Source organism: Furipterus horrens, unplaced genomic scaffold (assembly GCF_987537825.1).
Source record: "Furipterus horrens unplaced genomic scaffold, mFurHor1.1.pri manual_scaffold_3, whole genome shotgun sequence".
Classification (NCBI taxonomy): Eukaryota; Metazoa; Chordata; class Mammalia; order Chiroptera; family Furipteridae; genus Furipterus; species Furipterus horrens.
In genome coordinates this window covers 204,816,370-204,876,836 of record NW_028327173.1, presented here as the reverse complement: position 1 = coordinate 204,876,836, position 60,467 = coordinate 204,816,370, and the positions used below count along the sequence as shown (strand labels likewise).

Sequence of the window (60,467 nt, the reverse complement as noted above, 5' to 3'; positions counted from 1 at the left end):
CCTCCCTCTCTCTCTAAAAATTAATAAATAAAATCTGTTTTAAAATGTTTTAAAAATAAAATAAAGGTTAATTTTGGATTGGCAGTTAAACATTTAGTTAAGGCAAAAAGCTGTAGGCAAGTAGAATATCTTATTCTAGCAACCATCAACCAAAATATTCTTCAACTTTATATTTTATTCTTGTGTCATAATTACACAACATTCCATCTTTCCACTGGGATTTATCATCTGGGCAGAGAGTAGCATACAAATTATAAACGTTCTCTATAAAACCTCAAAATAAGATGTATTGTTCAAAATAATGAATTCGTAACAAAATGGAAGAAAACAGAAAATCTATCTTTATGTTACATTTACCAAGTTTTGAAGTCTATGCAATAATGCCATTTTATCCTCAGAACTACACTAGATATGTGATAGGAGAAATTAAGATCGGAAATAGAAGAAAATGTAACCTTATTGATTTTTTAAAAGCCATGAGATCAAGAAGGAATGGATTTGAATAAGTAAACTTCCGAGGATTCTATGACATTAAAACAGCTAAGTTTGTAGGCAGCATGGAGTAATACAAAGCTAATGTAATTATTAGTCACACAGCTATTACTCCTTTTAATCAATTTAAATAATAAAGTAGACAAGCAGTTAATACAAATACTCACGTATGGGCATCAAATTTGTTGGTCAATTTTCCTAAAATTTTACAACTAACTAAACGAGACTGGGTTGTTTGGGAAAGTTGTGCCTTGGAAACAAGTGGATTCAAGATCTGAAGAGAAAGGGTTAGAGAACAAATTCACCAAGTTTTATATATTATGAACACTACTGTCAGCTATTTTCTTCAAAGGCTATTTTAATGTTCTAAATGTCTTTAAAGAATCTGAATTACAATTGGAGGCGCACGCTTGTTCATAACCTGGGTCACCTTGCTTGTCTTCTTGTTTAACACACACACACACACACACACACACACACACACGGTAAAGATGAGGACAAATTATGTAATTAAAAACAAGTATGTATGCAGAAAAAGACTGAATTAAAGCTTATGGTGAATTCTGCAATGATCTGTATAACTGTGAAATACACATTTTCAAAAGAAACAAGAAAATTAATTGCCAGTTACCGTTAAATTTATTTTTATTCCATATGGATTTTTATATTTATCCTAAAGGGATGCAAAACATTATAAATTATAGCTTCAAACAGATTTTGTTAAGAAATTCTGTTATTTGAATAAAACAACCCAAGCCTGATACTGGAGGTGTATATGCCAGGCACTGAAGAGCTCGGCAGCATGACAGACTGGGAAGAACCATGACGCTCAAATCCTGATTCTAGGCCCAGCGCCTTCATTTGTCTGAGTCAGCTTGCTATTTCTCATCTCAGGGTTTCTCGTTTACTTAACATGGAAATCAGCACATGTCCTACTAAGATCCTGCCAAGTTCGAAAATTCTATGACTCTAATAAAAAGGTCAACTGATCTTATTCCTGTCAACAAGGTAGCTGGAATTACTGAATGCACAATTTGGAAGTGAAATATTTGAAATAAAATAAAATGCACACATAAAATCTTAAAAATCACATTAAATAACAGATGGAATTCTAGAGCAAAAAGTGTATTCTACCACATATCACTCTTCAAAAAAACATAAATAATACATGTCAACGTTACATCCCACATTTAAATATGTGCAATCATCTAGATGTCTGGCACCAAGTACACAAGCATCCTTATAACTGGGTAAACCATCCCGTTTTCAAGCAAGGGTTTTGCCCTTGAGAGAGGACATAAACTGTATGAAAGCAAAGGACAAAGACACTTCATAAAATCCACAGAGGGCATTTTACTGGGAGATAACTGTTTTTTCAACCATGACATATTTGAAAAGAAATATATATATACAGATAATGTTCACAGGATGAAAAAAATTTCATTACAGGAAAAATTGTTTCTAATTTTCCTATTCTCTCATCTTAATTTATTAAAACTTTTTGAGAAGGGTGTACTGAATAATGTTGAAAATTAAAAAACAAATAAATTGGTAACAATATTTACAACAAACATAATAAAAGACTGGGAACCTTGATAGATAAATAACACAAATAAATAGTGAATAATGACAATATTAGATAATTCCAGAAGAATAAGTGAAACTGATATAAACATAGTGTGTGAGAAAATATATAGTAACCTAATAATTTTTAAAATTCTGATTAAAATGCCATTCCATTTTCAGCCCGTCAGATTAAATTGGAACATTACTGCTGATCCAAGGAAAAGGGCGTTTCTGCACAGTGCTAGTTGGTGCCCTTAAGAATGTCATTCATTGCCCCCTGGTCCAGTAACCCCACTTCTTTGGAAGCTATATTTAAGGCAATCATCTGACAAACAGGAAAAGCTCTATAGAGGTGTTCAGTACTGCCTTGTTTTGATAATGAAATACTTAAAAATGGCTTAAATGTCCAACGAGTGAAGTATTTTGTAGCTACTACTACGTGAATTTAAAATAACATATGAAAATAATGCTAAGTGAAAATCAAAACAATGTTGAGTGATTACTAATATAGCCAACAGCAACCAAACACAGGTGGAAAATCTGAAGTGAAAATATACCAGAAAGTTAAAAGTGGCTAAGTACAGCATCATGATTTTTCTTTCTACTAATTTCTGTATTACTCAGATTTTCTATAATGAGTATGTGTTGCTTCCAGAGTAGGAAATAACTTTATTTTTAAATACCATTTTTATTAAAAAAAAAACTTAGAGTGACTTCTGACTATTTACGGAAAAGAGAAAGAGAATTACCTCATGCCTCAGGGTTTCTTTGGGCAGTACTTCTATCACAGACAAAAGAGTTTCCAGCCATGCATTGCTGACCCCTGAAATAGGCCACATTAAATGTCTCACAAATTTAGTTTCAACTCAGCCCTTAATAGTTACAATAGCATATAATAATAAAATGGAATAATTATTTTATTACTAGTGTAAGAAGTTTCTCTATTTTTATCTTAGTCAATATCTAGAAAGCATTTATCTTTAAAAATAATATTGCAGCGCCCTGTCGGTTGTGGCTCAATGGGTGGGGCACCGTCCTACAAAAAGCGGAAGGTCGTTGGTCCCATTCCCCGTCAGGGCACAGGCCTGGGTTGTACGTCCCCAGTTGGGGCACGTACGAGAGGCAACCGATCGATGTTTCTCTCTGATACCAACGTTTCTCTCTTCCTTCTTCCCTTCCCCTTTCTAAAAATAAATAAATAAAATCTTTTAAAAAATAATATTGGGGGATATCTTTAACCCAAATTGTGCATTTTTGCTGTACGATAGTATTAGAAACACAAATGTAATTTTTTTTTTAAGGCTGAGGAGAAAGTGTAAGTCCTCAGATGAACTAATGGGTCGCCAGGTTTCAGGGGCACCGAATGCCGTGGGTTTTGCAAGGGAACATCGGGGCTACTTTTAGTCACACTAAATAAAGCTCAGTTCCTGGGCAGCGTGGCCTCACTCAGCTGTCCTCGTCAGGCTGGCAGACTCAAAGGACATCGTGGCCACACACAAGAAGCAGTACACAGGCACATGAAGGGCAGCCTGGCCCCTGACCTGCGTCCCTGTGCTCCAGATGCAGCAGAATGACTTGGAGGAAGGAGTGGGCGTACGTGTGGATGGACACCGACTCCTCCTGCAGAATGGTCAGGAACGACATCGCCGCCATCAGCTGCGTCTCCACGCCCGCAACGTGCAGGGCTTCCTGTGTGACCAGAGAGAGTTAGCTATTCCACAGGTGAGTGACCGCAAATTATAATTTTTAAATATCAAAGGTCATAGAAAACAAACATAGTCATATTCCACAAATGACTGTATATGACTTTTAAGAATATATATGATTGCTTTATTTAAGAAAACTATATTCACCTGCTCCTGATCACCTAAGTCATTAGACCACATAAAGTTTAAATGCCTTAGGAACTTATAAAATAACATTCCATTGCTTTATGGATAAAAATTATAAAAGTACAAAAACCTTTAAATAATAGAACAGGCATTTTTGATAGATTTCAACTTGCATTTTGCTATTTGTATTTTACAGTTTGTCATCATACCTAGGACAATAATGCCAAAGCTCAATCATATGTATTTTCATTACTTATATTTCTGTTTCAAAAAATAAACATTGTACATTTTACTCTAAAAATACATTTAATATTGTACAAATGTATTTTTCCTTTCAAACAACTGAAAAGAACATAAATTACTATGAGGTAAACTGCTTTTAAAAGAAGAAATTTTAAAATATAAGAATGTTTCTAAAAAGTAATTATATTCATTGCCATCTCCATTCACCACTTTAAAATGTTTTAATGTATATGCAAAGTTAAAGCCTACATAAGCATATTAATTTTCAACACTACACAAAACCTTTCACATAAACCTCATCAAAGATATTACCTATCCTCCCCTAGAAGAGAGAGTGTATATGTGTTGTGAAGGTAGTTAAGAGAAATATTGTACTTTGTCTAACCAATTATAGCAGTTATAAAATTGAATGCCTATTTTATAACTAATATAATAAAGTTAGTAGATCAATGTGGAACTCGCAGCCACAAAACAAAGTTTCATACCTGTGATCTTAAAAAAATTAATCTTTCTGCACCATTTCCTACTATAGAAAATGAGAATTATGATACCATCTTCTTAGAGGTTTAAACCATTTAACCAGAACTTTTATGACTTAACCACTTGTGCACACACTAAGCATTAAATAATGACCACTGTACATCCAACCCTCTCTTCTCTACTCCAGGCTCTCAAGGAGGAATCTCATCTTGTCCACACCTGAAATAATATCTTCCCCAAACTTCCTCCTCCAATTTCCATCTCAGTAAACAGTAAATGACAACTCTGCCCTTCCAGCTGTCAGGCCAGAAACCTTGAGGTGATCGCTGACACCTCTCAGTCCCTCACACACCACATCAAATGACCAGTCAACCCTGACCCAGAACCTGCCCATCTGTCACCTCCACCACTGCACCCAGATCCAGGCCACCATCATTTCCGGCCGGAATGATTCCCAGAATCTGACTAGTCCCTGTTTTCATCACTGCCCCTCTATATGGCAGCCAAAGATTCTTAGAAGTCAGATCATGTCACTTCCCTGTTCAAAACTTTCCAATGGCTTCATATTCCACTTAAAGGACAAGTCAAAGTCCTTTCAAAGACTTATAAGATCCGTTCCCCAGTCTCCCGTTCCCAGATTTCCACGTGGTTGGCTTCCTGATCTCTTTCAAGCCTCCGCTGAAATATCAGCTCTTCAATGAGCCCGACTTCAACCTGAAAGCTTGGCCCGCTCTCACAGCCCATTCCAGGCTCATACCTCCATCACCCAACACAGTCATGCGTGTATGGCCTATCTCCCACATCTGGAACACAGCCTCCATGACTGTAAGAACTTTTGTCTGTTTTGTTCACTGCCACACCCCCTAGTCCTAGCACACGGCAGGCGTTTGGTGTAACGGCTGAGAGACTGAATCTCTCTACCCTTTCACCGAAACTGTCTGCTCTTGAGGCTCTCTCCCGTCCCAACATTTTCCACACCTCCTAAAAGGGAACTTCTAGAGATGTTTGAATCTTCAAGAGATTTTTTGGATCCTAAAGATTAGGGACTGGCAGAATTAGACACAAGGCAAAACAAACAAACAAAATGGGTCCCACAGAAACACATTTGCAACCCTTCCTGTCCCGTCAGTCGGGAGGTGTTCCTGCCGCCTCCTACACCCCAGCATCTCCGTAACCGTGACTCGGCACAGGGGGACCGCTGCCCGTCACTGTGCTCAAAGGCATTCTGCAGCGTGTCATTCGACAGCGTGAGAAGCAGACTCAGATCCCTCGAGTATTTTGCTGAAGGCCAGCGAGTTAGTAACTGGCAACTCTGAGACTTAGCCCTTGTCTGCGGGATGCCGAGTCTAAGGACTGAATCCTCCGTCAGATTCTGCTCTTCGATTCCTCACTGACTACGGCGTGGCTTCGGTCAAGGCCCAGCCGTCCTGAGGGCGCGGGGGACACCTGGCAGTGGTTTGCAGTGGCACGTGTTCATGTGGTGTGGTTCATTCCCAGAAAACCTATATCACGTATGGGGGGCTGATTTTTGTTTTGTTTGTTTTGTTTCGTTTTAAACTTTCGTATCACACACACAAGCCTTATTTTACAAGCTTTTTCAACCAACAGTCTATTATGGATCTTAAGGAGTTCTCGGCTGAAAGGCAAAGAGAAGCAGCAACTGGTCTCTGAAATCAGACCCTCCCGTATCTTCTTGTTCTTCTGTTTTCAAAACCAACGTTGTTCCACACTAATAGCTTTGGGTTGGGAAAACACTTTCGAAAGCTTTGATGTGGCCAGTATTCATCACTTACAGGTTCAGAAGACACAGCTTTTATTTAGAAACAAATTATTTTGAAAAGAAATATTAAAATAAATTGTGAGGGCCACAATGTACATTCCGGTTCACGTGAGTCTGCTGTTTTAAGTTCCGAGAGATGTAATTTTGTTTGAACATATGCAAACTTTATGCAAAAGAAGGACATGAGAAGCTCGCCAACTTCATATCTTCTTACTGTATTACTTAGTCTTGACTCCCGCAGAAACATCTGCCCCAACTATTTTGCATTTAATTTTCGAAAAATCCTCAAGTCTTATCGGGTTTTGGGTTTTTCTCTTGTGCTGACTTCAACATCTGGGACTGTCCACTGTTAAGAAACCAGCACAGACTAAGAGATTTTATCACTGCTACAAATCAACTGATTTCTAAACATATCTTTCTGAAACATGATACAGTAAGAGTTTGATACTTACCAGTAAGTACTCTCCTCCACTGAGTCACACCTTCTGGACAAACATAGTGAGATCCATACTCTCTGGGTAAATAAGTGTGCATCCTCATGGACCTTGGAAGACACTGAAAAGTAAATTCTTCTATTGCTTAAGTGCATGCCTTAATGCCAGTTACCCTTCCTCTTAAATACTGTTGTATGGCTGGCATTCCAACTTGAATCCTCAAAAATGAAATGAGACAGTTTTTAAATGAGTTAATGGTACATTTCCAAATTTCAAAAACTACTCCAATTCAAGGATGGAAAATATACTAGACCCTTCCGTGTTTAAATTCCCTCTTTCATGAGCATGAACGGTGCAAGAAAGTATTTTGTAAAACAATGTAACACAGAGCTTGCAGAGGGGAAATTGCCCTATTGCTCTTTCTCCAATAAACCCTCATTGTACACATCAAGAAGAGATTTATTTCTCTTTATAATACACAATGTAGAGAAGCAATAAATAAACCATTGGCTTATATCAAAAAAAAGCAAATATTTAAGATTCACACATTTGGAAACTAAACTTATTGAATAAAACTGGTTAACACATTTACCATAATGGTGCTGGTAAGAAAAAAAAAAAAAAAAGAAAGCCCTGAAGTTACAAAGTATCTTTGAAAACTTTTAGAAATAACATCACCAATTATTTTGAAATTAAGTAATAGGGATTTAAATATTAAAATATTGAAGATCTGGGACATATGAAATCTCTGGGGTTCTGAGGATCATAAATGTGGGAAGTTGTAGTAACAAAAACAGTGAACCGCTCTTTTTGCTATAAAATAACATTTATGAAAGACTTTAAAACTGGGTGAAATATGAATAATTGGAGCATGCCAACTCTAACGCCCCTTTAGCAATTAACTACCATATCTCATTCTTTACCCTGTCACTGAATGCCACGTTCCCCACTAAAACAAACTGTGAGGAAAACTAGCCAACAGCACTGAAAATCAAACTCTGAGCGGGAAAGGGAAGTGGAGACAGTGAGCAGGAACAAGAGGGATGTGTTCTCCCGCTCTGGACGGCCGTATTTCAGTGATTTGCAAGGTTCATGAGGAAGTACACATACAAATATCCCAACGACCTCTTTCCATTAGGAAATGCCAATACCAGCAGCCACAATCAGAGGACTGTGTAGATGTGCAATGGGGCAGCCTGCCATGCAAAAAACTGGGACAACGCCAGACAAGGAAACACATTTCAAGACAATGATTTTGAAGCTGAACTTCTAGCAAGACTTAGTCTGCCATGTCATTTTAACATACAATAAAATTAGAATCATGTAGTTCATAATTTCGGCTTAAAATGTAAATAAGAAGCAATTTAAAATGTTACAAAGAAAAGATGTGCATATCAAAGAAGTATCTATTTATTGGATACAATATCAAGAAGCAACTGTTTAAACGATCTGTTGTAGCTCTATTTAATTAGTTAAAATTTTCTTTAAGTATAATCTTTTCTGGGGGATTGGGGAACAGCAGTGGAAAGTACAGCAAATGACTATGAGCACGTGAAAACGGGGCTTCCTTTCTGGTCAGTCATGGTGTTATACTTTCCTTCCTATCCTGATCCTTCCCTAAAGCGGCCCAGTGAAAATCTAATTCATATAATATCATTTTAATTTCATTTACAGCTATTTATTAAGTACCTGAATTATACTCAGTGCTCTGGGAAACCGGAGGAAAGTCAAAGACATGGTTGCCTTCCTTTGAGGGGCTGCTGTTGCTCGTATTGAAATATTCAACAAATATGTATTTAGTCACATTCAAGGCACTGTGCTAGGTGCTGGAGACTTGGCACCGAGCAGGACTAGCAATGTGTCTGTTAATACTGCAATCAAAGCTGTGATAAGAGCTACGGATGAGAAGTACAAGATGGCATAAGAGCATGCAATGATCTCTCCAAGGAGGGGGTCATGGGGAAGCAGCAGTTGGCCCATGTGAAGGGGAAAATGCCTGGGCTGCAGCTGGAATGGAGAGGCAGGAAAGCAAGAAGAGTAAGAGAGAAGGACCTTCCAGCACTGAGAACTGGGAGCAGGCAGGAGATTCAGGAAGCGGAAGGAGGTCAGTGTGCCTGGAGCACAGGCAGGGGAGGGGCTCAGGCTATGAAACAGATGGGAGCCCAAATTATGTAGGGCCCCCGAAGCATTCAGCAAGAGAATATTCCAACTGTAGTTGTGAATGCTCTGAAGTATCGTGCTGACTATAAAGCTGAAAATGGAATCAGATAGTAGTGAGGGAGGATGGGCTGGGAGGGAGGAGCGGGCAAGGACCACTTGAGAAGCTATGACCTCACCTGAGCAAACGCTCAGAGGAGCTTGGACTAGGGTGGAGGTACTGTGGTTGGAGAGAGGGGATGGATTCAAAAAATATTTAAGATATAAAATAACAGGATTGTATAAGCGAGAAGTAAAAACAAATGGTATCTAGGATGACCCCCAAAATCCTGGCTTGAAAACCAGATGAATAACAGTGTTACCCGTTAGGATAGGAGACACTGGAGGAAGTTCAGGTTAGGACAGGGGACACTGGGGGAAGCCCAGGTTAGGACAGGAGACACTGGGGGATGCTCAATGTCAAGGGGAAATACCAGAAGCTGTTTTATACTTGTTAACTTTGAGATGCCTTTGAGGCACCCAAGTAGATATTACAAACAGGGAATTGTGTTTACTAATCTGATACTCTGAGAAGATCTGATATAAATCGGAGAATTTATGTAAAATAGAACTTATATGGATGATACTGAAAGGCTTGGGTGTAGATGCATTGCCTACAAAGAAAACACAGGTCGGAAGTGGGTATCTGCTGCTGTAAACATAATCTCACCTCAATAAAATAAGGATGTTAAAGAACTCAAAGTTTCCATAAAAAGACCCATAATGAATGCTTTGACAGAATATTTAATTTTAAGTTCTGGGCTAGTCCTAACACACTATTAGAAAACAATCAGCCCTGGCTGGTGTGGCTCAGTGGGTTGAGGACCAGCCTGCAAACCAAAGGGTCGCTGGTTCTATTCCCAGTTGGGGGCTTGTGAGAGGCAACCGAGGGATGTTTCTCTCTCACATGGATGTTTCTATCCTTCTCTCCCTCCCTTCCCTGCTCTCTAAAAAGAAAAAAAGAAAAAGGAAAAGAAAACAATGAGTTGGTCTGTGCAGGGAAAGGGTGATAAAAGAGTGTCCCAGAGGTAAGGGTTGCATGCAGGTGTACATACAGAAACATTTTGGGTTAATACTGTTTTGATATTAAATCAAGAAGAAAAAATAAAAGGAAAGGGAAGTCCCTCTTTCAGTGATGGCAGACTAGGTAATTCTAATCAGCTCTCTTAATGAGGGTAATTTAAAAAGCTGGAAAAAATATTCAAATCATCTGCACAAAGGCAAACAGAAACTAACAAGGTTATTCATCCAAAACTAAAAATTTACCCATCCTAGATTACCCATTACTAGAAAAATTACCCACCCAGAATCTAAAACATAATGGAATTCCAGAAAGGTCAGCATGTAATTTGGGGCCTGGTTTTCTCTGGGAACATTTGTTGATTCTGGAAAAGGTTCCTGGGTGGCCAAGAGCTCCTGTGACTTTTTGGACAGCCTTGGAAAGGCGCTGGTAGCCCTCTGGGATAGGATAAGTGCAATCCTGTAGCAGTCTGACCTTTGCAGGGACAATGGTCCAGCTTCACGTCATCCAATGCCTACGATAGACTGAGTGAGACTTGATTGCCAGCGCAGTTAAGTGGCTGCCAGCAGACAACATATTCCTTTCTAGAGGAAGAGAACATGCTGGGCCTCAAACTATGTCTACAAATAATTACAAGATAAAACACACACAACCAATAATATTCAGGCACATGAAGAGATGTAATAATATGAATAAGAACCAGCATAAGCAACAGAAAATTAAAATGCACCAAAGGCACTCCAGGTATGCTGGTGTTATCCGATACACACCTGGCTCAACAGGATAGAAGATACAATTGAAAAAATCAACAGAAAATTCTAAGATATAAAAGAAAGGAGGTGGCAGATTTTTTAAAGAGCTGAACAAAAATTCTACACCAGAAAAATGTAATAATCAAAATCAATAATCAGAATGAATCACAAAGAGAAAAGTGGAAAAGATAAAAAACATAAAAGATACTATGGAAAGGTCTGATATGTATGAACTTGGAGTCCTAGATAGAGAGCAGAAAGATTAGACAGAAGCAAATTTGAAAAATGTCTAAAAAGATAATGGCCATTTTTTTAATACAGATACTGTAACAGGTGTATAGGTTTATTTCCATTTATTTAATGACTAAGCATGTTAAACATATTTTCTTATGATTATTGGCCATCCACAAACTGTCTTTGGTGAAGCATCTGTTCAAAATTTTGCCTGTTTTTAAAAATTGGGTTTATTTTAAAATTATTGAGAGTTCTTTATGTATTCTGAACACGTGTCCTTTATCAGATACATGATTTTTAAGTATTTCCTCCATTCTGTGACTTGTTATTCTCCTAACAGTTTTCTGAAGAGTAGAAGCTTGTATTTTTTATTTTAAGCAATTTGATCATGATGTGCCTCTGTGTGTGTGTGTGTGTGTGTGTGTGTGTGTGTGTGTGTATTTATCCTGCTTGGGGTCCTCTGAGCTTCTTGGATCTTTGCTTTGTTGTCACTCATTAATTTCAGAAAAATCTTGGCCATTATTTCTTCAAACAATTCTTTCACGACTGCACTTCAGAGGTCCCAACTGCACATATACCAGATCCCTTTGCACTGTCTCAAAGCCATTTAATGCTCCCTCCTATTTTTTTCACCTTTTCATCTTTGTGTTTTAATTTGGATAATTTTTACCTTCAAGTTCACTGATTCTTTCCCCAGCTGTGCACAGCTGTGTCCAAACTGTTGATAGGTCCATCGAAGGAATGTTTCATCTCCGATATCATCCTTTTTATTTCTATCATTTTCATTTGATTGTTTCATCGTTTCCATCTCTCTGCTGAAATTCCCTAGACATCCAAGCACACAGTTCCAAGGAAGTGGGCAGTGGTGTGTTCCTGTCCCCTAACAACAGCCAAGCATCACCACACCTGCATTAGCAAGGGGGACTCTTGCCAGTCTCCTGCCCTATCCCTCAAGGCAAGGAGGCCTGTGGGAAATAGCGTCCAAGTGAGCGCCAAGTTCCCTTGTTTCTGGAACTCCAAGTTATTCTAAACTGATATGCTCCCCTACAGTCGATGTGTAAAAGCTTATCACAGTTTTAGCTAACTTTTTTCTAACAATCCTATGTGGTGGCCACTTCTTCCTCCTACATCTGTCAAAGTCAGTGTCCCTGTGTCCCATCCTGTCGCTCTTTCTAATTCAGTTTACTTGGTTGTCTTGTGACCACCTCTGAAGGCTCAAAATTTTTTTTAATTGTATGTGTTTTGTGAATAACCCAGTTGTTAAAACAAGAGTGATGTTTTTATGAACATTCCTACATCCTCAGTAGAAACGGAACTGGCTGCTTTGTATTTGAGCCCTGAATAGCCCTTAAACTCTTACAAGCTTAACTGTGCATTTAAAAAGATGCTTATTGTACTTTATCTAGTTTCTAGATGTTCTAATTTGGGAAAACTTTCTAGGACATTTAGTTCACTACACTGCCAAAGCGTTAGTTAATCCACAAAGTTTTAAGTCAAACATTATAGACCCTTATTACAGTAGAAAATGTTAAAAACTTCTTTGTTTCATAATTTTGCAAGGATTGCAAAAATAATAATAATAATAACCTATAAATGATCCTTTGTATCATTCAACTGCCTAAAGTCAGAAACAATATTGAAGTAGTCATAGTGAAGTGGTCCCATTATCACAGAAATAAGAGAATTTGGAATTAAGAATTCAGAAGCTCCAGTTCATTTTGATTGTAAGCAGGGCAAGAGTTAAGACTGAATGACTAAGAGCACATGTGAGAACACTGGTACCCACCAGAATTCATTAAAAGGCAATACCTCTAGGTCTATTAGAAATATTAGCAAGTGTAACATTTCATATCTGCCCCCCAAAAAACTATTTACTCAGTAAATGTTTTCATTGAATTTAATTATTATTGTAAAATAATAAATGGTGTTAATCTGTTTTGTCCTTAAACACAGATATACACAAAAAAGAAAAAGTCATAACACAGACATTATTTTCAAAATGCATTGTGGTCAGCATACTTTTTTTTTTTTTTTTGGAGCTGTCAGTAACAGAAGAGTCATTTGTATCATCTGTTCATGCTCTCTGCGGCCTTTGGCTAAAGCTGCCTCTGTTTTTTTCTCTTTCTTTCTTTTTCTTTTTAGTGAACTAGAGAAATAGTTACTTAATTTTATGCTTCCTGGCCAACAAAGATCTCCCAGGAAGGTCAATTCTGACCCTGATGATTGTTTTTCATCATGGAAACGATTTCACTTCCCTCGTCACCTTCCTTCACATCAGGTGTCCCTAAGCGCTTAGCCTACCTCTACTGTGGGTTGTCTGAAACATCGTGTTCTGCTTGTTCTGTATAAATGTGTTGCTTTCACAAAGTCTTTTCGCTTTTTTCAGAACTTTTAACATCGCACAGAAGACGACATGTACAGTGAAAAAGACAGGTACTTTTACTTGTGAGCTACAAACAAAAAAGAAAAGCAATTTGTGTCGTCTATTTATGCTACTCCATTCCTTTAGTTATAGTTAAGACTATTTTTTTTCTTGGTGAACTATAAGAATAAATCATATAAGTTCATGCTTTCTAGAAAGCTCCCAACAAAATATTCATAGTTAAGCACTAAATTTTTTAGGTCTACATTTTCTCAACTGTAAAACAAGAATAAATACATCATATGGAATTGTTAGAAGTTTAAAAGGATGTGTCCAAAGCATTAAGCATAGTGCCTGGCCCACAGTAAGTGTTCCTCACATTATTATCATTTATACATGTATCTGTGCCACAAAATAGGACTTAAAAGGCAAATAAAGTTAAGCTTTTCATTCACAAATATCTTTGTTCACACAGTAGTGGCTTTCTATTAAAATTTGAAAATAAGAACTTTTTAAAGATATATCTATATCATCAGTAGATATGAAATCTCGTCGGCAGCCGTCCGTCTCGAGAGACGATGGTGTAGCTTCTTAAGAGTCTATCTGCACCGCCGAGAATGGCTGTGCAGTCCGACTCGGGAGTGACACGGTATCTGTCTCCTCCCGTGTTGAATCGACATCTTGTGATGACGCTGGAGTGTCCTCTCCAGTGAAGCTGAAGCTACAGAGCCTGGGCAGGGTGATATGGAGGGTCTACTGTTGCCCATGCAGCAGACCCCCCCTCTCTTCGCAGCTGAAGGGTCCAAGGGAAAGACGGAGTCAATACAGCTTGGCTTCAGGTGCGCCGCAGGAGTTGCCGGTGTTGACTACAACGTCAAACCGCCTTAGGGACTCCGGCTCCGGATTTTCTGTCGGGGTTTACTCCCTTAGCCTTTCCCCTGAAGAGGTATGCCGCAAGGCAGCGGAGGTTTTTTGGAGTCAGAGTTTTCCTTCTCTGATGTGAAATACTCCAATAAAAAAACCACATTTGAAGAAACGTATGCAATTTTTCCTATTATTACCATAAATGAAAGTAAAGTAATATAAAATTAATAAAAGTAGAAATAATGAATCTTTTCAGAATCAGATGATTGATAGACCATATTTCCTAATCTCGTATGATCAAATTTCATATTGATTATGTCTCTTTTGTCCTTTCCTTATTATGTGTCTTTCTCCCACTCCCCTGCCAAAAAAGGTCTCTCTAGAAACATAAATCAGCATTATATCATTCCACTGATACCTTCTTTCTATTTCTGATCCCAGAACGCCATCAGTGGATCAGGCCACTGGTCTTTCAGGTAGACACACTGTCTCAGAATATTCGGTTTAATTATTGCTCATTTTGATATGATTTTTGAGTGTCTACTACTTGCCAAGCACTGTCCTAGGTTCTGGGGACACAGTGATAAACCAGACTGACAAAGAGTCTGCCCTTCTGTCAGGCAGGGAGAAGAATGCTAGTAGTGAGGTCAGGAAGCTGGACGGGGTCATTTACAGGCATGGCAAAAAGTTTTATTCTATCTGAAATGAAAAGCTACTTACTTGTATTAGTTTCCCGTGGCTGCAGAAAGTAAATTGCCACAGACTAGGAGGCCTGTAACAACAGAAATTCATCCTCCCAAGTTCTAGATGCATAGTCGAAATCAGTATCACTTGGCCAAAAGCAAAGTGTTGGCAAGGCCACACTCCCTCCGGAGACACTAGGGTGAAATCTGTTCTTTGCCTTTTCCAGCTTCTAGCAGTTGCTGGTGTCTCTTGACTGGTGGCCACACCTCTCCAGTCTCTGCCACGTCTTCCCATGACCTCCTCCCCTGTGGCTGTGGACTCTCCCTCTGCTGTCCTCTTAGGAGGAGGCATGGCATTTAGGGCCTACCCAGAGCATCTAGGATAATCTCTTTACCTCAAAATCCTTAACCACATTTTCCAAATAAGGTAACATTCATAGGTTCCACTACCCCTGGCTGGTTTGGCTCAGTGGATTGAGCGTCGGCCTGCGAGCTAAGTGTCGCTGGTTCGATCTTCCAGTCAGGGCACATCAGAGAAGGAAAACTCTGACTCCAAAAAACCTCCGCTGCCTTGCGGCATACCTCTTCAGGGGAAAGGCTAAGGGAGTAAACCTCGACAGAAAATCCGGAGCCGGAGTCCCTAAGGCGGTTCGACGTTGTAGTCAACACCGGCAACTCCTGCGGCGCACCTGAAGCCAAGCTGTATTGACTCCGTCTTTCCCTTGGACCCTTCAGCTGCGAAGAGAGGGGGGGTCTGCTGCACGGGCAACAGCAGACCCTCCATATCACCCTGCCCAGGCTCTGTAGCTTCAGCTTCACTGGAGAGGACACTCCAGCGTCATCGCAAGATGTCGATTCAACACGGGAGGAGACAGATACCGTGTCACTCCCGAGTCGGACTGCACAGCCATTCTCGGCGGTGCAGATAGACTCTCAAGAAGCTACACCATCGTCTCTCGAGACGGACGGCTGCCGACGACATAGGTTCCAGGGATTAGGACCTGGTATCTTAGGGAAGCCATACATGATTCGGCCTACCACGTAAGCAATTTACATGGAAGGGGTACAAATGATGCTTTAAAAAGATCTCTCTGAAGAAAAAACAGGTAACTATGTTGAAATGATAGATGTATAATTGTGGGAATTATTTCACAGTGTACACATATGTTCCCAAATAAATAAATAAACAAATAAACTCGCTCTCTGGCCTGGAGGTGCTCTAAGGGGCAAAGAAGCAGTAGCAGGTCCAGTGAGGAGGCTGTTGTAGCAACCAGATGAGAGATGACGAGGCTTGAGAAGTAAAACTACACATTATAAATCTGTAAGAGTCAAGACTGGCTAACGAAGAGGTCATAGTGCAGTTAAGAAAAAGAACTCGGGGGTCAGACTTCCTGTTCAAGCTGACCGCCACGCGCCGGCTTGGTGACCTTGGGAAAGCTACTCCACTAAGTTGTTTCTTTCTCTGTCAAGTGACCCCTACAGAGCGGCTATGAGCGTTCACAGGTAACCTGCGCCAAGTGTTTGACACAGTACAGCGCCCGACACAGAGTAAGACCTTAATAAATGTTAGCTACAGTTGTTCTTATCTGTTCCTGACATTGTACATTGTCTATTGTATGATTTTATGCCATCTATTCTGGCTCCCAAAATAAGTTTAAAAAATAAAAAGGATTCAATAACTCAACAGGTACAAACTTTTTTTGCACTCCATTACAAGGGAGTCACCAATATTATATGGTGTAATTATATCAGTAGCATTTTAAATTTTATAAAGGACCATAGTACTTCAGAAATTTATCTTGACAATCAAATTCTTTCACTTCTAGGTAACTAGAAGTTCAAGTCAAATATTAAAATCTAACATCTAAGACTTCAATTTAATATAGTGTGGAAAAGAATTCAAACTTAATGAAGACCACAGAAAAAATGTCTTTTTCAAAGATACCCTAGGATTAAAATCATGTAACATGGACATATTATAACAACCATATTTAAAAGTTTCTCCATACTTAGGAAATTTAAACTAAAGCTCAAAATTTTATTTCTTTTCTGAATTCTTCTTTAAATTTAACCTTGAGATGTGTGACCTAATTGCATTATCATTCATTGTCCACTTCGGATAAAATTTAGAAAGTAAATTGTAGAAATACTATGGTTTAGCTCAGTTCTAATCCTGACTCACTTTCTGCCATTTTATATTTAACCCTAAATCCTTTCATCTCTAAAACAGTGAAAATAGTAACCTACTGTTTATTTATTTATTTATTCATTCATTCATTCATTTATTTATTTAAATCCTCACCTAAGGGTATGTTTATTGATTTTAGAGAGAGAGGAAGGAAGGGAAAGGAGAGGAGGGAGGGAGGGAAAGAGAGAGAGAAAGGAGAAAGATCTATCAGTTACCTCCCACCCACTCCCCAGCTGGGGATGGAACCCAAACCTAGGTGTGTGCCCTGACCAGGAATCAAACCCACAACTTTTTGGTGTACGGGACGACGCTCCAACTAACTCAGTCACCCAGCCAGGGCCAAATAGCAACCTATTTTAAGAGCCATTTTTCAGTTAACACATTATTGTAAGCATGAAACACAAATGCAATGAGACAAAAAAATAAAATATTGGTGAAATTTTCTCCAGTGTTCTTTAAGGTAAAGGGTGAGTTCTAAAAGCTGGTTACACTGCTGTTATAGACATGATAAGACTCTTGGGAATGATTAGCTTCTTACATAAAATACCTATTGTTCGTATCACTCATAGAATAATTAGTATTGATAACACTCAAACTATTTTTCTCCATGGACTTAATGAACTATTAACCAAAATACTCAAAACCAGCGGAACCATATGGCTGCTCAAGCCTGGCCTCTGGAGGTCAACTCTCACTTCCCACGCCCGGCCCACTAGGAAGCCTGGCTCATTCCGCCTTGATGAACGTGTCTCAGGTAAACCCTGCCACTCTCTGCTGTCTCAAACCGGCTGTCCTAACCCAAGCCGCCTTCAAATGCCACAAAGACTAGCGCTGTGGTTTCCCACCTGCCCCACTCCAAAGCCGCTTTCCACACAATTATCAAAATGACTGATGTAAATGGGGTAAGTCACCGCTCTGTTCCAAGTCTTCGGGGGTTTGCCGCCATCGTAGGAAAGAAGAACTCTCGCCTGCTCTGTCACGGCCCGCCACGCTCAGGTCTTTTTCAGTCACCCCCCACCCAGACTAACCGGGTCCCAGCCAAACGTGCGTCTTCCAGTTCTACAGAGCCCTTGCATCTCGGAGTCTCTCTGCTGCTCTCTCTGCCGGGACCTCTCACTCCTGGCCCTTCAGATGTCTGCTTCCTCCTAGCCTTTCAGTTTTTAGCTCCTCAAAAAGGCTTTCCTTAACCGTCCAATGGCCACTTTATCCTGATCTTTACACTCACTTGCTCGTTTCATGCCTGTTTCCCCCTCTGGACTAGAACGTCCTTGAGCGCAAGTTCTCTGTTTTGATCACCTGTTTTCTCGGCACTCAGAACAGTGCTCGGAACGTGGGAGGGACCCAGTAAATATTTATGTAGGAGTGGAAACGCCATTATTACTAAATGCTCACTCGAATTACAAGATGTCTTTTTAATAAAATTAACTAAGAAACTATGACTGTGGCAAAAGTGAATAAAGTGTCTATGTATGATTTTTGTCATCGTTTTATCACTTGAAAGTAACCACGTACAGAAGCAAGGCAGAATTGAAGACGGTGCTAACTGTAAGTACACATACATCTTAACAATATCTGAAGACAATAATTTAAAAATGATTTGCACATAAACATAGGTTTTATAATTTCACATGGGGCTGTTTACATGTTTAGCTGCCTGCATTATACAGTAAACCCCCTACAAAAATCATTATTATTGCCTCCATAAAGTTTTACTGAATTGCTTAATTCTTCAGTATTTTTACATAAAGTCAGAATCACACAATTAAATAGTCTCCCAGGCCTGTCCTTCAATTGTTTTCCATAGGTTTTAGGACTTCTTGATATGAAATCTAATCTGGGACTCAATTCCACCTTTTTTGTATGCTTGATGATTAACTCATTTCATCAAATAAAGCTTTTCTTAATACATATTAATTAGTATACATTTTCTTTATAATATTGTAATCATTCAGTTAATTTTCTATATTATGGATTAATTTTTATTACTTTAAAAGGTTATTAAAATCATCTTTATAACCCAGTTATATAGTATATATACTGTATAATATTCTTTATACATTCCTATGAAATTAAGATTTGAAGGGAAGTTATTATTTAATAAACTTTATTGAAACCTCATTAGCAAAAGAATTTTTTCAAAATAACTTAGAGACCTCAAGGTCACTATCTCTACCCTTCATCTTTTATTTTTACTTTAGGAGACTTTGGCAGTCAGATATGCTATCTGTGGACCAAATTGAGCCCCCTCAACACAATGTGGGTATTGCACGCTCAATATCTCTAACTTTAAATCTAATCCACTTCTACAGAACAATGCTTAATAAGAGGTCCTACCCACTTGTCCCCTTCTGATTAATGTCTGACTGGCACTTGTGGGTGGTCAGTTAATATCACTGAAGTTGAATATAAAATTGAAAACCTAGACCATGTAGACTTAATTCCACTTAAATTATAGCACGAACCTGGGAAAAAAAATATGAAAGAGCTCGATTCACTTTTGAATCACACGCGATGCTAAAATAAACGTCCCAATTCATCATTATAACTTGCAAAAGAAACCCCCAAACCTTCGTATTCCTAATCTGAATCACAGTAACTGAAACCACACTCTTTGTGCCTAAACATAAAACTCCAGGACACACTAATAATCACAGTATTTTAAACACATATTCATTAATTTAAAAGTTATGAAAAAGTTGTAACCAAACTGAAAGCCAAAGAAAAGTACACAAAACTATTAGCAAACGTAATCCCCATTAGTGTGTAACCTCCCTGACCCCATTAGTAGGTAAGCTCCCTAAGGACACATAGATTGTTGCCTCTTTTGTTCATTCAAGTTCTTAAGAACAGCACTTTGCACATAGGTACAAATAAATAATAAATAATATGTATTAAATATTTAACATTATATATTGATAATATATATAAAACTCTGATTCCAAAAAACCTCCGCTGCCTTGCGGCATACCTCTTCAGGGGAAAGGCTAAGGGAGTAAACCCCGACAGAAAATCCGGAGCCGGAGTCCCTAAGGCGGTTTGACGTTGTAGTCAACACCGGCAACTCCTGCGGCGCACCTGAAGCCAAGCTGTATCGACTCCGTCTTTCCCTTGGACCCTTCAGCTGCGAAGAGAGGGGGGGTCTGCTGCATGGGCAACAGCGGACCCTCCATATCACCCTGCCCAGGCTCTGTAGCTTCAGCGTCATCACAAGATGTCGATTCAACACGGGAGGAGACAGATACCATGTCACTCCCGAGTCGGACTGCACAGCCATTCTCGGCGGTGCAGATAGACTCTTAAGAAGCTACACCATCGTCTCTCGAGACGGACGGCTGCCGACGATATTGATAATAAATATTAAATAGAGGAGAGAATGTTCTAGTAGGTCAAATATTTTTGTTTATGGCAAGAAAACTAATTCTGAAGAATCTAGAAAGCAATAAAATAAATATAAAACTAGAATAATGATGGCCAGGATTCAATCTTTATTTGATGATTCTTTAGACATCACATCACAGGGTTATTATTAGGAATGTTAATAAAATTGTATATTATCAATGTTGTAGAATAGAATTCATATAAATTTAAGCCAACAGAACACCAAATAAGATAGCTATGATTTCATAAGATTATTCAAGATTTTTTTTGAGCTACTGAAAAACTAACCTTATTAAAAAGTCTCTGCTCAGAAAATGACTATAGAAATCTTTATGACTTAAGGTCTGGATTTCTCCGTTTCCATCAGCTAATTTCCCTAAATATTTTCATCACAGTTCAAAATATGCACCAAAATACTTTCTCCACTCAATGATTAAGTACAAAAGACCTGCCATCAGAAGCTCTGAGATTTTCTCCCGACAATAGCATGCTACAAGGGAAAAAAGGGTAAATTCAAATCTTATTTTGCACCAACTTACTCTAACTTTTGGCAAGACTCTCCGAAGTGTTTCAGCAGGATTCTGTCGCATCAAAAATGGAAGATTTGCGATCACACTTGTTCCCTGGACATCTTGACCAGCACTTACAAAGAAAAGACAAATTTTAAATGTGTAATTATAAGATGAATTCCTGGTTTATGACTATAACAGTAGAGATTAATTTGAAAAATAACTGCTTTTAATGACAAACACTCAAAATTCAAAAAAGTTTTAAGCTTTAAAAACATCATTTAGATATAAAAATAAAACCAGAACTGAAATTTCATTAAGTAAATCTTATAACAAGTGCATGAAGATGTCAATTATGTTAATGCTGAAAACAAGATTATCTACATACATGTCTTAAGTCTAAAAGTCTTTAAGATTATTATTAAATACTTTAAATTCTACCTCATTTTTCTCCTGTGACTAATTTGCTGTACTTTATAAAAAATATAAATGTCAAATTTTCATCTGGTAAAATATTAATAATCATAACAACAGCAGGAACAGAAACAAAATATACTACAGCAGAATGATACCACGACTTTCTTCTGGTACAGTGAAGTGACCTGTGGCCCTACACTGACTTGATGAGTTGCCAGAAACTTCTTAAAGCAACACTCAATATTCTTAAAGGTCAGCACGACATATTTAAATAGTACTTTTTGACATATCATTCATTAGGTCGCTGAAGCTTAACCATTTATCTAGTGATACTCTAGTGGTCTAAGTACCTTGGAAAAGGTGTTCAGATTCTTGTGAAAAAACAGTTCTTTGCAAAAAATTCCTTTTTTAACACACAAGCTAAGTGACATAAGATGTCTAAGTACTTGAAATTTATATATAAAAGATGCTAGTAGATGTAGCACTGCTATTCTGATACCAATTTAAATACTAATTGCTGGTGCCATATTTATTTATCTAAATTAAAGTAATTTTTACTTAGCTCTTCAAATGGAATTATTATATGTACATAGTTTAATATGGTTTTTAAAGATTTTTTTTAAGTATTATACTTATTTGCTTCAGCTTTATAAATCCTGTTAACAAGAAGCATATTCTGATTCTAAAACAAAGCTGCCCTGTTATGAAGAAAGGTGTCTGCGCTGCCGTAGTAAGGTAGGCTGTGACCCACAGGCCAGAACAAGACCCCACTACTATCCCCACTCTCTAAGTGAATATTTAAAAGACAAAATCAAGAAGGAAAGGGACTGAAATAATGGACACATGCCAAGATGGGAGAAGATCAAAAGAGGAAATTAAAGTTGCATATAAAGTTACTACTCGTAGTGGGTTGAACTGTGCCCCTGCCACCCCATAAAATATGTCTATGCCCTAAGCCTAGAACCTGTGATGTTATCTTAATTTGAAAAAGGTTCTTAAGATGAAGAGAGCATCCTGGATTACCCAGGTAGGCGATAAGCCCAGGAACAAGTACAGTACTCCCTCACTTATTGCGGGTATTAAGTTCTAGTCCCCCTGCAACAGGTGAGAATCCGCGACGTAGGAACCTGACATTTCTTTTACTATTTATATATATTGTAAGGCTTTATAAACCCTTCCCACACACTTATAAACCGTTCCCAGTCCCTTATTAACCTTTCCCACACTTTTATAAGCACTGCTTATGTTCTTAAACATTAATTCTACACCCTTAAACCTACGTCACTTTAACAACATACGTATACAGTACCGCAAAATCCTGCAATATAGCGAAAAATCCGAGAGAAATAATTAAATATAATATTTTTTTAAATCCTGCAATACAGTGAGGCCGCGGTAAGTGAACTGTGAGATGGAGAAGGACTGCTGTATCCTTAAAAGACAGAACAGAGGGAAGCTGACCCCAGAGCAGAGCCAGAGTGATGCTGCCACAAGTCAGAGGATGCTGGCAATGGGCAGAAGCAGGAAGAGGCAAAGAGATTCTCCCCTAGAGCTCTGCTGACAACTTCATTTTGACTCGGTGATACTAATTTCAGAATTCTGGTCTCCAGAACTGTGAGAGAATAAATTTCTGTTGTTTTAAGCCATCAGAAATTCCCTATAGCAGCCACAGAAAACAAATACACTAGTAAAGAACTGAAAAAGCAATTGGGGGAAATGTGGGACAACTGTAATAGGAAAAAGAAAAAAGAACTGAAAGAGAAGAGAAGAGAAATAACTGCAAAAGTAACATTTCATATGACAATTTATGGTCCAAAGTAGAGGTTCAGTAAATATCTCTTAGAAGGATGAACGAATGGATGACTCACTGGGTGAATCTGTTACCTTGGTATTTAACTACTTATTGATGGGAAAGGGGAGCAAAGGGACTTAGACATTGAGTTTAATAAACTGGGGAGCATAAACCCGTTTGCTTCACTGGGGAGCGACAGCTTTTTTTAAAAGATAAAATCTACATGGGACGCAACAAAACAAGGGCTGCTAAAACAGTCTCAAAAGAAGAATAAATGGGAAAACCATGTCTACTCAATTTAAGACATTTCCTAGCTAAACTAACCAAGACTGCATGGTATCGGCAGAGGGACAGACACTTAAATCAATGGAAGGGAAGAGGGAACCCAGAAACAGACCTCCACAAATGTGCCCAACGGATATTTGACAGAGTTGCAAAGGCGATTCAAGGAAGGAAAGAGTCTTTTCGACAAATAGTGCCGGAGTAACTGGACAGCCACAGGCAAAAAATAAACAAAACGCCTTGACCTAAACCTCAATGAACTCAAAATGAATCACAGACCTATGTTTTCCTAAAGCATAAAACTATAAAACTTCTAGGAAAAAAAAAAAAAAAAAAAAAAAACAAGAAAATCTCTAGATTTTAGGACTAGGTAAGGAGTTCTTAAATTTGAGACCAAAAGCCCAAAGAAAAGAAAAAACTGGTAAGTTGGACTTCATTAAAATGAAAACCTTTTGCATCGTGAAAACTGTTACGAGGATGAAAAAATAAGCCATAGACTGGGAGAAAATGTTTGCATACCACATGTTTGATAAAGAACTAGTATTTAGAATATTTTTTCAAATCTCAATAGTAAAAATACATGCAATCCAGTTAGAAAATGGGCAAAAGATATTTTACCTTAGATGATATACTCTGTAAATAAGCACATGAAAAGGTGTTTAACATCGTTAACCATTAGGTAAATATGAAGTAAAATCATGAACTATCACTACACACTTATCAGGATGGTTAAAATAAAAAATAATAATACCACCAGATGCAAAGAAACTGGATTACTGGTGGAAATGGATGCCAGCCACTCTAGAAAAAAAAATTGGCAGTTTCTTAAAAAACTAAACACGCAACATGCAACCAAGAAATTGCACTCTTGGGCATTTATCCCTAAGAAATGAAAGCTTATATTCATGCAGAAACCAATAGGTAAATGTTTATAGCAGATTTATTTGAACCATAAAATATATAAATAACCTATATACCTTAATTAAATGAGTGAGTGGTTAAACGCACTGTGGTACGTCCATACTACGGAATGCTACTCAGCAATACAAAGAAACAGGGTGTCGTCAGATGCAACAACCTGATGAATCTCTGAAGAAGTACACTGAGTGAAAAAAGCCAGGCCCAAAAGTTTCCAGGCTACAATGATTCCATTTACACAGGGTGGGGCAAAAGGAGGTTTACCATTGTTCATAAGGAAAATAATATAGTAATTAATAAATAATAATACAAGAACAAACTCTGTGTTTTGTGTACTTAAAACAGTAAACCTACTTTTGCCCCACCCTGTATAACATTCTTGAAATGGCAAAATTATACGAATGGAGAAGAGAGTGACTTCCGGGGGTTAAGATGGATGTGGGTGGGGGATAAGAGAAACAGATGTGACTATAATGGTGTAACCTGGGTAGTGAAAATCTTAACTGTCTTGACTTTATCAGTGCCAATAAACTGGTTGGGATATGGTACTATAATTTTTTCAAAAATTTACTATAGGGGGAAACAGGGCAGAGAGAACATGCATATCTGTCCAAGGGGGGACCCCCCCAAAAACAGAATTATCTTCTGGAAATTGGGCTCCTTCTAGGACAAGCTTTCCCCGCTAGGGAAGTGTTCTGGGAGCCCATCTGGATCAGTGCACCAGCTGGTGTTGTTGTGAGAGGCTGCGCTCAGCTTCAGTGAATTTTTTTGGAAGACTCTTTCAATGCATTTGCCCATGTCAGGGTGGGTGATTTACGAGCACACCTGCCCACACCACAATAAGTGAGTGTTCAGCAGTCTCTGACCAAAAACAGCAAGACCCTCATGCCCCACCCTCCCTATTCACCTGATCTCACACTGAGCAATGTTTTTTTGGTTTCCCCAGATGAAAAAAGTCCTAAAGGGAAGTGCTTTGTAGATGTGGAAGTGGTGAAACAAAAAATGGCAGAAGCACTAAAAGGCATCAAAATCAACAAGTTCAAAAACTGTTTTGAGCAGTGGAATAAAACATCTTCATAGGTGTATTGCATCAAATGGAGAGTATTTACAAGGTGGCTAAAGTTTAAACATGTAAGAATACACAGATTTTTATAAATAAATTCCAGGTTTTGGGGGGTTCCCCTTGTATTATTTCTTACAACTGTATGTGAATCTACCATTATCTCAAAATAAAATTTTAATTTTTAAAAAATCAATCAATATGACAGGCTTTTAAAAAAACACTTATGAACATCTCAATGAATGAAGAAATCTGACAAATCCAACACTCATTCATGATTTAAAACTATCAGCAAACCAGAAATAGAAGGGAACTTCTCCAACCAGATAAAGAACACCCATGAAAAACTTAGAGCTAACATCCCATCCTGTTTAACGGTGAAAGAATGACTGCTTTCTCCCTGATCATGAACAAGGCAAGGATGTTCACTATTACCCCAGGTATTCAATCAAAATGAACAAGCAGAACAGAAACACTCACAGAGACAGAGAACATTTGACAGCTGCCAGAGGGGACTGGGAGAAAGAGGCAAAGGAAGCAGGAAGTACAGATTAGTGGTTACAAAACAGTCACAGGATGTAAGTACAGCTTAGAGAATATAGTCAATATTGTAATAACTGTGTATAGTGCCAGGTGGGTACCGGAACTACCGGGGGAACACTTTGTATAGCATTTCTCACCACTATGCTGTACACCTGAAACTAATACAACATAATATTGAAAATAAACTATAATTGAAAAAAAAAAACTTTAAACTTAAATTTAATTAGTATAATCGATTTCTGTCTGGCCCTTCTCCCACCCAGAGAAAAAAGGGAGGCATACAGTACTGGGTAGTGTACAGGGCAGTAGTGCTTAGAAGGGAAAGCAACCAGGTCAGCTAGTGGTTCTCAGCTAGGAGGGCTCCCCCACCACCACCAGGGCATATATGACAACATCTGCAGACATTTTTGATCATCACAGCTTAGAATCCAAGGGATGCTGCTAAACAGCCTACAATCCACAGGACAGCTGCCCTTAACAGAGAATGTCAATGATTCACCAAGAAAATGTTTAAGAAATCTTGGTTTACACAAAGTAACTTATTAGTTGAACCATATGAAATTGTCAACATTAGATAATTATTGACCTAAAACAATGGCAATCTCATATTTCCAACCTATGCATTAAGCTTCGTAGAAATATATTGCCAGAGACTTCAAAGAAATGTATACACGTTGGTAAGCACAGTGTGTCAGTGCAGAGGTTGTCCAACTGTAACGTGTATCAGAATCACCTGGGAGCACCTGTGAAAGCTGGGCCTCGCCCAGAGATTCTGGGTCAGTAGATTTTGGTGAGGCCTGAGAACTTGATTTCTAACCAGTTCCCAGGGGATGCTGATGCTGCCCGTCTGGAGGCAATACCCTGAGACCTGCCGTGACAGAAGAAGAGTCACAAAAAATGGAGGAGACTGCAGGGTCTTCACACTTCTTAGAGCATGTGAGAAAACGAGCCAAGGGCACAGTAATGATGTGCCCAAATGAAGCAGGAGGTCCACATGACACTGACTGCATGCGTTCCCTACTTCTGTTTGTCCCGGCAACAGGGCTCCTCCTCGTAAGTATGATGTTGATAGTGATATGGCAAAAACTGGTTAGCAGCGGTGGGGTCACATGGAGTCCACTTCAATGCACATTAGAGAAGCGTGTGAGCAGAAGCCTGGGCATGGCTGCGTGTTGGGCAGAAGAGGCCTGGAGAAGAGCCGACCTGGCTGTACAGTCAGCTTGCACACCCAGGAATGTCTTGGGTGCTGTGGACCTGCTGTGTTATCTCCTGCTGACCTTGATCGCAATCAGTACAAATAAACCCAATACGGGTGAATCTATGCTACAGTCACGTAATGGAAGAAACCCAAAAACAATCAGCAGAGGTTTAAGTCAACAGGGTAAGGGTCACTTTATTGCTATGCAATATGACACATGTAATTTTAAAATAAATGTTTAATCAGTATTTCATTTATATTTTTAATTTTTTTTAAATTTAATTTATTTTATTTTTTACAGAATAAGCTTCCTGGACTTCAAAGCCTACAACTTCCAACTAAAAGGCACGAAGAACAATCATCCTGGCTACACCACGAGCTGCTCCTTTTTGCCCCAACTGTGCTACTCTTTGGGACATGTTCCTTTTCTAGGATACTCATGGAGAAACAAAAAAAGACACAAGCCCACTCAGCAAACCATTCCTCTAAATCTAAAAAGAACTGGGCTAATCATCTAATCTGTGCACTGGTGGCTAAAAAGGAAAGAGGAAGGGGAAAAAGGACTAGTTAGATAAATAAATTTAGGACAGCTATCTTTTAAAATCTAAATTAAGGTTACTAATTATTTTGTTCTTTTGGGAGATGAGCCTGTTTAAAGCACCATTTATAGTAATATCTTACGCCAGTGAAACGCAAGTCAATCCACTCAAGCGTTTTTGGCGATAATAAAGTGTCGCAGTCTCGTTGTCACCCCAGTTCCTGCCACTGCCACGCTCACTTCGCCCTTCAGGTGAATGATGAATGGCTAGGTTTGGCCTCCTCTAGTCCAATGGCGCTTTGTCCAAATTTTACATTCTCCGACGCTCAGCACAGTATCTAGCACACACCAAGGGTTCTATGTTTTTGATTTAAATGGAATTTGTCTCCACATCAACAGCCATTGTCAAAAGCTGGATCAATCATTACCTGGAAATGCTCCATTCTAGAATCTCAAAATCTGATCTCACTTGCTGCCCATAAACGCTCATCTTTCTATTTTTCCATTGCTAAATTCATTGTTTACCCTAGTCGCATGGCTAATCCCTCAAGTCCTTATTTTTCTCCAGTTTCTAATATTCCTCCTACTTTGACTTTCTTACTTGCCAGCCAGCACTTCCTGATTATTACTTCAATTACAGTCCCACTAGTGACCTTCCTTTTTCAATTCTCCTGCTCCTGATAGCAATAAAAATAGTATCTAATATACTATACACTAAGCAGAATGCGAATAAGCACCTTATTTGCATCATCTTATTTAATTCTCACAACAGCCTCATAAGGTAGATTAGATATTATTATTAGCGCCATTTTATAAATGAGCAAACGAAGACTTGGAGAGAGGAAGATACTTGCCCAAAGTTACCCAGTCTGTAGAGCTCCAAAACCCAGGCACTAACCGTAGTCCACAGCGCCTCGCTTCTAACCGGGGCACCCAGCCAATACCAAGCCATCCACTTGCTTTCTCCATCCCACTCCTGATCCTAAGCTCTGTGGCACCACTAGAGAAAAATGTATGACCATGCTGCTTAATGCTTTTAAAAACATGTACATGTTTTTTAAAAAGCTGGTTCTCAGTGACGCTAGAAGGAAACAAAATGATAACCAATGTGTGAGAAATCAAAAAAAGGACCAGAAATTCTTGGTATATTATATTGCCTGAAGCACATCCAGATACACTATCTTGGGTCTCTAAAACCAAGGCTCTCTGTGCTAGTTTATGAAACCCGTGCCCTTCCCCACAGAAAAGAATAAGCTGCATGTTAGAACAGATCTAGATACTGACAATATTGTCTCTCTGTATTCTTGTACCTTGCTTCAACCTTCTAAGAACTCAAAATCTGATGAGAAAAACAGGTTCACACACTAAGAATCCTGACTGTATAGCAGAAAGTCCTTCTTTTTTCCTAGCCAGACAACCTCATGGTTTATTTAATCCTAAGCCAATAAGAAAAAAGTGGGGGGAGCATCGTCGTTGGCAACCGTCCGTCTCGAGAGACGATGGTGTAGCTTCTTAAGAGTCTATCTGCACCGCCGAGAATGGCTGTGCAGTCCGACTCGGGAGTGACACGGTATCTGTCTCCTCCCGTGTTGAATCGACATCTTGCGATGACGCTGGAGTGTCCTCTCCAGTGAAGCTGAAGCTACAGAGCCTGGGCGGGGTGATATGGAGGGTCTGCTGTTGCCCATGCAGCAGACCCCCCCTCTCTTCGCAGCTGAAGGGTCCAAGGGAAAGACGGAGTCAATACAGCTTGGCTTCAGGTGCGCCGCAGGAGTTGCCGGTGTTGACTACAACGTCAAACCGCCTTAGGGACTCCGGCTCCGGATTTTCTGTCGGGGTTTACTCCCTTAGCCTTTCCCCTGAAGAGGTATGCCGCAAGGCAGCGGAGGTTTTTTGGAGTCAGAGTTTTCCTTCTCTGATGTGCCCTGACTGGGAGCATATGCTATCCAAAAAAAGTCAACCTAAGATAGTCAGAGAAATTAACCTGAGGATCCTAGTCCTGCTGCTGCTCAGCTGTGTGCCGGATGGGAAACGATTTGCAAATGCAGAGCCTGCGACCCTGATCCTAGCAGCTCTCATTTCAAAATCTAAAATATAGCCCATTAAGTTGCTGATGCTGCTTGGGTTGAGAACAAGGAAGCAGATGCCACACAGGCCTTGCTATGGGTTTGCAATGAAAACTAAACTCTAAATGGTTGATATTTAATTATTTTTGTACTCAAAGTAAAGGATTAAATGGCTTATTTTAATGACTAGAACAAAATTAATTAAATAACTAGCTTGGAGAATTACACTTCCAAGAAAGACAAAACTTTCTTTTAAGACAAAGATGACTGAAGGATATAAAGCAGAAGATGCTGAGCACCAACCCATAATGTCGGTAATTTTTTTAACGTGGCTTATTTTCCTGTTCGAACTACAAAATTGAATCCTCAGTGGTGTTAAATCTTCAAAACATCACCTTTAAAAGGTTTACGTAATTAGAGAACCAGTCAACTCTGGTTGTAGCTGGCATGCGTAGAATCACAGAGAAACAATTTACAGTTTGAATAGCACCAAAGAAAGAATAAACTAAAGAGTAACATTTAAGGGTCTACTGTGTTCCAGGCAAGGCTCTTTATACACTTTTATTTTCATATTAATCTTGATAACATATATACTGTATGTGCAATACATTTCTATCCTTTCTTCACAGCAGAGGAAGCTGAGTCCCAGAAGAAGATGTGATTGACCCAAAGTCATCCAACTCCAGAAGAGGAGAGCCAGAATTCTAACCTGTGGTCTCTAAGGTCCTAGCGGACGGCTACCACAGGACTAGGATTACAGTCTCATCGTAAGAAGACACTGAACTGTCGGCCTCAGGATATCTCTGGCCCTGCTGAGTGTGGTGTGTGGCGTGTGGCTCGGTTGGCTGGGCGTTGTTCCAAAGAGCCAGGAGTCGCCAGGCTGATTCCTGGTCAGAGCACACGCCTGGGTGCAGGACCGTCCCCAGACAGGGGCACATACGAGAGACAACTGATCAATGTTTCTCTCCCTCTCGTTTTTCCTCCCTTCCCTTCTCTCTAAAAATAAATAAATAAAACCTTTTAAAAATGTCTCTAGTTTGATAATTTTGCAAGAGAAAAATCTCCACATGAATTACTTAGTAATGTTCACATTACAACAGATGCCTTTACTAATAATTTCCTCTATGTATCTTTTACTATCCTAATGCCATGTCAACTTAGTATGCAGAGGTTTCGTGCTCACTGTGAAGAAGAGACAAACTCCTCTTTTCATTAAACCAGTACCACCAGTTATACAGAGGTCATTTCCTTCTGAATGGCTCTTCAGCTTCCTGTATCAAAAATTGAGCTCACTTTCCTCCTCCCTCTTTTTACCAACAGAGGCACACACGGCCCTATGATTCTCCAGGGACACATCTTAGAAACGCATTACCGTCTTCTTTCTCCCTTACACCCACATCGCATTTCACAACAGCATGCAAGATGGGCATCGTTATCCTTACTTGTTCTGGAGTGGAATGAACTTATTAAGGGGCAGACACACCTGTTGCACTAATAAATCTTTCCTTACTTTTGCTTTTGTATTGTTTATTTAGGACTTTTCCCTATTCTATTTCAATATTAAGATTATATTTGTTAACATCCATGTTTTTAATTATACATAGAAGGATAATTATTAGCAATTAGTGTCAATTATACATATTAGTACACACACATAAAACACATGTGTGTATATTCAGGTGACAATTTAAAATGTATTCCTGACTCCCAGTCAAGATGGAGGCATATGTAAATACGTTTCGCCTCCTCACTCAAGGACAGAAAGAATTACAACCAGATCTCAAAAACAAATAACAACGAGGACCATCAGAAAACTGAGTATATGTAAGTCCAACAACAAAGGATTTAAAGAAGCCACATTCATCGAGATGGGTAGGAGAGGCGGAGTCTCAGAGACTGGGTGGAAAGGCAGTGTGGCTTGGACAAGCGGCAGTGGTGGCAGAATTGACGGTCCCACAGTCACATGTGGTGGATAAAACTCGGGAGGGACACCCTGGGAGTGAGCAATCCCAGCCCCAGGCCAGACCGCGCAGCCCAGGGTTCCAGCATCGGGAAGATATAAACCCCTATTACCTCTGGCTGGAAAAACCAGTGGGGGCTGGGGTGGCAGAAGAAACTGCTGGATTTTCACTACTTAAAGGGCCCACATGGTCTTAGAACATACACAAACCCCAGAGCAGCAACAGGAAGGGTGTCAATCACACACAGGAAGGGGGTAAAGTGACTAGAAACAGGGCGAGTGCTGGGAAAATCGCCAGAAGCCAGACAGTGGCACTGTCCCCTCTCCAAGCCCCCCACCACAAGCAGAGCCATAAAGCGGTAAAGCAAGTAGCTCCACCCCACAAAATTTACAGGTGCCTTTGCTACAAAGGCCACTCTACTAAGACAGGGAGTCAAAGCAGCTGTACCTAATATACAGAAACAAACACAGGGAGGCTGCCAAGTTGAGAAGACAAAGAAACATGGCCCAAATGAAAGAACAGAACAGAACCCCAGAAAAAGAACTAAATGAAATCAAGATAGCCAACCTATCAGATGAAGAGTTCAAAACACTGGTTATCAGGGTGCTCAGAGCATAAACAAAAACAAACTAAGAAACCAGAAAAGGAACAGAATCATAGGTATGGGAGTCATTTGGAGGGTTATCAGCTGGTAGGGGGAATGGGGAGGAATGGGGAAATGGTATAGGGATTAAGAAGCATAATTGGTAGAAACAAAGTAGACAGGGAAATGTTAAGAATAATATAGGAAAGGGGGAAGCCAAAGAATTTACATGCACAATCCACGGACATGAACTAAGGGATGGGATGGCTGGCAGGAAGCGGGGATAAAAGGGGGAAAATTGGGACAACTATAACAGCATAATCAATAATATATACTTAAAAATGTATTCCTTATGGTGAGTCATGACAAAAAAAAATTGAAACTCATATTTCTACAGTATTTTGCAAAGAATAAAAGGAAATGTTACTAAGGTCTGCCCTAAATATATGACCTATAGCAGGAATATTGAAAGGTATGTAAATTATGAGTTCAGGAAAAACTATACAAATCTGGAACCTCTCCCATTATGTTTTTTAAACCAGCCTTTCTATTTCCGCATTAACAAGTGGCAGTAAACATCCTTTTAAAAAATACTTTTTAAAAATATAGAAATATAGAACATAGCAGGGGAAAGGGATAGCTAAGAAGCCTAGGTTTACGTAGCAGCTAACCCAGTGAGCTAACCCAAAGGGAGAACAGAATAGTATCTGACAGCTGAGTAAAAAAACAGATAAAATCAGGCCAAATCCCGGGAACCTGCAGGAAGAAAGGATGATAAACAGCTAGATGGGAAGAGGAAGGGATTACCAATTGACCTGGAGAAGACAGGCAGACTGAGTTCAGGTAGCATGTATTCAGGACCTGTTGGCTGCCACACACTGGTTCTGGGTTCTCAAATAATGTTTTATGCCCAGCCATGGAATTTGTCAGACAACATATATTGACTGAGTGCTTAGTACATATTATGCACTGAACTGAGCCCTGAGCAGGGATATGATGGTACAGACAGACATAGCCCTGCCCTATTAGAGCTTCACAGTCAGAGAAGACACATATTAAACAAAAACAAAACTCAATAAAATCATCCTAAGTATGCAAAGACCTATAAAGGAACAGTATGTACACTATCAAGAACATCACCTACTTTGGAGGTCAAGGGAGGGTTTCTCTCAAGAGTCAAGATCTGAAAAAGCAGTGTAGAAGGAACAGTATGTTCGAATACCGCATGCTAGATGGGATTTATTCAATCACTTCATAAAGATTTCCTGAACACTTATGAACTGCCAGTCACTGTGCTCTGGAAGTAAGAAGAAAACAATAAAAACAAAGCCCTCTGCTCGGTGTATCTGAATTAGAACAGAAAGGAAGAAATGGCATCTTGCAGATATAAAATCAACAAGACTTCACACAAAACTAATTTCTTCAAGAAAAAAGAATAGTACCAAATAATTTCCAGGTTTCCCTCTAGTGTGATTTAAAAGGATAATCAGGCTTCAATACCAAGTGGAGACATATTCAGATTAAAAATGATGAATTCAGTTTCAGGCACACTGAGTTTGAAAAGCCAGTGAGACCTCATGGCCAACCTCCCAGGAAGCAGGGAGAAAAAAGCCCAAGGCCATAGCCACAGATTTAGAAGTTACGCCGCGGAGACAGCACTGAAACCTAGGGGTGGGTATCTGACCCAGAAGGAATCCCTAACAACATCCTGTGGTTCCTTTCTGTTCATGTGACTGATATTGTAACTGAGCCACTGAACCAGGAGAAATGTTATACTGAATACAAACAGGTCAATCACAGAATTTAAATGTTCACCCAAAAGTCAACCTTGTAAAAGCTGTGTGAGATGGTGATTCCTCTTCTCTAAAGCTAACGATAAGATACGACGGGAAGCTGGAGTTAAGGAGGGCCCGAGAAATGGAATTCATCTCCTCGCATCCTGACAATGAAGAAACCAACATCCACAGAGATCACGGAAGTTGCTCAAGGTCGACAGCTAGTTATCGTCAGGGTCAGGACACGACCTTCACAAAGCAAAAATCCAATTTAAAAAAATGACAAAACCATTGATGCTATAAAATGTCTCATGGGCTCCAAAATAAAAATTAATTTAAATTAAGTTCAAACATATATGTTCTTCTTCCAGAGAAAGAAATAAAGTCAGGTTTCTCCATGATGTCCCTTATAATAAAGAACTATTTTAGACATCTGTATCATTCCTTTTGCAACATATGAATTACCAGTCCTCTAGATGTCTTGAAAGAAAAATGTTGCCTGAGGAAGCATCATTGTTAATTATACTATATGCAATTCAATGAGTAAATACTGACATATAAGTAAGTAATGTGTAAATAACTTATATGTGTAAATAATACCTAAATTTTATATTTTAAACATATTGTCCACAAGACTAGGTCCATGTGCTATTTATTTATGTAGGAATCAGGAGGAAACTAAGTACTATAACAGATTTTTTTAAATCACAATATGTATGATTTTTAGTTATAAAATAATTATTTGATGAAATAACAACTCATTCTATTCTTACGTATAAACTGTGTACTGGCACAAAACAAGAAAACATGTTTAACATGCAAAAATATTGAACACTTTAATATTTTTAGAAAATATTAGTCAAAAGAATCAGAGCTGACTAATATACCCTAAGTTTGTTGTGTTTCTTTTTTAACTAGAGATAAGTAAATCTTTTTTGAAGGCATCAATAAATGAAAGCACTAACCACCTGAGCAAGCTGATAACTGGGGCGAGCAGTGAGTTAAATTAACAGTTATAATGCAAGGAAGAATGGGAACAGCGTGACTAGTACATCTCCTTCACTTTATTGACAAGACAGAGGTGGAATGATGTTACCAAGGTCACACAATGTTTAGTGGCTGTGCTCCATGTTCCTTAGCTACAAAAAACACATTTTATAGCTCTCACCACCTAATAAAAAGAAATATGAAATTAGTCTACAGACTGATTATAATATACATATTTGTTAATAGTGAATCAGAGACTAGAGCTGAACTAATAAAATATACGCTATTTTGGAACATTAAGAAAGAAGGCCACATCTATTTGAGTGTTTTCCAAAGTAAAAACACTGGAATTTTGACCACCCAGCAAGTTTCTGCTAAGCAAGGATTTGAAAACCATCTTGACGAATGGGTTTTTTAATGTACAGCAGAAAGCTACAGAAACCCTGTGAATGATTCTATTTTGTAAAAGAAAGATTTACTCTGTTTAAATAGCAGAGATGAGAAACAGGAAAGATTGAGGATACTTGCAGGTTTTCAAGCTTGACATTATGTAGATGGCAGTGCCATTTATCAGAGACAAGTAGGCAACCCACATTTGAATAAAGATCTGAAAGAAATGATAGAGCTAGTGATGTACGTGTCTGCGGAAACACTGAAAGCAGCAGGGACAGTAGGTATAAAAGCTCTGAGGTAGATGTGTACTTGGTATGTTCAATGAACGGCAAGGATGGCTGGAGCACACACCAAGGGAAAAAGGGAATAGTAAGAAATGAAATCAGAGCTATATACAAGGGGAAGGAGGATGAAGTCACAGACACCAGACACAGCACTTCTCAAACCATAATGGAGCTAGAGATCAGTAACAACAGAAAAAAATCTAGAAAATCCCCAACTCTTTGGAAATTAAACAACACACTTCTAAATGACTATTAAGTTAAAGAAGTCTCGAGAGAAAATTTTTTAATTTTTTTCAATTAAATGATAAGGGTATATATAACATATTAAAATTTGTGGAATGCCCCTGGCTACTGTGGCTCAGTGGATTGAGCATCAGCCTGCGAGCCAAGTGTCGCTGGTTCAATTCCCAGTCAGGGCACATGACTTGGTTGCACATCAGGTCCCCAGTTGGGGGCGTGAGTGAGAGGCAACCACACAGTGATGTTTCTCTCCCTCTCTTTCTCCTTTCCCCTCTCTCTACAAATAAATAAACAAATAAGTAAAAATATATACATTTATTTATTTGTTTGTTTGTTTGTTTATTTGTGGGATGCAGCTAAAGTAGTGCCTAGAGGGAAATTCATAGCATTATAATGCATATATTAAAAAAGAAGAAAGATCTAAAATCAGTTACTTGAGTTTCTACCTTAAGAAACTAGAGAGAGAAAAGAAAATTAAATGCAAAGCAAGGAGAAGAAAGGAAATAATACGTTAGAACAAAAATCAATGAAATAGAAAATAAAAACATTAGAGGAAATAATAAAACCAAAGCTGGTTCTTTGAAAAGATCAATAAAATTGATAAACCTCTAGCCATGTTAAACAAGACAAAAAAGCAAGAAGATACAAATTACCAATATCAGGCATTAAAGAGAGTACATCACTATTAATCCCACAAACATTAAAAGGGTACCAGCATAGCACAATTTGATGGCCATAAATTCAATAACTTGGATGAAACAGGGGTAAATATAGGCATACCTATCATACGTCGTAGGTTCAGTTCCAGACCACTGCCGGTAGAGGGTCTTGCCTTCAGTTTGTAAAAAACACAACACATACAAAGCACAATAAAATGAGTAAGCCTGTACTTGAAAGACAAAAACTATCAAAACTCACTCAAGAAGAAATAAATGATTGTGCCCTGGCCAGTGTGGCTCAGCTGGTTGGACATCATCCTGCAAACCAAAAGGTCATGGGTTTGATTCCTGGGCAGGGCACATGTCTAGGTTGCAGGTTCGGTCCCCAGTTGGGGCACATATGAGAAGCAATTGATTAATGTTTCTCTCCTTCTCACTCTCCCTCCCTTTCCCTCTCTCTAAAAATGAATAAGCGCACATGCCTAGGGTGAAGCTTTTTTTTTTTTAAATTTAGCTTTAGGATAAATTGGTGAAAGGTATACAGGAACACTCTGTACTATCTTTTCAACTTTTCTAGAAATGCAAAATAATTCCAAAATAAAATTTAATTTTTTGTAAAGTAAATTGGCCTGAAAAGACATATGGTGTAAACAGCAACCAAAAGAAAGCTGGAATGAGTATATTAATATCAGATAGACTTCAAAACAAGGACTATTTCTGGGGATAAAGACCTATAAAGGGATTCATTCACCAAGAAAACATAATAATCCACTAGAATGGCTTAAAATCTATAGGTACCTAACTACAGATATCAAAAATATATGAACTACTAGTAAAAATAATAGGTTTAAAAGAAGGAATAGACAAATCTGCAATTAGTTTACAGATTGCAATACTCCACTCTTAGTTGTCAACAGAACAAGTAGACGGAAAATATCCTTAGAGATACAGAAAATTTGAAAATACCATCAACCACCTTGACCTATCTGACCTTTTAAAACTACACCCAACAATAGCAGAATACACATTCTTTTCCAGTGCACATGGAATACTGACCAGGGCGACATAATCTGGCGAAAAAACAAACCTTAGCAAATTTCAAAGAATTGAAGTCAAGCAAAGTATGCTCTGTGACCATTATAGAATTAAACTAAAAACCAATTTAACAGAAAGATATCTGGGGAAAAAAACCACCAAATAATTGAAAAGTTATATGGGATACACATTTCACCCAAGTTATTCAAATCAAATCTACAATGTGCAGAGATCTTTAAAGAAAAGAAAACATTGCTCAACTCTGATATATTTTAGTTCAAAATGAACAGTAAATCTGGTTCGATTATAATATTATTGCATTCAGTCCTTGCACTTTCAAATTATGAATATCTACCTTACAAGTGACCCTTTTTAAAAAAGCTCTGAAACTGTTCACTATCCAAGGAGCTTCTGTCCTTCAGGGATGTCCGTTAGCATCTCCTAATGGATGAAGTAAGAAACTGGGATTCAACATCTTCTTCCCTCCTTAGATTTGAGGGTAGCCTACTGACGCAACACGGAAACAATTTCTATGGGGCCCAACCCATTACATCACACGGAGGAAAAAGAGGAAACAGTGCCTGAAAAGCTTAAGGAACTTGGATGTGATCACAGACAGGCACCAGACCGCCTGGTTTCTGCAATAGCAAATTGGTCTTTTTTATTGCCCAAGACAGCCATGTAGGGGAAATGAGCCCCAACCCTTACCTTATACCACACACTAAATTTAACTGGAAACAGATCATACACCAAAAACGCAGAGCTGAACCTTAACACTTCTAAAAGGAAACGGGGGGAAATCTTAATGACTTAGGAAAGAGCAAAAATTCCTTAAATATAACACAAAAAGTACTAACTATAAAGAAAAAAGCAATAAATTAGACCACAGAAAAGCAAAAAACAAAATCTTTGCTTTCTAAAAGATATGATACTCTTACAAAAATTAAAAGGTAAGCCAACGGGGAGAAAATATTCACGAAGCATATATCCAACAACTGGGCAAAAGACTTCATCAACCAAGCTATGGGGCTGGCTCATAAACACACGTAAAGGTGCTCGATACCCACGGGTCATCGGGAAAATTCAATTACAAGTACAATGAAATACTAATACACTAGACAATGAGAAATACCACTAGAATGCTTAAATAAAAAAGACTGATCGTCCCAAGTATCAGCGAGTACATGGAGCAACTCAATCTCTCAGACCCTGCTGGCAGAAATGTAAAATTGCACCATGACCTTGGAAACAGTTTAGCAGTTTCTTAAAAATGTAAACATACACCTATCACATGATCCAGTCATTCCACTCCTATCTGTTCACCAGAGAGGGACGGAAAGCACATGTCCACACAAAGATCTGGACATGAATGTTTACAGCCATTTGGTCTATAATTGCCCAAAACTGGAAATTACCCAAATGCCCATCAGCTGGTGAGTGGATAGGCAAAATGGAATAATTATCAATAAGAAAAAGGAATAAATCATTGATACAGGCAACATCATGAATGAACTTCAAAATAATTATGTTGAGTAACGAAGCCAGACAAAAGAGTAGCTCTTGTATGATTCATTTCTGTAATATTCTAGAAATTGAAAACTAATCTATAGTGACAGAAAGCAGGTCAGTGTGTGCCCAAAGTGGAGGAAGGGATCAGAGAAAGGGAAGAGAATATTTAAATAGGGCACAAAGTTACTTTTGGAGGTGATGGATATGTTCATTATCTTAATTGTTATGATGGCTTTATGCATATATGCATATGTTAAAATCTCCAAACTGTATAGTTTAAATATGTGCAGTTAATTGGGTGTCGACTATACCTAAATAAAACTGTAAAAAATAAAAATAAAAAAAGAAATATGTATACACACACACACACTTACCAGATGACCTAGCATTCTATTCTTAGGCATTTATCCATGAAATATGAGAACATATGTCTACATTCTAGACAGGAAAAACTAATCTATGGGTCAGGGTGGAGGATTAACTGCAAAGGGGCACCACTGGAGAGCAAACTTTATCACTACATGAAGTTTCTGAATGGGAATTTTCCTATACATTCAAAGTAAAATACATTCTGAATTGCAAGCAGATGACTTAGAAGACCAGTATTAATTATCCCTTTCTGAACACAGCTCTGCACCAGGCCTTGTGCCCCTCCATACGCTTCCTCTGACCTCCCTAGCAACCCAATAATGTGAGCACTGCCATTCCCAGTTTGGATTAGGAGCCTTGGACTCGGGAAAGATAAGGAACTTACCCAACGTCTTCAGTAAGTAAATGAACAAGCCTCGGCCCCAAGAATCAACCTGGATGTGTCTTAACATAAAGTATGTCTGACACTCAATGCCCAACACACTTGGTAATTGGGGATGACCTCTAGTCTATTGAAATTTTAAGAAAAATGCAGTTGCTTCCTTACACAATTACTTTCTCCAACACAAGTACAGTATCTGCTGGTACAATGCCGTTCGTTCTCCCCGGAGATGCCTAACAAATAGTAAGTACGCAATAAACTGTTAGGACTTGTTCTAAAGGAACTGTTAGTTGAGTCATAAATATTTCCCATTATTAACATCTCTGATTTGGATGAAAAGTCACACTATAAGCCACATCCACACATGAGCATATAACAGATTTTGCCATTATTTTTGGCCTGATTACCACACACCAACAGATAAAGACCAAAAGCGGTGATTATGGAGAACTAAGTCCTAACACTTTCTCCACGCCTCACACAGATTCAATGGCTGAACCCCCATTTGGGTAAGCCTAATACTAAGAGTTAGGGTTTTTTACCACTTGATACTGTCAGCACCTTAATTTTTGTTTATTCCCAGGTTCAACTATGGAATTCTCACTCTGTGATATCACTAGGGGGAGCACTTATGCCTTAAAAAAAATAGGAAGAGAAAGAAAAAGGAGAAAGTTCTAAAGATGCACTTTTATCCTGACTGTCCCTGGAAAGTGAAGTGCAAAATGTTTTTAAATGCACGGTGCAAAGTGAAAATCAGTTTGAAAGTGACAAGTGACTGCAAAAGTAAGCAACATAAGTGTTAAGTTTAGTACATTAACCAGGCAACACATTTAATGCATAATATGAACAGCAAATACCGCTTAAAGTCATTTGGTAAAAACAAATAAATCTGTAACACAAGCTGACCTTAATCATGACTCAGGTTAAAATGCTATAATTTGTGAAGATTCTGGTTTCCGACAAATACTACTAGCAAAGAAAGTTCATAGATATTTACCACAAACTTCAGCTCATATACTTCACTTGCTATTACTTTATTAAATTGTTAGAAGGTAAATTTAATACTGTTATCCTCTTTTAAAGTTTGAAATTTACCGTGAGCACGTAAGTAGCAAGGAAGCCAGGAAAGGTGGCAGAGGGAATTAACATTGATTAGGTACCTATTCTGTGGCAGGCGGTCTACACATAATGCAACAACCTAGGGGACAGGAATTGTTATTTGCAATTTGCAATTGTTATTTGCAATTGATGAGAAAGCAAGGGCATAACAAGCACAAGTCACTTGCCCGTTGTCACACAGATAATAAAAGGTGGAAGAAGATGCAACTTAAATCTGTCTGATTCTATTGCATATGATACACAAAAAATCAGAAGTTGCTTAACCCACCTCGCATTTTGATCATCTTCAAATAAATACATTTTATTCTATCAAAAGGTATATATTTATAGCCCAACAAAGAACAAGAAAGAACCAAAATAGCAGCAATATAAGATACGGTATGTCCTCCAATGTTTTTAAAAAATGTGTACACACACACACACACACACACACACGTTAAGGAAGACAAAGTAATAACTAATTAATTGAGGGATACACCCACTAAGTGATATGGGAGCTCAGAGAAGCCTGGGATCCATGTGGTTTCAGCAGTCAAGAAAGGCCTTATGAAAGATGCAGGATAACAGCTGGATCCTGGGGAGGAAACTGTTGGCTAGATGTAATGAAAGGGTATTCCCGGATTGGGGAGAGCTGGGGTAAGGACGAGCACAATATACCCAAGCAACAGTGAAGACGCCAGCACTGCTGTTTCAAAAAGTAAAGGGCCGAGAGGAAACAATCCAAGTTTCCACTATCTGATGAACAGATAAACAAAATGGATATAACCACACAGTAGAATACTATTGATCAATAAAAAGGAATAAAGTACTGATACTTGCTACAACATAGATGAAACATAGAAACATGCTAAGTGAAAGAAGTCAGCCACAAAAGGCCACATATTGTGTAACTTAATCTACACGAAAGGTTCAAAATAGGCAAATTCATAGAGACAGAAAGTAGACTAGTGGTTCCCAAAGGCTGGGAAGGTTGGGAAGAAGTGGAGAGGAAGCGCCTTATCGGGATGATAAAAATGTTCTAAAATTGATTGTGGTGATGGTTATACTATTCTGAATATACTAAAAGCCACTGAACGCTAGATGTTAAATGGGTGAACTGTATGGTATATGAACTACACCTCAGTCAAGCTGTTAAAGTGAGGGCCTAGTGGGACACCACATTGCACAGCTAAGATGGAGTCACTTATGCCAAGTTTACAAGTCTGAAATTATTTATCTTATGCAATTAGAGATTTACCTAATGAAAGCACAGAATACATACTGAAGGACTCTTTTCTAACAAAACAATTCACAAGTTTTAAGTACATTCCTAAAATCTATGCCAAATTACAAAGAAGATAGAGAAGAGAAAAAAGATGTGGTATGATTTTGACTAATCCACAGCTGTGACTATTAGGAAAGTTGTTTTGCTTCAGTGCTAAATGCCACAGATGGGTATATCAGCATCATATTTATGCAAAACCACCAATTCATCTGTGTCAAATCTTTAAATACCATAATGTTCTAAACTTAATTGTGAAAAAAGCATTACTAATTGATCTGCCATACTTTAGGATATGATACTGAACAGTGTAATTTGTTTTTCATTGGATGACAGTGCTCTGCATATAATGCTTTTTTAAATATTAGATTCCATTTAAATACTATCAGAATCTCCATTAATATAAAGCATTTCCTACTGATGTTTACACATTTGACTCTAAATTCTAATTTAACATAATACTCCAAAATAGTTTTAATATACAAAATAAGAGAGCTAAAGAAACAAATCTGACATTCAAAAGGAGAGAGAGAGAAATCTGGATAGTAAAGATCAAAAAATAAACCTGAAAATCAGAGAGGGAGGAAAAAAACCAGGACTCAGTATTAGGTTCTACAGCACTAGGGAGCACAACTTTTTTTTCTTTTTTTTTTTTTTTTAAGGGAAAAAAAATACATTTAAAATAGCAGGCTCATTAAAAGGCTGACTAAGTGAGAACAGAGAGGCTTTAACAGAGGCAGTTTGGAAACCATCTACAAACTCTCCCACACCCTCTCCCCATCTCGGAATCCCAGGGAAGAAAGAACCTTTCACACAGTCTGGGTGTTACCCCTCCAGAAGCTGGCCTGAGGGTGAAATCCTACTTTGGAGCAGGAGGCGGTGAGCTGTTAGGGATACAAAAGACGCGCTCAGCTGGACACCCAGACACAACCACACTAGTGTTCACCTCCTCTGTCACCTTGCAAGCCTCCTTCAAGGGAGATGAGCCACAAGAAACTAAAGGAGATATCGGATCTCTTTTAAAATTCCCTTGTCTGAGAATGAGAGGACCCATCTGTCTACCAGGGCTTTGTAAGTTCCAGGACTGGATGAAACTGATGTTCTGTGCCTGAGAAATACAGACAACTCAGAAGGCTGCGTTGTTAACGAACGATAAAAGTGAAATAGAAAACAAATAAGCTATCCTAAAAAAGAAGCCTTGTCACTGATATCTAGAATAAAGTATCTACTGTCACGAGTAAGTAGAGCAAGACTCTCCATTTCCTAATTGGTACGCCAGCATTTATACAAAGAAAAGAATTCAGTTAGGAGTAAGTAGGAGCTTATTTCAAACCATTAACAGCTGTATGTTAAAATAAAGTTATCCAAACTTTTACAAATTGTCTACCTACCAATCAAGAGAACGGTGGAAAAAGACAGATGCTTATAACTACTGTTCACCATGTCGGATGTGTTCATTATTAAGGAGTAAAATACTTCAAATATAACAATAAAATATCAAAATAGGTTAAATGCTGGGTTATCCTCTATATAAACACCAAAACAGATACTGTTAATTTATACATCAATAAAACAGTTATCTTTTAAATAAATAGGTGAAAGTGATGAGAGCATGCTAACAATAACATCAACTGAGGGTCCTAGAAAGTGACAGAGGTATTAGAGAGAGAGGATAGTCTAAATCGTAAGCGTGTGAAATTCTGACTCTAGTAAGAACAGAACCCCAAGATGCCACTTACAGGCTAAAGAATAATTTTTGTAATGCACATCCTGGAGAGAGAATTGTTTTTTTACAGGATCCTTTGATGAATAACATGGAACTAGAAACATGACCTATAAACAAGAAAGAAGAACAAGTAACATGCCAGCACCCAAAAGGGTAAAGCTAAGCAAACAGGGATGACAACTATCTGAGGGGGTAAATAACACCAGTTTTCAAAATCTGAATCTGAAAAATAAAAGTGAAAACCGATTTGCTAAAAGAGGAAAAAAATATTGTGCGAGTTAAAGGAAAATTTTTAAACAAAGATACCCAAAATACCTTAGGAAATTTTCTGTTTCTGAAGTATTTTCATAGATACGTTCTTAGTGTTTGCTGCGTTAGCTTTTAAGAAACTAACCCCACAGTTTTTTAAATAGTTGAGAGATCTTTTAAATATTTCCAACAAGCATTTGCCTTCACCAATTCTGTAGAGCCCATGAGATGAAACTTCAATGAGTACACGCAATTACATTTTAAGATCTCTTAAGCATTATAATAAAGCTCCCATAGCAAATGTAATATGAACAGTATATTCTGAGCAACAAATTGAACTACCACATTTGTGGAATTTTTTCTATATAGTAAATAGTATATAAGGTTCACCTGCTACAATTAACTCAATCCCTGGATATTCTTAAATCTCATCTAACCTTATTGGATGTTATGGGAGAACCATTAAAGCTGGAAAATGCAAAAAGAATGAGATTCAACTCAAATCATTCATTCTGTTCCTCCTCTTCCAAGTAATATTCTTTAAGTTAGGTGTCCTGTTTGATTTTAGTCCTCAAATGTAGCCGCCCATACCTAACTCTCAGTGTGTAACATACTGAGGGGCTGTGCATGCAAAAGGACTCGTGTTCAGATGCTGAAGTACCACGACCCTGCAGAAGGCCTGCACTCTGCAGCCACGGGCAAGGAGCAGCAATTGCACAGAAGGACTTTGGGAAATACCTGAGCAGATACACAGCCCTTTCGATGTCGCTGAGGTCTTCATCAACGGTCAGTCTTTCTATTTCTTCCGGCGTCTGTCAAGTGCAAAGGAGAAATTATGCACACACCGCCCAGCAGCAGTCTGGCCCCACCAGGCCCGCTCCGGGGACCCTATGGAACTACTGCTGACGAAGGAAGAAGTTTCGCAATTAATTTCAGCATCGTGGTGGAAAACTAATCCCGGGTCTGAGGACGCGGTGAGAGGTCTCTCCAGTGGTGTCTGATGGTGGAGTTTGGGGGGCGGAGGTTTGGGGTTTGGTTTTTGTTTCTTTTTCTCTCTCCTCGCTTGCAGACTGCAGCCGAGAACCACACTGTGGCTTCAGAACATTGCTGAAATCAGTGCTATACGCATCTAGGAGAGGTAGTACACAGACTTTAATCTCTAACACCCCACGGCTGTCTCCCCGGCATTTTCCACCCCAGGCTGTTGGATGAAGACGGCAGCCCAGTGGGAATGAAATAAACGAAATCTGGACGGGAGAGGGGGCAGGGAATGACTCTGGGGCTGGAAGGAAATCAAAGCCTCGAGATGCTGCGGCAGGTGGGAGCGAGAGGGGCTGCAGGAGCTGCGGCGAGGAGGGCGGGGGCCGGGGGGCCGAGGGCTGGGGCTGGGGGGCGGGAACCCCCGCGCGGCCCGGAGGAAGCCGACTCCGCCGGGCGGGGTCCCTGGGTCAGGAGGCGGCGGGGGAGCCAGTGAAGGCGGACTCCCTCCAGGGGGGCGGGGGGCTGGGTCCTCGCTTGGATCGCGGAGGGGCTGGGAGGAAAGGCAGGGAAGGACCTGTGGTGACTCGGGGTGGAGGCAAAAAAGGTCGGCGGAGCTCGGAGACGGGTAGCGGGCGGCTCCAGCAGTGGTGCCGGCTGGGCGGTGACGGGAGGCCGGGGATGGCTTGGGGGCAGAGAGGCGACCCAACTTGCAGCGACGGGAGGAGGGGGGCTGAGACCTGGGGTGTCTCAAGGACGGGCGGGGCGCGGAATCGCGGCGGTGTGGACTGAGAGGTGGGACTCGGGCCAGAGCCGAGGCGGCACTAGGGGCCGGGAGGGGGCACCCAGGGGAAGCCGGCTGCGGCTCCGGGGGCGGGGGGGCTCCTGCAGGGCCGGCGGAAGAGGGGTCGCCCCTTGGGGGCTGTCCAAGGGGGGCGGCGCGGGGGGCACGCGGACGAACCCGAGGACGGGCTCGGCCGGCCGTTCCTGGGGGCGGCTCGGGGACGGGCACCGGGGAACCGAGGGCGCCCAGCAGCCGCGGGGCTGGCCCGGGTCGGGGAGAGCCAGCGACCCGTCCCTCGAGGATGGGGGTCCAGGTTGGGAGAACCGGGGGTGCGTCGAAGGAGCGGCCCCGGGAAGGGCCGGTTTCGGGTGACACAGCGACCGGAGGAGGGCGGAGGGGCCCGCCGAACACCGAGAGGGGGCCGCCTCGGGACGGGTCGGCGGTCGGGGCCGGGCCCAGCCTCCGAGCGCCCTGCGGGTAGCTCCTCTCCCCCGGGACGCGCACCTTGAGGCTCCGGCGGACCGGCCTCTCGATGATGGTGAGCTCCTGCAGGTCCTCCACGTAGCCGAACAGGCTGTTCTGACCGAAATCCATCGCGGCGGCGGTGGCAGTGGCGGCGGCGGCGGGCGGCGGCGGATGCATGGACTGCCGGGCCCCCTCGCCGCCCAGGCCGGAGCGGCCCCGGGATGCCGGACGCGCGCAGCCCCGCGGGCGCCCCGCAGCAGGACTTTCTCCGGCTCTCGGCCGCGGGAACCGGGCGGGCAGCGAGCCGCTAGCGAGCTTCGAGGGCAGGAGCGCGGCGCCGAGGGGGCGGGGCGGGCGCACGGGCTGAGGGGGCGGGGCGGGGGGCGGGGAGGTGCCACAGCGCCCGCCTCGGTCCCGCCCCCTTCCCGGCGCCGTGCGCTCGCGGGCCGGACGGACGCAACCGCCTTGCACTGTGGCGGCCTCGGCGCCCACCGCGCCTGTCTGCTCCCAGTTCCCGACTCCGCGCGTCCCACCCTGCGGCGCGTGCGCAGAGCCGTCCACTTCCCGAAACCTGCGGGGACCGGGCTGGGGGCAGGCTGGGGGCAGGCTGGGGGCGGTGAAGTTGAACCAATGAGAGGGGGAGCAAAGGACGGGGAGGATGAGGAGGGCTTGTTGAACCTGCTAGACTGGAGTGTCCTTCCTGGTGTTCCCGGGACGACCCGTCCCAGCAGGGTAGCTGTGGGCACGGAGACCAGCCTGGCTCAGCGCCAGCCGTGGGGGAGGAAGGTGTGCCCAAAATAAGCAATTGCACTGTGGCTTGCGCGGGCTGATGGGGAAGCGGGTATGGCAATGAGGCCCGGAGGGGCTAGCATTTGGGAAAAGGCAGCGGTCAGGAAAGGGCTTTGGGGGGGGGGGGGGACGGCGCTTAAACTGAATCTTAAACGCTGAATAGGACTTTTCCAGGAGGAATAAGCAGTGAGAGCAGGGCGATGCAGATGGAAGCCCGCGCGTGTTTCGGCTGTGGGACTTGCAGTCAGAGTGGAACCTGGAGTGCGTGGAGTTCTGGGGAGCCAGTGCTTGGCAAATGGGTGGAGGAGAGTCAGGTTCTTCGGGCAGAGAGGCCCTGTTCTGGGCAGCCACGTTGAGTCCCTTGTATTTGATCCTATTAAGAATTGGAAGGGGTGAAATAGCTACTGGGGCAAGTTTTTGGACCTCGTTGATCATACTCTTAAGCTTGTAAGGGTTAATAAGGACCCTCTTTAAAACATTTTTTTTTAAAATTTCTGTAGAGAGCAGAAGAGAAGGAGAAAGAGGAAGAGGAACATCAATGTGTGGTTGCCTCTCTCATGCGCCCCCAACTGGGGACCTGACCCACAACCCAGGCCTGTGCCCTGACTGGGAACTGAACCCATGACCCTTTGGTTTGTAGGCCAGCACTCAATCCACCGAGCCACACCAGCCAGGGCCTTTTTTTTTTTTTTTTCACTATGTATTTTCCATTCAGTCCCTCTCCACAGGCTCATTTCTGTACCACCCATTTGCACCCCCTTTCATATGTTTATGTCCCAGTACAAGTATACGTATATCCTGAAAAGATACTGATTTTTAGTTATGTATCTACTTTTTTAATCCTCACCCAAGGATATGCTTATTGATTCTAGAGATCCTGAGGAAGGGGGAGAGAGAGAAAAAAACATCCATCAGTTGCCTCCCATACACACCCAGAGGGGGGATCAAACCTGCAACCTAGGTATGTGTGCCCTGACTGGGGAGCGAACCTGCAGCCTTTGAGTGCATGGGAAGATGCTCCAACCAAATGCGTGACCTTGCCAGGGTTATGTATCTATTTTTAAATATACATGAATGGTCTTGTGCTAAGAACTCACCCTGTTTCTTGTTTTTCCCTCAACATAATGCTTTAGAGATCTATTCATGGGGCTCTATGTACATATCAGTTCATGAATTCCTACCGCGCTGATGGTATCATGTTTGTGCATCTAACACATTTTACTTATCAGTTCCTTAAATAATGGACAGTTATGTTGCCAGGAGTTCCTTGTTGCCACAGACAGTGCTGGGACGGGACATGTCTCTTATGGACCACAGGAAACATGGAATTGCTGGGTTATGGCATCTACAAGTGCTTCGTTTCACTACCACATTGCTGTCCAGAACGGCTTTTGTCATTTTGCCCTCCCACCAACGACATATATAGGTAGGAAGATTCCTGTTTCCCTACACTATAGAGTAACATTTGATATTATCTGGTGTTCTATTTATATCAATCTGATATTGGTAGAGTAATATCACATTGTTTTTCATTTGTATTTCTTTGATTAGTGGTGTTCACCATTTTTCCATATATACTTAAGAAACATTGAGATTTTTTCCTTCCGTGACGTACCACCTGTTTATATCCTTTCCTATTTTTCTGCTGGATTTCCTATTATTTTTCTGAATGAATTGAAGGAGTTATTATATATTCTAAATATTAATCCCTTGGACATTGCAGATATCTCCCAATATTTCATGCATCCCGTTAACTTGGTTTTTGCTATCTTACAGAATAGGGCAAATCTTTAATATTGGTGTAGCAAAATGCATCACATTTTAGCCTTGTGGAAGATACTTTGGGGTGTTAAGGATCTTTTCTACCTATGGCCGCCAAATATTCTCATACATTTTTTTCCCTATTTAACTTCGTACTTTCGCCTATCACAGTTAGGTCTGATACTGAACACTATTTTCAAACCTTACCCTGGTTCAGCTAAAAAATGTTATTTTATATTTGGATTTTGTAACAGCATCATCTGAGGTACGATGGCATTCTTAACACCAGTTGATTAAATGCACAGAGACACAGCTTGGTGTTGGCTGTTACAAGGCAGGGGGTTGATGAAGGAGAATGTTCCATTTGATGAGTGGAATCTGTAACTGCTGCAGGTACCACCCTGCGGAGGAAATGGCCCACCCTCGCCCGGCCACCAGGAAACCTGAGTCCCAGCCCTGACTCTGCCAGCAACACACAGAGGAGCAGCTCTTGGAGCCTGTTTCTTATCTGAACCGCTTTCTTAAGACTGGTCATAATGTGCCCTAGAAACAGTCCTGTGAGGATACACAGAAGACATGCACGACTAATCCAATTTTCACAGATAATGAAAGGGAGGCTCAGAGAAATCATGTGACTAGGCTATAGCACACATCTAACGGAAACTACATTTCTTCACTTTATTAGTTCATTCGAAAATAGCCGGTTATTAAGCACATGGAGTTTGGAGCCCAACTACCTGGGGAGTCTGCCACTTCCTATGATGGACAAGGTACTTACCCACTCCGCCCCTCACTTTACTCAGCTCTAAGACAAGAATAAAAGTAGTACATGGCATCAAACCTTGTTGTAAGAATTAAATGAGATAATATGTGTACACTGCATAGAGATTCCTGGCACAAAGTAAGCACTCAGTCTTTGCTGTTCTTATTATTATCACTAGACCAGTGTCCCCCCTGCCATGCACCGCTTCAGAAAAGATTTAACAAATTGCACTGAATCCATTGATTAGTGTAACAGACAGAATAATGGTCTCCCAAAGATATGCACATCCTAATCCCTTGAACCTGCGACTTTGTTAATATATATGGCAAAGGGGACTTTGAAGTTGTGACTAATTGAAAAATCTTGAGGCTGGAGAGGTTATCTTGGATTATCTAGGTGGGCCCGATGTAATCACAAGGGTGCTTATGGGTGAAAGAGGAGGGCAAGAGGATCAGGGTCAGAGATGTGAGGGCAGAGAGACTTGATTGGCCATTTCTGGCCTTGAGGATGCAGGGGAACCACAGCGGGCAGCCCCTGAAATCTGGGAAAGGGGAAAACCAAAAACTCAGCTGCCCTAGAGCCTCCAGACGGAAATGCAGCCCTGCTGACACCTTGATGTCAGTCCAGTGAACCCCAGTTCTAACTTACGGAAATGCAAGATAATATATTTGTGTGGTTGTAAGCCACTAGAGCAATCGATGGTGATATAGTACAGCCGCAACAGGAAACAAATGCAATTTTCCAAGTGAGAAAAATACTTAAATTACACTTCTACCTCAGACTATACACAAACATCAATTTCAGGTGAATAAGAAAACTAAACACAAGAGACAAAGCTTTCGAACTTTTGTAAGAAAAGGATAGGAGAATCATTTTATGACGTCAGAATACAGAGAGTTTTCCTCAACAAAACAAAAACTACACTCTGTACAATAAAAGATTGGTAACTCTACCTTAAAATTAAGAACTTATGTTCATCAAAGGACAAGATAGTGACAAGACAAACTATAGACTGGGAGAAGATACTTACAATAAGTCCATCAAAGAAGGGTTGCTGTCCAGAATCAAGAACTCCCAACAAATCAGTAAGAAGATAACTAAATAGAAAAATGGGCAAAACATATAAACAACCAGATTACAGAAGAGGAGCCAGCAAAAAATTTAGGAAAAGAAGCTCAACCTCATTAATAATCAGGGAAAAGTAAATGTACACACCCATCAAATAGACAAAAGAGTGACAACAGAGAGGCCACGTGAGAAATGAAAGTAGCTTGAACGAGAGTTGTTACGACAGAGGTGGAGCAATGTGAACAGATTTGAGATATTTTGGAGGAACTGAGGGTGGGTGGTGGGGTCAGGGGAAGGATAGAGGTCAGGGAGGCAGCGGCATTAGGATGATTTCCAAGTCTGGCTTTTGCAGCCAGATGAAACCTCACCCACCCAACGCTCATTCTGTGCTTTCTTTAGTGTGTGAGTAGATGGCAGCTGGGGACGGTTGTCACAGAGCTCCATCTGCAGCCCCAAGCAGACTTCCCAAAGTCTACCCCCACGTCAGCGGCTGCTCCTAGCAGCTCCCTTCTCTTCAACCTGAGTCTGGGCAAATAGATGAGGCTCCTAGGGGGCCACGTCTGTTGTTATCTGCCCGGGACCTGACACACGGTTAGCACACAGGAAGGGCTCTGCTGATGTTTATTGAGGAAGTGGAGAGAGAAAGAGGGAAGAGGCAGGAAGGATAGAACAGAGAGCACTAATTTGCATAGTAGATCTTCTACCCCAGTGGTCCAAGTCATCATTATTTCTCACCTGGATTCACAGAGCCTCTGCTTCTGCTCTGCCACTTTTAAGGTTGCTTCCAACACAACCAGACTGATCCTGTTAACACAGAGGTCAGACCCAATCACCTTAGGCGCTAAACCAGGGCTTCTCAGCCTTGTCACTGTGTGGGCTCCCGTCCTTCTTTGTTGGCGAGGAGGAGAGACCTTGCATGGTAGGATATTTAGCAGCATCCTGACCTCCACCCACTGGATGTCAGTATCCTGTCCTGACCTCTCCTCACCCCGCCATCTCCAGTTGTGCATGGAAAATGTCTTCAGACATTGCCAAATGGGACATCTGAAAGCAAAGTCCGCCTCCCCCTAATCGAGAATTGCTGCTATAAATCCTACAGTAGCTCCCCATCTCACACAGGGAATGTCTTCCCACAGCCTCTCTGACTCTGTATCGTCTGGTTTTCTCCCTCCCCCACTCTGCTTTCTTCTTGCATGCTGGCCTCCTTGCCCTCTGGCGAACACTGGCAGGATGGTAGCCCACTGCCCACCTTCCCTCTGCTTGGAATGCTCTTCCATTGGGCTTGCGGATACTGTAACTCCCCCCCTCACTCACGTCCTTCGGGGAGCTACTCAAATGGCAGCTCCTCAGTGAGGCCAGCTCAGGATACCTTTTACAAAATTAAAATCCAACTGCATTAGTTTACTAAGTCCTCCTTAACGAAATACCACCGACTGGGTGACTTAAGCAACAGAAATTTATTGTCTCACAGTTCTGGAGGCTGAAAGTCAAAGATCCAAGTGCCGGCAGGGTTGGTTTCTCCTGAGGCTTGCAGGTAGCCAGCCCCCTTCCCGCTAGTTCCTCACATGGTCTTTTCTATGTGCAGAGGCACCCCCGGCATCTCTTTGTGTGTCTGGATGTCCTGTTCTTATGAGGACACCAGTCGTATTGGGTTAGGGCCCACCCTAAGAGCCTCATCTTAACTCCCTTCCTTCTTTAATGGCCCTGTCTCCAAATACAGTCACATTCTGAGATACTGGGGTTAGGACCTCAACATATGCATTTTTGAGGACACAATTCAGCCCATAATACCACCGTCACCACCAGCAGCACTTAGCAGTCTAACATTCTGATTTATTCATTTTATTTACCATCTTTTTCTCCTGCAATTCCCCCTCTCAAATGTTATATTTCATGAATGCAGGGGTTTTGTCCATTTTACTCACCATTACATTTCCAATGACTACAATAATGCCTGGTACTTAGTAGGTGCTCATTAGCTATTTGTTACAGTAATGACTGAGCATAGCTTCTCCACTAACTAGAAGTCCCTTAATTCCTTTGGGCCTCAGCTCCTCTGTCAAATGAGGGAATTAGGCTAGGTAATGTAATATAGAAGCAGGATTTTGTTCTGTTTGAATCTAGGTGCTCATTTAGCCCAGATTCCCTAGAAAACAGGCTGAGGCAAAGCTTAAGTGCTAATCCTTCCTTGGGAAGTGTATAGTCCCAGGGCAACCAGAGAGAAGGGAGGTGGGCCAGGATGGGAATCAAACCTCGCACTGGCTGCCACGCTGGCCCTAGTTCATAAGAGGCACAGCCAGGGACTGACCCCCCAGGATATCTCCAGACAGGCTGTGCAGAAGCCCAGCCCTGAGAACTCTCCACGGGGACGAGGCAGGTAGGGCTCCTCTGGCCTTTTGCTTCCCGTTGGTCAAAGCTGGCTCCTTGGGGAGTTAACTGGCTTGCACTTGAATGGTCTCCGGAGAGGCCAGATCCCAATCCTGCAGGACCAGGCTGAAGGGGTTGGCCTCCGACTGCAAGGACAGAGAAAGGGGGGTAATCAAGACAGCAATCCCTGGTCCCCAGGGCTGAGCACGGAAGTGGCCCAGAGCCTGGGAGATAGGCAAGAGCCAGAGAATCTGACACGGCCTATGAGTCCAAGACAGGAGAGATGGGGGAAGGACTGGGTGAGGAGGGAGGCGGCTGGAGTGTGTGGGACAGAGGTCTGGACAGAGCTGATGGGAGGCGCTGACCGGCTCCAGCGGTCGAGGAAGGGGTTCGCACCAGCAGGCAGGACGCCGGGGTGGCCCCTGAGAATTGGTTTTTTTGAAGTCCTGATGGGGACTCCACGGCCCTGGCAGCCTAGCCTCCTGACACTGTTTTGGTGGGGTCCTTGAAGAGGACACCCAGCCTCCTTACCTGCGTGGCCAGACTCCAGGTGTCTGCCATAATAGGGGTCTCCGATTCCCTGTGCCAGGGCCCTTGGGCGTGCAGCCAGGGAGCTGCTTCGTCTCCCTGGTCCTCTGGCCCCTTTGCTGTCTCAGCCCCTCCCTGGTGTCATTTTGCAGACTCTTCCTAAACTTCAGCCGCCCCCTCAGCCGTCTCTGGAGGGAGAGAGGACGTTCACTGCCAAGGCTCCCCTCCTCCTGGAGGGGGTGTTTTTCTCCTGTGTGGGCCATGTGTGTTGTGTTGTACCCCAACTCGAGGGCAGATTCCACACTCCAGAGGTGATGATACATGCCGAGAGCAGACTGCACATTTGTCTCCTGGGAGTCAGTGGGCGGGGGAAGCAAACATGGTGTGTGAGCGTGGGGAGGGGATGCCTGCAGAACCATGATAGGGCAATGGCCCAGAGAGCAGGGAGCTGACTGTCACTGTCGCCTGTGTGCAGAGGCAGCAGGAGGCTGATTACAGGGCTGAGTCCTGAGGTCATGGATGTGGGTGCAAGAAGCTGGGTATGCACTTGACTGTCAAGGTGGGGGTGATGGTTACCCTGGTGATCGGGCTAGGAAGTGGGTTGGCCTTGTAGGCAAAAACGCTGGAAAGAAAATATAATAAGAACTGGCTAAAGCTTCTCTCTCCCTCTTTTCTGGTTCTTCATTGGAGCACCACTTTGATGGAGCCTTATCATCATAAATGAAAGACAACTCTCAGGGGTTGGGCCCATCAGATCCTGTTCTGGTGCCCTGTGAACACTCTTCTCTAAGCCTGCTAAGCTAGCACAGAAGACCTGGCTCCTGGTCCTAACTAACAGTGGGACCTGCGCAGGTCACTTCCCCTCTCTACGCCTCACTCAGACCAGGTGACCTCCAAGATGCATTTGTATTCTGATCCCGTGGCCCCACCCCCCAGACATGCTCATTCAGCAGAGCGGGAGCTACATTTAGGAATCTGCATTCTAGCCATCCCCCCTCCGCACCCCCAGGTACACTGTCACTGGGGATCAGAGCCACTGCCACTGGCCCTGAGAGCACAGGCATGGGAATCAGACACACCCAGACTCTCAGCTGTGCTATCTCCTTGGGTGGTTTATCTGTGGCCCATCTGAGCCTCAGTTTCCTCACCTGTATGAGAGAGACTCTGGGTCCCTCAGAGTGGATGGAGAAACTACTCAGACACTCACCACCTGAGGAAGGAAGGGAGGGGGTTTTCTCTGAGGAGAATCGCCCCCGTTTCTTTATTAGCCAGAGTTTTTATCTACTTTCTACATGGGAAATGCATAAGGAAAACATGCAGCCCCTCACCAAATGGTTGGGAGTCACAACAAAGGCAAGTGCAGATCAATACAGGGTTGAAACATCCAGGTATTTTACACAAGGTCAAAAACACTTCCTCTTACTTAATCGTTCTGTTCTTCACATTTTACTGACAAGGATTTGAGGCTTTACACAGAAAAACAGAGCAGGTTCCCTTTTCCTTAAAAGCCACTTTGTATTTCTATTGTATCTTTAAAATCCCCCAGAGGGTAGGGTTCAGAGCAGGCCTGGGAGACAACCTGCTGGCTAAGGGCCCAGCTGGGGGCGGCTCCCCACAACGGTCAGAGCCTCTTAAACCAAGCCTGTCTGTTTCCCACATCTCCCCATGCCTGTCTGTCCCCCATACCTGTACGATGGGGGAAGAGGACTACCAGCCACACAGCGTTGTTGTGAGAATCAACTGAGATGCAGCGGCAATGCACAGCACAGTGCCTGACATGTGATGACCATCCGGTAAGTGTCACACCTTTTAGCTTATTATTCTACTTGAATCTGTAGGGCCTCTACTATCCCCTCCCCTTCCCAGCAGCTCCCTTCTTTCTGCTCCTTCTGCTGCCAAATCCCATGTCCTGGAAAATGGTCTCTGCAATGAGCGAGGAGTCATCAGGCAGAGGAGGAGGGGACAGCGCAGCAGCGCCCACAGCTGGGGCCTTCACACCCAGTTCCCATAGCTTACCAGCTTCTGTGGGGTTAAATGACTTCCTCCAGCATCCAGGTGCTCTGAATTCCAGTGGTCATTTTCCCAAGGCACCAAGAGATGGGAGGGCTCCGTGCCCACCCCCAGCCCAACCGCCACAATTTTATTTCAGGATAAACCAAAGGTTTTTCTAGCATGAGGACACAGCTGAATTTCACTTTAAAGCCCCAACACCTAACACAGTGCCTAGCATACAGTAGGCACTCAAGAAATGCTGGTTGAGTACATAAATAAATGTGGTGTAAATCTGATTTTCTTGGCTCACTTAATCAACAATGAGCTTCATCTAAAATGGAATCAGGATTCCAGGCACCTGTCATTTGATTTCTTCCCCACCTAGCCATTCCTTTGGGAAAAACTGCAGTCCGGCCTCTTCTGATGACATGTATTCACCTTGACCTCAACACATTACGATGTAAGAAAGCCCAGGGCATGCAGCTACCATCCACCCCTCGCCTCCCCTTCTCAAAGTTTTGAAGTAGTGTTCCCTCAACAAATTTGTTCACCGAAGCCCTTCTGAACCAGAGTGGTTATTAATATATCAAATTCTATACGCCATGAAAATTAATCCTCCCTTTTCAGGGACTTGCTCCCCCCAACCATGAATCTTTTATGTCCTGTCAACTTCCATCCTCCTCCCCATGAGCACTGCCTCTCTAGCAAAAGACAGAATTGATGGGACTCAGCTCTGTTCAGGACTGCAGCTCATTAACAAATGCCAGAAAGAAAAAGGAATTTAAAACGCTTGGCTCAGAAGTTTTAAAAAACTATCTGAGAGATTAATACGCATGAATATCTATTCTGTCTGCCACTAACAGACAATTGTGAGATAATAAAATATATATATTGGTCTCTGCCCCTGATTCCTAGCACAGAGCTCCTAAAACCCTTGTAATTTCCTAAGTGATAAGAACACCAGGTACATCTCTTTTTTTAATGTTTGTCTTTGATGACAAAAACCATATGATTTCACTTATATGTGGTATCTAAAACATAAAATAAATGAACAAACAGAACAGAAACAAACTCATAGATACAGAGAACAAATTGATTGTTGCCAGGTGGGAGGGGGTGCCAGGAGGATGTGTGAGAAGGGGATTAAGAGGTAGTAATAAGTTCTTCTGGCCAAGATGGAGGTGTAGACAGACACATTGAGTCTCCCTCCATAACTAAGAAGGAATACAACTACCTCAAAACTAGAAACAACTAGAAGTTCCAGAAAATCAAACTGCATTGAAGTCTAGCAAACAAAGACATAATGAAGAAATACTCATCCAGACAGGTAAGAGGAGTGGAGCCGGGGCAGAGAGGGTGCGGTGTGGTAGTGGCAGCAGTGGTGGCAGCGGCAGGCTGGCAGAAAGTGCAGCCACACATTTTTAAAAGTCGGGAGGGACACCTGGGGAGCACTCCCAGCACCAGACCAGATCTCGCAGCTCACAGTCCCAGCGCCGGGGAAAATCAAGCCTCATTGCTTCTGACTGTGCGAACCAGTGGGGGTTGGGGCGGAGGCAGAAACTGCTGGTCTCAGCAGAGTCTGCTTGTTTAAGGGGCCCCCACGGTCCTAGAACATCCACTCTGGGAATGACGGCCAGGGCAGCAGCTAGAGGGGTGCCAGTCCAGTGCACAAGTGGGAGAGGTGCCTGGAAAAAGGGTGAGTGCTGAGCAGGTGGCATTGTTCCCTCTTGGACCCCTCCCCCACGTACAGCACCACAATGTGGTGAAACAGGTGGCCCTGTACTGATGAATCCCTAAGGCTCTGCCCCTTACAATGTAACAGGAGCGACAGCTCTACCTGGGATGCAGAGGCAAACAAACACAGGAGCCTGTCAGAATGAGGAGACAGAGAAGTATGGCCCAAAAGAGGGAATGGAGCAAGGTTCCAGTGGGAGAACTAAATGATGAGGAGATAGCCAACCTAACAGACAAAGAATTCAAAACACTGGTGATAAAGATGCTCACAGGCTTGACAGATATGCTTGAGTACGACAAACACATAAGAGAAGAAGTGAAGGCTATGCTAAGTGAAATAAAGGAAAATCCACACAAAACCAATGATGAAGAGAAGAAAACCAGGGTTCAAATCAATGATTTGGAACATAAGGAAGAAAAAAACAGTCAACCAGTGCAGAATGAAGAAGCAAGAATTGAAAAAAATGAGGAAAACTTCCCAAATTTTGTGAAGGAGATGGACATACAGGTCCAGGAAGCATGGAGGGTCCCCGGTGAGCTGGACCCAGAGGGGACCACACCAGAACACATCATGACTGAGATGCCAAAGGTGAAAGATAAAGACAGAGTCCTGAGGCAGCAAGAGAGAGGCGGAGAGTTGCCTACGGGGAGCTGCGTTTAGGACTATCAGCTGAATTCTCCGAGGACACTTTATAGGCAGGAAGGGACTGGCAAGTAGTATTCAATGCGATGAAAGGCAACCTACAACCAAGATTACTCTATGCAGCAAGGCTATCTTTTGGAATAGAAGGGCAGATGAAGTGCTTCCCAGACAAGGTGAAGCTAAAGGAGCTCATCATCACCAAGCCATTATTATATGAAATGTCTAAGGGACTTACTTAAGAAAAAGATCAAAACTAGGAACAATAAAATGATAATAAACTCACAACTATCAACAACTGAATCTAAAAAATAAAAACAAAATCCAACTAAGCAAACCAGAATAGGAACAGAATCACGGATATGCGGATCATTTGGAGTGTTATCAGCTGGGAGGGGGAGGGGGAGAAATGGGGAAATGGTGCAGGGATTAAGAAGCATAATTGGTTGGTGCAAAATAGACAGGGGGCAGTTAAGAATAATATAGGAAAGGGTGAAGCCAAAGAACTTATTTGCACGACTCATGGACATGAACTAAGGGGGGTGGGATTGCTGGAGGGAAGGGGGGTACTGGGCAGAGGGGAGCAAAGGGGAAAATAATTGGAACTACTGAACAACATAATAAAATATACTTCAAAAAAAAGAAGTAGTTACCAACTACTCATGGAGATGTATAGTATTGACAGTATAGTCAATAATATTGTAATAACTGTATATGGTGTCAGATGGGTACTAGGTTCTTGGGGGTGATCACTTCATAGGTTATAAATGTCTAATCGCTATGTTGTACACCTGAAACTAATACATGTCAACTGCAATTGGAAAAAAATTCTTTTTTTTAAGTATATTTTATTGATTATATTGTTACAATAGTTCCAATTTTTTTCCCCTTTGCTCCCCTCTGCCCAGCACCCCCCCTCCCCAACAATCCCCTCTCCAAGTCCATGCCCATGGGTCGTACATACAAGCTCTCCCGCCTCACCCTTTCATATATTCATCTTCCTCTTTTTTAAAAATAATTAATTAATTAGTTAAATATTTTAACAATAAAAAATAACAATCCCTCCCTCTCAGACTTAAGACCCTTTACAATCTTATAAAGGACAATGGATGAAGGTCTCGAGCTCCTCTAGCTGCTTCAAGCTGGACATGGTCGTCGTCCTACCTACCCTTGGGTCAAGAAATCCCAAATAAGAGTGGGGCTGTGGAGGGGAGGGCGGCCTTCCCACAAGGGGAAGGATCGTGCAGACTCCAGGTTGGTTGGCTGTCTCTGGACAACGGCATGCTTGGTTTAACAGGCTGGCATCCTTGTATTCTGGGGGCAACAGGGTTAAAGGACATCATTCAATCCATAACCACTAGATGACAAAAGACAGGTATTAATTTTTCAATGTCCCACATTAGGGAAAATAAGGGCTTCTTTGGAGGAAGGTATGCCAGGTACATCTCACCTGTCCAAAACCCTTTTGCCCATTATACTTAGTTTGGACTGAGGGAAATATTTTAGTTTTCCCCCCTCTCAGGCCTCTGGGCTCTTTCTGTCCAAGCCATTAGGATAGAAAAGAGAAACCAGTTTTAAAGTGAAGCCCACAGACCATCCTGTTCTTCACCAACCCAGCCACTTAGTTCAGTCAAACCATTGAGTCTCAGGAGGCAGCAATGCAGACAGGATTAAGTGAGGCCTATACGTACAGACAATCACTCAGGTAATGAGATCGCAGGCTTATGCCCTTTGAAAACAGAAAACACATGTTAATTTATGTAACATAACCCACATACAAGTCTCTAAATCTGTAGGACTGTCTTATCAGAAGGAAAATCCTTGTCCTTCTAATATTCACTGAACTTGCATTTCTATTCTTTATATTTTTATTTTTCCCCCCCCACTAAAAATTTTTCTGTTTGTTTGTTTTTCCATTACAGTTGTCTCACTTTTTTTCCCCCTCTTGCTTCCCTGCACCCTGCCCCCCCCCCCTTCTTCCACATTCAGTCTCCACCCAGTTGTCCATGTCCATGGGTCATTTATACATGTTCTTTGACTAGACCCTTCCCCTTCTTACCCCTTCTCTCCCTCCCATCTCCCCCTTTGTTACTGTTAGTTTATTCCTTGTTTACATACCTCTGGTTCAATTTTGCTCACTTGTTTGTGTTGTTCATTAGTTTCCTGTAACAGGTGATAGCATAAGGTAATTTTCTTTTGTTGCCTGGCTTATTTCGCTAAGCATAATTCTCTCTAGTT

The 60,467-nt window shown here is 41.5% G+C and overlaps 1 protein-coding gene and 1 long non-coding RNA gene across 2 annotated transcripts; one reads left to right on the top strand and one right to left on the bottom strand.

Moving 5' to 3' along the window:
• Positions 1-6,634: 6,634 nt before the first annotated feature.
• On the bottom strand, positions 6,635-46,764 carry PPP4R4 (protein phosphatase 4 regulatory subunit 4). The gene is given in 6 exon segments (XM_090272132.1): positions 6,635-6,739; positions 6,846-6,891; positions 6,894-6,948; positions 21,045-21,147; positions 45,099-45,172; positions 46,627-46,764. Coding segments are annotated over 6 exon segments (477 nt in total). The 3' UTR covers positions 6,635-6,678.
• A 1,405-nt stretch (positions 46,765-48,169) lies between these two features.
• Positions 48,170-49,960, top strand: LOC150017215 (uncharacterized). Its single transcript, XR_016510099.1, has 3 exons — positions 48,170-48,337; positions 48,637-48,802; positions 49,531-49,960. It is a non-coding gene; the product is annotated as an uncharacterized LOC150017215 (long non-coding RNA).
• Positions 49,961-60,467: the final 10,507 nt, after the last annotated feature.